The sequence below is a fragment of the Hoplias malabaricus genome, chromosome X1, assembly GCF_029633855.1.
Source record: "Hoplias malabaricus isolate fHopMal1 chromosome X1, fHopMal1.hap1, whole genome shotgun sequence".
Lineage (NCBI taxonomy): Eukaryota > Metazoa > Chordata > Actinopteri > Characiformes > Erythrinidae > Hoplias > Hoplias malabaricus.
Genome location: NC_089818.1, coordinates 22,511,026 through 22,583,114, shown reverse-complemented (window position 1 = coordinate 22,583,114; position 72,089 = coordinate 22,511,026).

Below are 72,089 nucleotides of genomic sequence, written 5' to 3'. Positions count from 1 at the left end.
ATTTCCTCTAGTCAGTGTGGTACTGTTTATTTCCTCTGGTCAGTGTGGGACTGTTTATTTCCTTTGGTCAGTGTGGTACTGTTTATTTCCTCTGGTCAGTGTGGTACTGTTTAATATCCTCTGGTCAGTGTGGCACTGTTTATTTCCTCTGGTCAGTGTGGTACTGTTTATTTCCTCTGGTCAGTGTGGGACTGTTTATTTCCTCTGGTCAGTGTGGTACTGTTTATTTCCTCTGGTCAGTGTGGTATTGTTTATTTCCTCTGGTCAGTGTGGTACTGTTTATTTCCTCTGGTCAGTGTGGCACTGTTTATTTCCTCTGGTCAGTGTGGTACTGTTTATTTCCTCTGGTCAGTGTGGTACTGTTTATTTCCTCTGGTCAGTGTGGTACTGTTTAATATCCTCTGGTCAGTGTGGTACTGTTTATTTCCTCTGGTCAGTGTGGCACTGTTTATTTCCTCTGGTCATTGTGGCACTGTTTAATTTCCTCTGGTCAGTGTGGTACTGTTTATTTCCTCTGGTCAGTGTGTCATTGTTTAATTTCCTCTGGTCAGTAGGGCATTGTTTATTTCCTCTGGTCAGTGTGGCACTGTTTAATTTCCTCTGGTCAGTGTGGTACTGTTTATTTCCTCTGGTCAGTGTGGCATTGTTTAATTTCTTCTGGTCAGTGTGGTACTGTTTATTTCCTCTAGTCAGTGTGGTACTGTTTATTTCCTCTGGTCAGTGTGGGACTGTTTATTTCCTTTGGTCAGTGTGGTACTGTTTATTTCCTCTGGTCAGTGTGGTACTGTTTAATATCCTCTGGTCAGTGCGGCACTGTTTATTTCCTCTGGTCAGTGTGGTACTGTTTATTTCCTCTGGTCAGTGTGGGACTGTTTATTTCCTCTGGTCAGTGTGGTACTGTTTAATATCCTCTGGTCAGTGTGGCACTGTTTATTTCCTCTGGTCAGTGTGGTACTGTTTAATATCCTCTGGTCAGTGTGGTACTGTTTATTTCCTCTGGTCAGTGTGGTATTGTTTATTTCCTCTGGTCAGTGTGGTACTGTTTATTTCCTCTGGTCAGTGTGGCACTGTTTAATTTCCTCTGGTCAGTGTGGCACTGTTTATTTCCTCTGGTCAGTGTGGCATTGTTTAATTTCTTCTGGTCAGTGTGGTACTGTTTATTTCCTCTAGTCAGTGTGGTACTGTTTATTTCCTCTGGTCAGTGTGGTACTGTTTATTTCCTCTGGTCAGTGTGGTACTGTTTAATATCCTCTGGTCAGTGTGGTACTGTTTATTTCCTCTGGTCAGTGTGGCACTGTTTATTTCCTCTGGTCATTGTGGCACTGTTTAATTTCCTCTGGTCAGTGTGGTACTGTTTATTTCCTCTGGTCAGTGTGTCATTGTTTAATTTCCTCTGGTCAGTAGGGCATTGTTTATTTCCTCTGGTCAGTGTGGCACTGTTTAATTTCCTCTGGTCAGTGTGGTACTGTTTATTTCCTCTGGTCAGTGTGGCATTGTTTAATTTCTTCTGGTCAGTGTGGTACTGTTTATTTCCTCTAGTCAGTGTGGTACTGTTTATTTCCTCTGGTCAGTGTGGGACTGTTTATTTCCTTTGGTCAGTGTGGTACTGTTTATTTCCTCTGGTCAGTGTGGTACTGTTTAATATCCTCTGGTCAGTGCGGCACTGTTTATTTCCTCTGGTCAGTGTGGTACTGTTTATTTCCTCTGGTCAGTGTGGGACTGTTTATTTCCTCTGGTCAGTGTGGTACTGTTTAATATCCTCTGGTCAGTGTGGCACTGTTTATTTCCTCTGGTCAGTGTGGTACTGTTTAATATCCTCTGGTCAGTGTGGTACTGTTTATTTCCTCTGGTCAGTGTGGTATTGTTTATTTCCTCTGGTCAGTGTGGTACTGTTTATTTCCTCTGGTCAGTGTGGGACTGTTTATTTCCTCTGGTCAGTGTGGTACTGTTTAATATCCTCTGGTCAGTGTGGCACTGTTTATTTCCTCTGGTCAGTGTGGTACTGTTTAATATCCTCTGGTCAGTGTGGTACTGTTTATTTCCTCTGGTCAGTGTGGTATTGTTTATTTCCTCTGGTCAGTGTGGTACTGTTTATTTCCTCTGGTCAATGTGGCACTGTTTAATTTCCTCTGGTCAGTGTGGCACTGTTTATTTCCTCTGGTCAGTGTGGCATTGTTTAATTTCTTCTGGTCAGTGTGGTACTGTTTATTTCCTCTAGTCAGTGTGGTACTGTTTATTTCCTCTGGTCAGTGTGGTACTGTTTATTTCCTCTGGTCAGTGTGGTACTGTTTAATATCCTCTGGTCAGTGTGGTACTGTTTATTTCCTCTGGTCAGTGTGGCACTGTTTATTTCCTCTGGTCGTTGTGGCACTGTTTAATTTCCTCTGGTCAGTGTGGTACTGTTTATTTCCTCTGGTCAGTGTGTCATTGTTTAATTTCCTCTGGTCAGTAGGGCATTGTTTATTTCCTCTGGTCAGTGTGGCAATCTTTAATTTCCTCTGGTCAGTGTGGTACTGTTTATTTCCTCTGGTCAGTGTGGCATTGTTTAATTTCTTCTGGTCAGTGTGGTACTGTTTATTTCCTCTAGTCAGTGTGGTACTGTTTATTTCCTCTGGTCAGTGTGGGACTGTTTATTTCCTTTGGTCAGTGTGGTACTGTTTATTTCCTCTGGTCAGTGTGGTACTGTTTAATATCCTCTGGTCAGTGCGGCACTGTTTATTTCCTCTGGTCAGTGTGGTACTGTTTATTTCCTCTGGTCAGTGTGGGACTGTTTATTTCCTCTGGTCAGTGTGGCACTGTTTATTTCCTCTGGTCAGTGTGGTACTGTTTAATATCCTCTGGTCAGTGTGGCACTGTTTATTTCCTCTGGTCAGTGTGGTACTGTTTAATATCCTCTGGTCAGTGTGGTACTGTTTATTTCCTCTGGTCAGTGTGGTATTGTTTATTTCCTCTGGTCAGTGTGGTACTGTTTATTTCCTCTGGTCAGTGTGGTACTGTTTAATATCCTCTGGTCAGTGTGGCACTGTTTATTTCCTCTGGTCAGTGTGGCACTGTTTATTTCCTCTGGTCATTGTGGCACTGTTTAATTTCCTCTGGTCAGTGTGGTACTGTTTATTTCCTCTGGTCAGTGTGTCATTGTTTAATTTCCTCTGGTCAGTAGGGCATTGTTTATTTCCTCTGGTCAGTGTGGCACTGTTTAATTTCCTCTGGTCAGTGTGGCACTGTTTATTTCCTCTGGTCAGTGTGGCATTGTTTAATTTCCTCTGGTCAGTGTGGCACTGTTTATTTCCTCTGGTCAGTGTGGCACTGTTTATTTCTTCTGGTCAGTGTGGTACTGTTTATTTCCTCTGGTCAGTGTGGTACTGTTTATTTCTTCTGGTCAGTGTGGTACTGTTTATTTCCTCTGGTCAGTGTGGTACTGTTTATTTCCTCTGGTCAGTGTGGTACTGTTTATTTCTTCTGGTCAGTGTGGTACTGTTTATTTCCTCTGGTCAGTGTGGTACTGTTTAATATCCTCTGGTCAGTGTGGCACTGTTTATTTCCTCTGGTCAGTGTGGCACTGTTTATTTCCTCTGGTCATTGTGGCACTGTTTAATTTCCTCTGGTCAGTGTGGTACTGTTTATTTCCTCTGGTCAGTGTGTCATTGTTTAATTTCCTCTGGTCAGTAGGGCATTGTTTATTTCCTCTGGTCAGTGTGGTACTGTTTATTTCCTCTGGTCAGTGTGGCACTGTTTATTTCCTCTGGTCAGTGTGGCATTGTTTAATTTCCTCTGGTCAGTGTGGTACTGTTTATTTCCTCTGGTCAGTGTGGTACTGTTTATTTCTTCTGGTCAGTGTGGTACTGTTTATTTCCTCTGGTCAGTGTGGTACTGTTTATTTCTTCTGGTCAGTGTGGCGCTGGTTATTTCCTCTGGTCAGTGTGGTACTGTTTATTTCCTCTGGTCAGTGTGGCGCTGGTTATTTCCTCTGGTCAGTGTGGTACTGTTTATTTCTTCTGGTCAGTGTGGTACTGTTTATTTCCTCTGGTCAGTGTGGCACTGTTTATTTCCTCTGGTCAGTGTGGCACTGTTTATTTCTTCTGGTCAGTGTGGTACTGTTTATTTCCTCTGGTCAGTGTGGTACTGTTTATTTCTTCTGGTCAGTGTGGTACTGTTTATTTCCTCTGGTCAGTGTGGTACTGTTTATTTCTTCTGGTCAGTGTGGCGCTGGTTATTTCCTCTGGTCAGTGTGGTACTGTTTATTTCCTCTGGTCAGTGTGGCGCTGGTTATTTCCTCTGGTCAGTGTGGTGCTGTTTATTTCTTCTGGTCAGTGTGGTACTGTTTATTTCCTCTGGTCAGTGTGGTACTGTTTATTTCTTCTGGTCAGTGTGGTACTGTTTATTTCCTCTGTTCAGTGTGGCACTGGTTATTTCCTCTGGTCAGTGTGGTACTGTTTATTTCCTCTGGTCAGTGTGGTACTGTTTATTTCCTCTGGTCAGTGTGGTACTGTTTATTTCTTCTGGTCAGTGTGGTACTGTTTATTTCCTCTGGTCAGTGTGGTACTGTTTAATATCCTCTGGTCAGTGTGGCACTGTTTATTTCCTCTGGTCAGTGTGGCACTGTTTATTTCCTCTGGTCATTGTGGCACTGTTTAATTTCCTCTGGTCAGTGTGGCACTGTTTATTTCCTCTGGTCATTGTGGCACTGTTTAATTTCCTCTGGTCAGTGTGGTACTGTTTATTTCCTCTGGTCAGTGTGTCATTGTTTAATATCCTCTGGTCAGTGTGGCACTGTTTATTTCCTCTGGTCAGTGTGGCACTGTTTATTTCCTCTGGTTATTGTGGCACTGTTTAATTTCCTCTGGTCAGTGTGGTACTGTTTATTTCCTCTGGTCAGTGTGGCACTGTTTATTTCCTCTGGTCAGTGTGGCATTGTTTAATTTCCTCTGGTCAGTGTGGCACTGTTTATTTCCTCTGGTCAGTGTGGCACTGTTTATTTCTTCTGGTCAGTGTGGTACTGTTTATTTCTTCTGGTCAGTGTGGTACTGTTTATTTCCTCTGGTCAGTGTGGTACTGTTTATTTCCTCTGGTCAGTGTGGTACTGTTTATTTCTTCTGGTCAGTGTGGTACTGTTTATTTCCTCTGGTCAGTGTGGTACTGTTTATTTCTTCTGGTCAGTGTGGCGCTGGTTATTTCCTCTGGTCAGTGTGGTACTGTTTATTTCCTCTGGTCAGTGTGGCGCTGGTTATTTCCTCTGGTCAGTGTGGTACTGTTTATTTCTTCTGGTCAGTGTGGTACTGTTTATTTCCTCTGGTCAGTGTGGCACTGTTTATTTCCTCTGGTCAGTGTGGCACTGTTTATTTCTTCTGGTCAGTGTGGTACTGTTTATTTCTTCTGGTCAGTGTGGTACTGTTTATTTCCTCTGGTCAGTGTGGTACTGTTTATTTCCTCTGGTCAGTGTGGTACTGTTTATTTCTTCTGGTCAGTGTGGTACTGTTTATTTCCTCTGGTCAGTGTGGTACTGTTTATTTCTTCTGGTCAGTGTGGCGCTGGTTATTTCCTCTGGTCAGTGTGGTACTGTTTATTTCCTCTGGTCAGTGTGGCGCTGGTTATTTCCTCTGGTCAGTGTGGTGCTGTTTATTTCCTCTGGTCAGTGTGGTACTGTTTATTTCTTCTGGTCAGTGTGGTACTGTTTATTTCCTCTGTTCAGTGTGGCACTGGTTATTTCCTCTGGTCAGTGTGGTACTGTTTATTTCCTCTGGTCAGTGTGGCGCTGGTTATTTCCTCTGGTCAGTGTGGTACTGTTTATTTCTTCTGGTCAGTGTGGTACTGTTTATTTCTTCTGGTCAGTGTGGCGCTGGTTATTTCCTCTGGTCAGTGTGGTACTGTTTATTTCTTCTGGTCAGTGTGGTACTGTTTATTTCTTCTGGTCAGTGTGGCGCTGGTTATTTCCTCTGGTCAGTGTGGTACTGTTTATTTCTTCTGGTCAGTGTGGGACTGTTTATTTCCTCTGGTCAGTGTGGTACTGTTTATTTCTTCTGGTCAGTGTGTTACTGTTTAATTTCCTCTGGTCAGTGTGGCATTGTTTAATTTCCTCTGGTCAGTGTGGCACTGTTTAATTTCCTCTGGTCAGTGTGGCACTGTTTATTTCCTCTGGTAAGTGTGGCACTGTTTAATTTCCTCTGGTCAGTGTGGCACTGTTTATTTCCTCTGGTAAGTGTGGCACTGTTTAATTTCCTCTGGTCAGTGTGGCACTGTTTATTTCCTCTGGTCAGTGTGGCACTGTTTATTTCCTCTGGTAAGTGTGGCACTGTTTAATATCCTCTGGTCAGTGTGGCACTATTTAATTTCCTCTGGTCAGTGTGGCACTGTTTATTTCTTCTGGTCAGTGTGTTACTGTTTAATTTCCTCTGGTCAGTGTGGCATTGTTTAATTTCCTCTGGTCAGTGTGGCACTGTTTAATTTCCTCTGGTCAGTGTGGCACTGTTTTTTTCCTCTGGTAAGTGTGGCACTGTTTAATTTCCTCTGGTCAGTGTGGCACTGTTTATTTCCTCTGGTCAGTGTGGCACTGTTTATTTCCTCTGGTAAGTGTGGCACTGTTTAATATCCTCTGGTCAGTGTGGTACTGTTCATTTCCTCTGGTCAGTGTGGTACTGTTTATTTCCTCTGGTCAGTGTGGGACTGTTTATTTCCTGTGGTCAGTGTGGTACTGTTTATTTCCTCTGGTCAGTGTGGTACTGTTTATTTCCTATAGTCAGTGTGTTACTGTTTAATTTCCTCTGGTCAGTGTGGCATTGTTTAATTTCCTCTGGTCAGTGTGGCACTGTTTAATTTCTTCTGGTAAGTGTGGCACTGTTTAATTTCCTCTGGTCAGTGTGGTACTGTTTATTTCCTCTGGTCAGTGTGGCACTGTTTTTTTCCTCTGGTCAGTGTGGCATTGTTTAATTTCCTCTGGTCAGTGTGGTACTGTTTGTTTCCTCTGGTCAGTGTGGTACTGTTTATTTCCTCTGGTCAGTGTGGTACTGTTTATTTCTTCTGGTCAGTGTGGTACTGTTTATTTCCTCTGGTCAGTGTGGTACTGTTTATTTCTTCTGGTCAGTGTGGCGCTGGTTATTTCCTCTGGTCAGTGTGGTACTGTTTATTTCCTCTGGTCAGTGTGGCGCTGGTTATTTCCTCTGGTCAGTGTGGTACTGTTTATTTCTTCTGGTCAGTGTGGTACTGTTTATTTCCTCTGGTCAGTGTGGCACTGTTTATTTCCTCTGGTCAGTGTGGCACTGTTTATTTCTTCTGGTCAGTGTGGTACTGTTTATTTCCTCTGGTCAGTGTGGTACTGTTTATTTCTTCTGGTCAGTGTGGTACTGTTTATTTCCTCTGGTCAGTGTGGTACTGTTTATTTCTTCTGGTCAGTGTGGCGCTGGTTATTTCCTCTGGTCAGTGTGGTACTGTTTATTTCCTCTGGTCAGTGTGGCGCTGGTTATTTCCTCTGGTCAGTGTGGTGCTGTTTATTTCTTCTGGTCAGTGTGGTACTGTTTATTTCCTCTGGTCAGTGTGGTACTGTTTATTTCTTCTGGTCAGTGTGGTACTGTTTATTTCCTCTGTTCAGTGTGGCACTGGTTATTTCCTCTGGTCAGTGTGGTACTGTTTATTTCCTCTGGTCAGTGTGGTACTGTTTATTTCCTCTGGTCAGTGTGGTACTGTTTATTTCTTCTGGTCAGTGTGGTACTGTTTATTTCCTCTGGTCAGTGTGGTACTGTTTAATATCCTCTGGTCAGTGTGGCACTGTTTATTTCCTCTGGTCAGTGTGGCACTGTTTATTTCCTCTGGTCATTGTGGCACTGTTTAATTTCCTCTGGTCAGTGTGGCACTGTTTATTTCCTCTGGTCATTGTGGCACTGTTTAATTTCCTCTGGTCAGTGTGGTACTGTTTATTTCCTCTGGTCAGTGTGTCATTGTTTAATATCCTCTGGTCAGTGTGGCACTGTTTATTTCCTCTGGTCAGTGTGGCACTGTTTATTTCCTCTGGTTATTGTGGCACTGTTTAATTTCCTCTGGTCAGTGTGGTACTGTTTATTTCCTCTGGTCAGTGTGGCACTGTTTATTTCCTCTGGTCAGTGTGGCATTGTTTAATTTCCTCTGGTCAGTGTGGCACTGTTTATTTCCTCTGGTCAGTGTGGTACTGTTTATTTCCTCTGGTCAGTGTGGTACTGTTTATTTCCTCTGGTCAGTGTGGTACTGTTTATTTCTTCTGGTCAGTGTGGTACTGTTTATTTCCTCTGGTCAGTGTGGTACTGTTTATTTCTTCTGGTCAGTGTGGCGCTGGTTATTTCCTCTGGTCAGTGTGGTACTGTTTATTTCCTCTGGTCAGTGTGGCGCTGGTTATTTCCTCTGGTCAGTGTGGTGCTGTTTATTTCTTCTGGTCAGTGTGGTACTGTTTATTTCCTCTGGTCAGTGTGGTACTGTTTATTTCTTCTGGTCAGTGTGGTACTGTTTATTTCCTCTGTTCAGTGTGGCACTGGTTATTTCCTCTGGTCAGTGTGGTACTGTTTATTTCCTCTGGTCAGTGTGGCGCTGGTTATTTCCTCTGGTCAGTGTGGTACTGTTTATTTCTTCTGGTCAGTGTGGTACTGTTTATTTCTTCTGGTCAGTGTGGCGCTGGTTATTTCCTCTGGTCAGTGTGGTACTGTTTATTTCTTCTGGTCAGTGTGGTACTGTTTATTTCTTCTGGTCAGTGTGGCGCTGGTTATTTCCTCTGGTCAGTGTGGTACTGTTTATTTCTTCTGGTCAGTGTGGGACTGTTTATTTCCTCTGGTCAGTGTGGTACTGTTTATTTCTTCTGGTCAGTGTGTTACTGTTTAATTTCCTCTGGTCAGTGTGGCATTGTTTAATTTCCTCTGGTCAGTGTGGCACTGTTTAATTTCCTCTGGTCAGTGTGGCACTGTTTATTTCCTCTGGTAAGTGTGGCACTGTTTAATTTCCTCTGGTCAGTGTGGCACTGTTTATTTCCTCTGGTAAGTGTGGCACTGTTTAATTTCCTCTGGTCAGTGTGGCACTGTTTATTTCCTCTGGTCAGTGTGGCACTGTTTATTTCCTCTGGTAAGTGTGGCACTGTTTAATATCCTCTGGTCAGTGTGGCACTATTTAATTTCCTCTGGTCAGTGTGGCACTGTTTATTTCTTCTGGTCAGTGTGTTACTGTTTAATTTCCTCTGGTCAGTGTGGCATTGTTTAATTTCCTCTGGTCAGTGTGGCACTGTTTAATTTCCTCTGGTCAGTGTGGCACTGTTTTTTTCCTCTGGTAAGTGTGGCACTGTTTAATTTCCTCTGGTCAGTGTGGCACTGTTTATTTCCTCTGGTCAGTGTGGCACTGTTTATTTCCTCTGGTAAGTGTGGCACTGTTTAATATCCTCTGGTCAGTGTGGTACTGTTCATTTCCTCTGGTCAGTGTGGTACTGTTTATTTCCTCTGGTCAGTGTGGGACTGTTTATTTCCTGTGGTCAGTGTGGTACTGTTTATTTCCTCTGGTCAGTGTGGTACTGTTTATTTCCTATAGTCAGTGTGTTACTGTTTAATTTCCTCTGGTCAGTGTGGCATTGTTTAATTTCCTCTGGTCAGTGTGGCACTGTTTAATTTCTTCTGGTAAGTGTGGCACTGTTTAATTTCCTCTGGTCAGTGTGGTACTGTTTATTTCCTCTGGTCAGTGTGGCACTGTTTTTTTCCTCTGGTCAGTGTGGCATTGTTTAATTTCCTCTGGTCAGTGTGGTACTGTTTGTTTCCTCTGGTCAGTGTGGTACTGTTTATTTTCTCTGGTCAGTGTGCTACTGTTTATTTCCTCTGATCAGTGTGGCATTGTTTAATTTCCTCTGGTCAGTGTGGTACTGTTTGTTTCCTCTGGTCAGTGTGGTACTGTTTATTTCCTCTGGTCAGTGTGGTACTGTTTATTTCCTCTGGTAAGTGTGGTACTGTTTATTTCCTCTGGTAAGTGTGGTACTGTTTATTTCCTCTGGTCAGTGTGGTACTGTTTATTTCCTCTGGTAAGTGTGGCACTGTTTAATTTCCTCTGGTCAGTGTGGTACTGTTTATTTCCTCTGGTCATTGTGGTACTGTTTATTTCCTATAGTCAGTGTGTTACTGTTTAATTTCCTCTGGTCAGTGTGGCATTGTTTAATTTCCTCTGGTCAGTGTGGCACTGTTTAATTTCCTCTGGTCAGTGTGGCACTGTTTATTTCCTCTGGTAAGTGTGGCACTGTTTAATTTCCTCTGGTCAGTGTGGCACTGTTTATTTCCTCTGGTCAGTGTGGCACTGTTTATTTCCTCTGGTAAGTGTGGCACTGTTTAATTTCCTCTGGTCAGTGTGGCACTGTTTATTTCCTCTGGTCAGTGTGGTACTGTTCATTTCCTCTGGTCAGTGTGGTACTGTTTAATTTCCTCTGGTCAGTGTGGTACTGTTTATTTCCTCTGGTCAGTGTGGTACTGTTTATTTCCTCTGGTCAGTGTGGTACTGTTTATTTCCTATAGTCAGTGTGTTACTGTTTAATTTCCTCTGGTCAGTGTGGCATTGTTTAATTTCCTCTGGTCAGTGTGGCACTGTTTAATTTCTTCTGGTCAGTGTGGCACTGTTTATTTCCTCTGGTAAGTGTGGCACTATTTAATTTCCTCTGGTCAGTGTGGTACTGTTTATTTCCTCTGGTCAGTGTGGTACTGTTTATTTCCTCTGGTAAGTGTGGCACTATTTAATTTCCTCTGGTCAGTGTGGTACTGTTTATTTCCTCTGGTCAGTGTGGTACTGTTTATTTCCTCTGGTCAGTGTGGCACTGTTTATTTCTTCTGGTCAGTGTGGCGCTGGTTATTTCCTCTGGTCAGTGTGGCACTGTTTATTTCTTCTGGTCAGTGTGGCACTGTTTTTTTCCTCTGGTCAGTGTGGCATTGTTTAATTTCCTCTGGTCAGTGTGGTACTGTTTATTTCTTCTGGTCAGTGTTGCGCTGGTTATTTCCTCTGGTCAGTGTGGTACTGTTTATTTCCTCTGGTCAGTGTGGTACTGTTTGTTTCCTCTGGTCAGTGTTGTACTGTTTATTTCCTCTGGTCAGTGTGGTACTGTTTATTTCCTCTGGTCAGTGTGGTACTGTTTATTTCTTCTGGTCAGTGTGGCGCTGGTTATTTCCTCTGGTCAGTGTGGCACTGTTTATTTCTTCTGGTCAGTGTGGCGCTGGTTATTTCCTCTGGTCAGTGTGGCACTGTTTATTTCTTCTGGTCAGTGTGGCACTGTTTTTTTCCTCTGGTCAGTGTGGCATTGTTTAATTTCCTCTGGTCAGTGTGGTACTGTTTATTTCCTCTGGTCAGTGTGGTACTGTTTGTTTCCTCTGGTCAGTGTGGTACTGTTTATTTCCTCTGGTAAGTGTGGCACTGTTTAATTTCCTCTGGTCAGTGTGATACTGTTTATTTTCTCTGGTCAGTGTGCTACTGTTTATTTCCTCTGGTAAGTGTGGCACTGTTTAATTTCCTCTGGTCAGTGTGGTACTGTTTATTTCCTCTGGTCAGTGTGGCATTGTTTAATTTCCTCTGGTCAGTGTGGTACTGTTTATTTCTTCTGGTCAGTGTGGCGCTGGTTATTTCCTCTGGTCAGTGTGGTACTGTTTATTTCCTCTGGTCAGTGTGGTACTGTTTGTTTCCTCTGGTCAGTGTGGTACTGTTTATTTCCTCTGGTAAGTGTGGCACTGTTTAATTTCCTCTGGTCAGTGTGGTACTGTTTATTTCCTCTGGTCAGTGTGGCATTGTTTAATTTCCTCTGGTCAGTGTGGTACTGTTTATTTCTTCTGGTCAGTGTGGCGCTGGTTATTTCCTCTGGTCAGTGTGGTACTGTTTATTTCCTCTGGTCAGTGTGGTACTGTTTGTTTCCTCTGGTCAGTGTGGTACTGTTTATTTCTTCTGGTAAGTGTGGCACTGTTTATTTTCTCTGGTCAGTGTGCTACTGTTTATTTCCTCTGGTCAGTGTGGCATTGTTTAATTTCCTCTGGTCAGTGTGGTACTGTTTATTTCCTCTGGTAAGTGTGGCACTGTTTAATTTCCTCTGGTCAGTGTGGTACTGTTTATTTCCTCTGGTCATTGTGGTACTGTTTATTTCCTATAGTCAGTGTGTTACTGTTTAATTTCCTCTGGTCAGTGTGGTACTGTTTATTTCCTGTGGTCAGTGTGGTACTGTTTATTTCCTCTGGTCAGTGTGGTACTGTTTATTTCCTCTGGCGAGTGTGGTACTGTTTATTTCCTCTGGTCAGTGTGGCACTGTTTAATTTCCTCTGGTCAGTGTGGTACTGTTTATTTCTTCTGGTCAGTGTGGTACTGTTTATTTCTTCTGGTCAGTGTGGTACTGTTTATTTCCTCTGGTCAGTGTGGTACTGTTTATTTCCTGTGGTCAGTGTGGTACTGTATATTTCCTCTGGTCAGTGTGGTACTGTTTCTTCCCTCAGGTCCCAGACATCACAGAATCATCTCCAGAATCACAGAAACACAACTGTCATTTTTAAAACCTCACCAATTATAATCACTTCATAAAACACAGTTGGACTCTTTTCATGGAAGTTTTTATGGGATGTGGACACAGTTGCTCAGACAGGATGTGGCAATTTCTTCTTTTGAATTAGAGCTTCTAATCTTCTACTAGATTAAAACATTTCTGCTAGGAATTGATGGAATGAAGCCACACAAACATTATTAGGGTCAGTTAGTAAGGTCGACAGATTTCTGCATCAGAAAACTGGACTGCAACTCTTCTCAAAGATATTGTATGGAGTTCATCTCTCCAAGGAAAGCAGTCCCAGTGGTCAAGAGCCCAGTGCCTTAGGGATTTACACCTATCAAGCCTACACTTGGCAAGTCAGACAGCAGAACTCCGATCACAGCCAAACAACTTGACAGCTCTGGACAGCAAGCTGTACTGACCTCAGCAGGTGAAAGAGTGGAGGGGTGAATGATAAAAAAAAAAAAAAAAAGTGAAGATGATGTGATATCCCACTCCAACCCTGAACCCCCACATCCCCCCTTCGCCATCAACCTGCCAAACTTCAGAGAGCCGATGATCTCATGGCTGTTTCTCTCAGCAAGGCCCAAGCAGGAGGGGGTGGAGCCAGATCAAAGTGAGCCTCCTTTGCTTATCCCTCTTTCTCTCAGGCCAGGAAAAGGAGGAGGAGGTGGAGGATGAGGAGAAGGAGGAGGAAGAAGGGAAGAGGAAGGGAAAGGAGGACAGTGAGATCAGGCTTGAAAGGAGAAGAGACCTGGGCTGGATTTAAAGAGATCTAAAAGAACGGCACCCCTCTGCGTTAACCTCAAACACACACACACACACTCTCCCATTCACACACACACACACACCACCCTACTCTCTGACCCAAAAACACTCACTCGCTCAAAACTTCCTGTCTCTAATCAGCTTTTCCCTCTCACATACAAAGAAGGTTTTACACAATGCCAAGAGCATATATTATTAACCTTTTAATATATTTAAAAAAGAATGAAATGTAAATATATAACACACTTCTCAAAGCTTTGTAGAATGAATTCAGCTGTGGACACAGACTCATACAATATAACCTCCATAGAAAAGTACTGGTAATAGGGTTACAAATTTTGAAGCAGCTGCACATGAGCGGAAGGTCACCATATCCAGTGCTGAGTGTCATCTAAGGTGTTTGTAATTCAGAACTAATAATGCAACATTTATACCTCACCCCCAATGATGTTGTGGCTAAACACATCTAAAAGCCATTAAGTAACCTCAGGAACCTTCCAATATCTATTACAAAGCCTTCAGGACAATAGAGACTGTCATTCTAGAGATCTGGATCTATATTCCCAGTCCAGGTTACAGGTTACAGGTTAAAGGTTAAAGGTTACAGCTGTACAGTTACAACTCCGACATTATTGTGACGATCCACTGAACTGTAATATGGAGAACAGGGCCTCTGTGGCTGTTACCCTGGGCTCAGCTTTGCAGAAACTGCACTATGTAACTTTTAGCGGAGGGCCAGAAACCAGCAAAGCCCCTCCAATATGTACCAAACAAATAACAAATATAACCTACAGCTGCTTTAACGTTGAATTGATTAGAAGTGGTGTTTATACAGATCTATGGGTCTGTAGTGTGCATCCATAAAAAATGGGTGAATCTTTGACCTAATAGATACACTTACTCTTGCTCTCTCTCTCTCTCTCTCTCTCTCTCTCTCTCTCTCTCTCTCTCTTCATTCATGCATAAACACCCTACACTGGAATGGAATGTGACAAACAGCTTCAGCCCAAAACTACAGCAGAAAGAGCCAAAAGAGGTCAACCGCTAAACAAACACACAAACAACAAAACGCCACACACACACACACCCACACCCTGTTTGGAAAGCAATGTGTGCCGCCTCGCTGCAGTTATGTGATTAATTGAATACATTAGCCCTATGTAGCTGTGACTAGACTACAAGATGAATGGGAGAGAGTGGAAGAGAATGTGAAACGAGACAAAAGCAAGATATCTCCAACTTCATTACTTCATTCCATGCACACCTTAAAGCAGGTGCATGTGCAGGTGCAAGAGAGAGAGAACCCTTGACAGTACAGGAGTACAGGTGCGTGTGTGTGTGTGTGGATGTGGTGGGTTTATATACAGAGTATGTCCCAATATTTTTGCACAATCTTTATGAAGAATGAATGTGGCTAATGTAAGGTGCACTCACTGCTGACACAGGTGTTCAGTTGCACAGTTGCACCCACAGTTTGAATAATAGCTTTCAGAAATGGCTGACCAATACAATGGGAATACAAGAGTATAGAGGGGTATAAAGCATACACCCAAATCCCTCTGGGATGGGCTGGAGTGGTGTTTGTGCTCAGTAATGCTCTGGTGATTAAATGCAATAAAATCCTCAAAGTAGTGTTCCAACATGCACTTTTTCAGTGCAGCTCCTTATTGCGTAATACATTAATTTCTTAGTAACTACATAATAATAAACCAGGGTGGGGTTCAAGGGGTTAATAAATGCTGGTCTGCCCTGGGATAGGTCAGTGAAGGTGTGGCTATATTTGGCACCGCAATTAGCCTCTATATGTTAACATAATGACAGTGTTTAAGGTCAAACCGTGGCCTATATTTTGACCCACTTTTTATTATGGGACAAATAAGAGCTGATAACTTAAAGAGCAATAAATGACATCTAGTGACAACCAGAACATTTGGGATTTGATCCATGGAGACAGTGAATATTTTGATCTGGAGTATTTTTCACATTAAACAGAACTGTTTCTTCATTGAGGCCATTGCTTCCAGATGCGGACGGTCCCCAACCCTGATCAGGATGAAGCAGTGACAGTAGATGCTAATGATGTTGATGACTCAGAATGACTAGTCAAAGCTCAACAAACTGGTGGGAAAATGTACATTTAATCCTGGATTAATGAGCAAAACTACAGAATACGCCAATCAAATTCACTACAGAAACTACATTTCCCATAATGCCCAGAATCTTTTAGTCAGAGCCAGATTACATATGTTTCTTTGCATGAAGTAATGGACACATACAAGTGCTGAAAAGAAAGTCAGGCGTGCAGCAGACAAAGTAAGTGTAGCTCATAGTCATATATTTTTAATTATAACTGTCAAAAAGTCTGATAATTCCTGCACAAAATAATAGTACGAGTATGTAATGTCTGTAACCACAGCCCACATAACTTCTAAATCTCATGAGCATTTTAATTTTAAAGACTGTTATTAACGAGTCTTTCATTTCTAGGCAATATTACATAAGGAACTGCAGAAGGTCAGTAACACAGTTCTCTCACATTCATAACCCATGTGAGTGTCAGAGGAAACATGAATGCAGTTTCACTATTAGTGATAAACATGCTAAAAGTCATGTGTGCCCAAGTACAAGAACTGACCTGGGGAACAACACTATACAGCACAATACAGTTCAGTATTAATCCCACAGTTCCAGGTTCCTGTCGTCCTAGGGTCCTAGGTCCCAGGTCACTCTCTGAGAGGTGTTGTTTCTGTGCCTGCATAGGTTTCTCCTGTTTGCTGGATAGACCGTGTGAAACCGTCAGAACTGCATACCCTCAGTTTCACTCGCTGACTACATGTTCTACCAATATGGACGCACCTTGTGAAAACAGAATGTAGCTACTCTAAGATGCACCCATATATTTAACTGATAAAATCTCCATAGACCGAGACACCATCCAATACCTCTTGGATGAGATGGACTGATGTTTGTGACCCAGAACTAATCGTCTACCATCAGTAACTGACATCTCTAACGACTTTGTGTCAGAATGCAAAGAAAAAAAATGTTGGCTAAGAAAGTGTCCAGTCACATTTAGCCATACAGTGTATATTTGTGTGTGTTACTGCAAAAGATCAGGTAATTAGCTGAATTTAAGGCAGTAATCTAAGTTTAATCGTTTTCACTTAAGCCAAAATGGCAATATAATCAGACAGAATTGGTCGGCATTAAGCTCATGTCTCTGGGGATGGTTGACAAAGTCATTAGTGCTATGCCCTGAATTCCAGCACTGATAAGACTGAGATAGGAACAGAGGCTGGGTATGCGTCTTTACTTCTCATTTACACCTTTACAGAAAGTCCCCTCCCTCCGTTCTGGGCCTGGAGCTCCATTAACTGCTGCTATCGCTAGAATCTCCCAGGCGCTCAGGTCTGGCAGTGATTGAGGTGATCAGATATGGATTAGAGCTGTTTCCTGTGGTCCGGTGTGGGCTTTATGGCTGTGTGGGGGCTGTTATCCAGAGAGAGAGAGAGAGAGAGAGAGAGAGAGAGAGAGAGATTTAGATAAGGAAAGCCACTGAGAGTTTATGGTAGTGTGGGGATTGTTGCTGAATATTGGTGCTGTTGTTCTACATGAGCTCAGAGACTGATATGATCAATACGGACGAGAAACAGCCATTTAATTGAGTTCTGTTAAACACGGAGGCCGCTTGAGACCTGGAGCCAAACACCTTGAATCTCCAAAATGTTTTCAGTGCAAGAGAATGGAAGGATATTTAATTTGTTAAGGGATGTTTGACTGAATTGGAAGCAGTTTTGTGGGTTTTTTTTATGCGTCACACAATGTAAAGGGGAGGTAGTGTGCTCAGATTAGATAATAACCAAGGTAACTTTGTTTGTGAAACAGAAAAGTGTGTTGCCAGCTGGAACCAAAGAAACATAGGTACTTCAGCGTGAATCGTGAAGTCGTCTGTGAGCGTGTCAAGCTAAAGAAGCTCCAGAAAGAGCACAGAGCCTCAAATAAAAGTGGTGGAGATGGATGGGGTAATTTGCAGTACATTATATAAATAAACAAAAGGAAATAATAACAGAAAAAAATGTTGTGTGTTAAGAACAACACAAGTTACGTTGTATACTTTTCTGCACTGTTCACTAGCTCCATAGGACTGCTTTGAACTCATTAATTTGATTCCATGTGGGATTCCATTGCCCCCATGTGGGCTGGTTTGCTGGTCTTTTCTAATAGGGCACATGGCATAGTCACAAAGCACAAGTGTAGATTCCGAAATAGTGATAGACACACTATCTGACATTATTCCCTTTAGCTCACAGTCTCTGCAAAAGTCTCAGCAAAACAGAACCATACACATACTACCTGAACACCTCCTAACAAACACAAGATACCACTTTTCTATATTACTTTCCCTAACTGTGTCTAACTTTATGCATCATCAAACTTTACATCATTTACTTCCCTTATACATATGTATACGCTTATATAGGAGTTGCAGACTGTTTATGTGTGTTGGTGTGTGACACAGAGGTGCAGATTAGAAGTCATGTGGGGTATGTGTGTGTGTGTGTTTGTGTGATATCTTGCAGTGAGAATACTAGCAGGAAAGGAAGCTTCCATGCCGTGCAGTGGTTTGTGTGTTTGTGTATGTGTGTGTCTCTGTGTGTTTAGATGTGGATGCACACATGCAGGGCAAGGCTTTGAAGTGTAAATGACTTTCATAGGAATTGTGTGTGTGTATGCGTTTGTGTATGGGGTGGCGGAGGATGGGGAGGGGAGCTGGAGCTCACAGTCGATTTCATTACCGCTCACTGGTGACTCACAGCTTGTGTGAGCTTTCAGGTGAAAACCCAGTGTGTGCAGTTCCATTACTGACCAGAGGGAGGTGCCCTGACCCTTTACTTGAAATTGTATGTATTGAAGTGGACATGGAGCACGGAACCTGCTGGACAGCACAGGTGCAAATGGACTCCTCACACAGGCTTCAGTCTGGTACCTTACATGGCATATAGATTAATTTACTATGTATACCATATAATAAGTGCTCATAGGTATTTTCATGAAGTCATACACTCTTGTTTTATATAGTGTCATGCATGTAATTATAACAACATGATCTCATAAATGCATTAATACATCATTCTGAATACAGTGTTCGTGTAAAGAGTTGTTCAATTTTACAGCACTGGACAGACATGAGGTCAGTCAGAACAGAGTCTAGAGGGTGTGTGTGTACAGACTGGCATGGACAGATTTGCGCTGTCTGTGTCCAGTGCCTGAAGAATCCACCACAGTGTCCTGTCTGTTCCTCAATTAACTTCAAACTGCTCTCCATTACACGCTACACTGGCACACAAATACTACACACACATACACACACACACCAAATATATGCACATGCCAAAAAAACACTTTATGAGGCTGAAGTTAGCTTTTTGAATTTTACGCTCCGCCATGAATGGGCAATTTCATGAGGCTTTTTCAGAGAAATTAACTTCTTTTGTCTTGGGAAAAGAAAAACTTGTTTTCCATTGCACCTTTAACAGGGATGTTTCTGAGGCTGAACATTTTGGCTTTTAAAGTCCACCTCTGGTCAGAGAGTAACTGCATAAACTCTCTATGTCATCTTTTATCAAACAGAAAGAAGATGTTAGAGGTCTTCTCTGTGACAAAAGTCCCCTCATGCTTTCATAGTGGTTTAAATTTGAGTATACACCTCCACCTTCATTCAGTACAAGCGAATTCAAGAAATGCAATTAGTCCTAATCTCTATCTCCACCCACTCCTTCACCACTCACCTGCAGTTTGAACACACCTGCAAAGCCCCACCCCAATAGTCGATGGGATTGGCTCCTTAGGGTTATGATGTATGAATTCCTGGCTGTCTGAATTAGCCTGTTGGAAACTATTTAAAACACTGCAGTTACAAGTGGAAATGCTCAGCCTCTGCTTATTTAACTCTTGATGTTTTGTAGTGTATAAATAACACCACAACAACATGCTAATACAACATGCTAAACACTTGATTTTCAATGAAAGACCAATTTAAATGCCAGCTACTGTTTCAGTTTTTGTTCCATCTCAAATAGTGCTGCATCTACATCTTTACAGTCTAATTTTAAATGGCAACTTCCAATCTTAACTTTGTATTAGCTGCCCTCTATTTAAATGTTAGCCCTAAAGTTATAAAATAATGCAGGAGAAATTAAGGCTAGAACACGTTCCAAAGAAGGGTAAGTACAAATGGAAGTTAAAGAATGCTGCTGGATATTCATGTGCGACCTCCTGCACTGAATGTGGATGTGATTTCTGTCAGAGACATAATCAATTTACATACTGCTAACCCATGACTTTTAGCTCTTCTGTCTCCCAGTTGTCACTGTGTAATTCAATCTCGGTTGAAATTTATAGAAAATATGTTAAAAAAAAACGTACAATTGTGAATATTGTTTGAGACTTTTAGTTGCAAATTGAGTGATGATGTACACAAACTCCAATCTGCAGAGACATCTTCGTGATTCAATCACTGAACTGCGATGTGAACACTAAAGCATCCCTACAACGTAATGTATCCCTGACAACAACAAAGGACGACAGAATCTCCTGCATCATCCCAGCACAATGGATTGTAGCTGTGTAGCCTATTTTTTCCTCGTCTCCTCAGGCTGTTTACAAGTTGCGTTAAGCAGTCCATTTGATCTAAACTTTTGTAACCGCCCAGACATATATATGAACATAGTCTCATAGGACATGTTTGTCTAACAACAAAGACAGTGAGAAACTGATGTAGTAAATATGCATGAAACCCTTTCACCAGTCTCAATATCCAATGAAAAGTGGTTACTGAAGATACATTTGAGATATATGGAAAAGCTAGCTGGACATGGCTACATCTCATTGTCTGCTTATGATAAGATCACTCTGTTAATTAGATCCTCAACCAAATGAACAAGCACATTTGTCTTGTTGGAAGGTCCAGAGTTGTGCAAGGCTATGTTTTTCTGCAGGCTGTGTGATGTTCACCTCCAGAATCCTAAAGCAGATCTTTTTAATAATGATGCTGTTTACCTGGACAAGGTTATTTGGCCCATTGGCTACAAAACACACGTAAAGCATTACGTTCCCACCACCATACTTAACCCTGAGGATGGTGTCCTAGGGGTTGAATTCTTCGTGTTTATTTTGTCAAATAAAAGCCAGGTTCTTATGTCTGAACAACTCAGTTTTCTTCTCACCATAAACTGATAAACCAAAAGCTCCTTATTTGTCCAGGTGACCTTTTATTTGTGTGTCTTGGAGAAGTTGAAGTCTCCCTGGCTGGTATCTATTGGGAACATCTTTGTGCAGTGTCTGCCTTGAGATGTTGGAACCAGAATCCCATCTCAGAATCATTTTGGATTCTTTCGCTGCTATTCCTGCCAGCTCAGGGGTCACTTTTGACTTCCTACCTCACCCTTTGAGATTTTTCACAGTGTGGAACTATGCACTGTGGCCATGTTTATCTCTCTAGAAAACATCTGGATATGGCTTTATAGCCTTTCCTTTTCATGTATGCAGTCTCAATATGCAACCAAAGATTCTCGCTGAGCCTCTTTCATCAAGCAATGACTTGCGATGGACTAGAAACAGACAAAACATTTACTGCATCAACTGTTCTCAGTTTTTGGTTGATTAGAATGTCCTAGAACATTGTAGACAGGCCCTATGCGTGTACCAAAATGGACAGTCTCCATGATGACAGAGCAATTGTTTTGTAGTTGTTGTCTGTGTCAGTTTGTTATCCTTGCTTAACCCAGCCAGACCAGACCAGCGTCCAGCTCCGTGAGGAAGAAAGGTGAGTCAGAGAGTGAGAGGGGGGAGAGGGATAGGTGGTCTGAAAAGGCCACAGCTTCAGCGTAAACCAGTGAGCGTGTAAACTGAGAAAGGTCAGAACCCTTTGAGCTTCCGTTCTCCTCTGGCTACAGAGCCATGCTGGTATTTAACACCTTGGATGCCCGCTAGAGTGAGAATAAAGATGACTTGGCAGTGTGCTTGGATTGGGACTTGATGAAAACCCTGAGAAAAAGAAAACATGGGAATGTTTTCAATCAGAGGATTTTACTAGTAAGAAATAGTCCCAGTATCCAGTGGAGGAGGCACATACATGTATATATAGATACAATAAAGATATAATTGGAAATAGTTTAGAATTAATCAGGTCAGAAGTGAACAGGAATAATCATCATGGAGCCTTGTCTTGAGGTGGTATCATTTATTACTAAAAGACAATTCCCAGGATTTTTTAAATATCATTGGTAAATATAGATGTTTATGTGCAATTCTGGGTATCCAACATGAGAAATCTGCCATAAAATTCCCCTACTTAGAGTGTGACTGTTGGTCCAACATCAGTTCTGAGTGAGAGCATGCCAGCTTCCCTCTGTTTGATGCCTCTTCTCCCTGTGTTTAACTCATGTTTGGTTTGCCTTTTTTTGCACGTTGTTTTAATCTGTGAGGGTATCTGGGTGAGGTGGGTTTGCTTACTCTACTGCTCTCTGCTATAAGATCTGAGCCTAGTTTCCTCATCAATGCTTGGTGGTTAGCGGCTTGCTGTCTTTGATGCTGATAGCTGGACATGCTGATCAGGTGAACCCATCTTCGTCAGCTTCTGGACCAATCTGAACTTCTGTCAGCTGGAACTGTTGACAGAGGGAACCTGTTGTAATTGCTGCTGCTGGCTGTTGGCAACTGAGGGAATAGGTCCTGATTGTCGTTGCTTGGCAAGTAGCGGTTTTGTAACATCAACGTTAATTGCTGCTGATATCAACCAGCAAAGTGCATTCTCATTGCAGATGATTGTGGCTAGTGGCTTGTTGACTCTGCTACTGGTGTTGATTGGGCTGTTTTCCAGTGGTTGGTTTGCTAGTGTTTACAATGACTGCTAATATTGGGAGCCTGTTTCTAACCCTGTGTCTATATACTGGCTACATACTCTTACTACTGTTTGTGCTGTTTTTTGGTTTTTCTTTTGATTGATAGATTGATTTACAGATTATTTTTGTTGCCACATGACATGACACTGGTGATCATATCTAGTTCAACAGGATGCAATAATATTAATAATACAGTTAAACTTAACCCTAAACCTGACTAACCTCCAAAAGGTTAGTGATCAGCAGCATATTGTGCTTGTTTAATGGTATCACTAAAAACATAACTGTAATTCTGAACCTAAACCCTAAACATATGATGAATTCTAAACCTAAACCAATCAATAACACTTACGTTAACAGTAAACCAAAAACAACATGATTGAAAACTTCTTTCAACACTAACTCCTAACCCAAACTCAAAAGCTTAACCCTAAAACCTAACTGTGAAATTAAACCGAAATCTAAAATTTGCAGATCTTGTTGTGTCAGCAAAAGCTAATAGGACATTTATAAGGAGTTTGTTCTCTCTTCTGCATTAACAGCATCTCCTCTTCCAGACGGTTTGGAACATAGTCTGAGGATTTGTTGGCATTCTGTATTCAGGTACTGATGTTGGATGACTTGTTCTGGATCACCGAATGAATTTCAACTCACCCCAAAGGTAGCGCACGGAGCTCCATCACAGTTCCACTGCTCCACAGCCAAATGCTAGGTGGTTTGATACTCCTCCAGCTGGCACTTGGCATTGGGTGTGATGAGCTAAGGCTCATGTACTTGCAAATGTAATGTAATGTAATCATTTCAGTTTTTCTGCTGTTTCTCCCTGTTTATCCCATTTTCCCCCTTGTTATCCAGCATATACCGTTTTATGCAAGAGATGGAGCATTTTTGCTCAAATGACAAGTATCTTTTACAAATAAAAAAAAAGCCATAGATAATATATGGAGATCCTTTTCACTGAGAACATTATCAAAACATGCTGTTTGACCAAGGTTATCTACAGTTTTGCATGAGATTGGAACTAAGCGCTGGCAGAAATGAATGTCACATTCTCTCTTGCAGCACAACTCCCTTTTTATTCTCGGGGCCCGTAGAAGCTTCAGCATCTCGCACATGCAGGCATTTAGATGTTAAGAGCAGAGGAATCAATAGTTCGGCTGCATCTTTGTCTCTCTTCCCGACATGAAGACAGCCCTCTTCAAACCAGACAGAGCTGCTCTGAGTTAGCGCTCGACAGAGAGGACGGTGTGTGCTCGCTGATGAAAAACTACACACACACACACACACCAGACCAGAGCTTAGCTTTAGGCATTTATCAGCGGTGTGCAAGCTACAGAGAGCTTTCACAGGCACTAATGCAAAGAAGCAAAGAAACTATGTCTTTCTTCTTCTTCCTCATCACTCCCTCCCTCTCTGTCTTTTCACTCCCTGCAGTCTCTCATTAGGTTGTGAGGAGACCCCTGCTCCCAGGTGATGCCCCACAAACTTTCGCCGAAGACACACAGGGAACATTTTCTTGCGCTCAGGTAGAGAAGAAACACCTGTGAATGTCAAGCGTCAAATATCAGATGCCTAACTGCAAATGGCACGCCAACGCAGGCCAAGCGCAAAGGAAGCTTTTCCCCTTCTTATCTCCGCCCTCTCTCTTTCTCTCTGACTGCATTTCCTCTCTCTCTTTCTGTGCTCTCTGTCTCATCTTCTCTCTCTCTCTCTCTCTCTCTCTCTCTCTCTCTCTCTCTCTCTCTCTCTGTCTCAGACTGGTTCTCTATTCTCTAGCCATGATAAAACCCAGGGAAACAGGGCTAAGATAAGGATTTCAATTAAGATATTGCAAGTGAGATTTTCCTGTCTCAGGCTTGGTGCGTTTGATGTATTTTTAAATCCGGCCTTGGCCCCCGAATGCTAAAATGAAAGCAATTCACCTCAGATGAATAAGTAACAGGCGGCAAATGAAACGGGGCGAAATAGTTTTTATCAGCACTTATTTACCGCCGGTGCATTATTGCAGCTACATCTAAGGAAGAGCGAGAATGAGATTTCCTCGAGACAGAGGTGTGTTTATATTTGTGCGTACGCATATGCAGATACACACATACACCAGGAAGGAAATGCTCAGTGTCTGTAGCAGGCAGGGGATTAAAGGGTGATTCAGTCTGGTCTACAAGTGAATTCGTAAAAGACCATTTCCAGGATTCATACAATGTGTAAAAAATATAGCTGGTGTGGATTTAGCTTCTAGTGGATTTAGTGAAACAGCACCCACCAGTGGACCGAAGCTCACTTTGTGAATGTAGAATAACTACAAATCTGTCAGTGAATGTCTACTGTGCCTCAAGGACAGGGAGTAGAAGCATGGAAACATCAGAAAACACAAGACATCAGAGGAAAATTTTATTTTATTTTGTTTCTTTACTGCTGTGTCCATAGTGAGTTAATCATATATCCCTTGTGGCTACACAAATTGAACACAAAGCATAGGGGTTTGATTAAGTCTTACCATATCTTGGGCATGTTAGAACTAATTAGATCTAAGTTAGTTATGGTTACAAATGAAGCACTCTCCATTTAGTGTGGTTTTGCCCAATAACACCCAGCTCCACCTTGCTCCTCTGGCTCCATACACAGATTTTTTTTCCCTGGGGCAAATATGTAATGATTTTCAAAGGCTTATATTTTTATTTTTATTTTTGATTGATTGTTAAACCATCTACCCTGGAGTCACTCTTTTTGTTTACTTTTAGAGAAGACAAATTATATTGCATAAGACGGACCATTCAATTAATAGTGCAAATGATTAATGGCCTTTTTTATTTTTGGTCTTTGGCATACATGGCAGTCTATGCATCTTGATCCGCAAAATATTTAAAATATATATGACATCCAGATATTTATAAATGATCTATATCATATTTCATTATGAATTTTTATGTTCACAATTTAGGCTTCTGCACTGAACCTATGGCATAAGCAAAGCATAGACACATACCATATGCCATAGACTGACGCAACAACTGTGATTCGTCTTCAGTTTAAAGACATATAGAGCACTTACTGAATACAGAAACCATTATTTTATGACCTACACTATGCGCTACATAGGGTGGAGTAATATATTTAAGATTCAACCTTAGGGTTGGAAGTGTAACTGCAGATATATGCAGACACACCAACACACAAATATAAATGCTCACAATGGAGTAGGGCACTTGCACTGGCTACAGCGTAGACTCTGGCTTGATTAAACACAGAAGCATAAATCAGTCTTTAGAGTTAAAGTCAGTGTTACGTGCTGTGTAGTGTAATTCATACTGAGACAACACTTTTATGCTGTGAACCAAGCAACTGTACCTTTCAGGCCACATCCTCTCAGGAAGATCTATTGGTTTTGATCTCATATCAGTGTTAATTTTTTGCATGGCACAGTGATAGTACTGTGATATATAGAGTGTGGTGTCCTCAGGCTATATATTTCTGAATGTGGCTCCATTAAAATGGTTACTAATCAAATAAGTTTACCAAATTGTATGGAGTTTTAAGGCATGGGGAAAGCTCAGAGCAGGGCTACACTGGGAGCCACTTAAGACATCAACACTTGAATCAACCAAGCTACAAGATGATGACACTTAGAATGTCCATGTGCTACTATAAAAAGGAAGGAAGATGGCTCCTCGGTCTTCATTGCTATTTTCTGATTAAACTCATTTGGTCACTCTGACCTGATCCAGTGGATGCCAACAGAGTGTTTCTCGAAGAAAAATCATGTCTCCATGGGAACCTTTTAAAACATTTTCCGGACTAGGCCTGGAGTAGTGCTAGAGGTCATTAAGAAAAGCTAGGTGCACCATCCAGTGCAAAGCAATAATGGACTTCAGACCATCTTGGACCTGGAGCAAGACTCCACACACTGAGTCACTTAACTCAGGAGAATTTGCTCTGTGCCCAAGTGTAGCAACAACATCTCTATCATGGAAACTCTCAGTCCTCTCAGTTAACACCAGGAGATAATGTCCTTGTGTTCACCTACACTCTACCAGCTACAAATTACTCGCTGAGAGGCAAAGGCACTTTAGGGTCACACTGCAAGTGGGAATTGTTGAGGTGGTGCATTCAGATGGGGTAATTCCCCACAAATATACCACCCCCAGACCACTGTAATTATGGAGACTGGAAGTCTCTGAGGCTCTGGTGACTGGAGTACATGAGAGTAGTACACTAAGATTGTACACTATTCCCCAAGATTTTGAATTAACACACAGTAAAGGTGATTAGAATCCAGGTGGAGAATGTGCGGGAGGTCAGAGTTATCAAAGAACACATCAGAAACTAGTGTAGTCACTGCATTTGTTCTTATATGTGATGGTACTGTTATAAAATATTGCAAGGTGGATATAAAATTGAAATTGTTGTGGTGTAGTATCTGCCCTTCTACTCGTACAGGTCCATATTCAGATTAATATTGCTTCAAAAAATTTGGCAGATCGGAGCTAGTGATGAGGCCACAAGATAATATATTGAGGCCACAAGATAAAATATTGAGGCCATGAAATAATATACTGTGGCCATGAAATAGTATATTGATGCCATAAGATAAAATATTTTGACCAAAAAATTACAAATTTAAGCCACAAGTTAATATACTGAGGTCACAATATAAAATACATCAGCCATGAGGTAATATTTTGAGAAATATATATTGAGACCAAAAAAGTATTTACAGAGGCCACGATATAATATACTGAAGCCACACAATCTTGTATTATAATATACTGACAGCACAAGAAATATATGGTGGCGACAAGATAATATATTGAGACAATGAGATTATATACTGAGGCCACAAGATAATATATTGTGTCCACAAAATAATATACTGAGGCCATGAGATAATATATTGTGTCAAAAAGAAATTGTATTGATTGACAAGATAATATATGGTGGCCACAAGATAATTTTAGAGGTATCGAAATAATTTATCATTTTGTGATTTATTTTGTAGCCACGCCTTATTAGAAACAACCACTATGTCAGCTTAGGGGCTCAGTAATTTTGCTGAGTTCTGCAGTCACATATACATTTATGCGCAACTGCACTCACTCAGCACTGAGGAAGAAGACTGCAGGTGCCACTTTGTTGCTTCTTTTCTCATATATTTCCAACAAGAACCTAACTGACTCACGCCTTCAGATGTCTCCTCCTGTTTGAAGGAAATCGTTGCTTGGAAATTGAGGCATAAGAACGTATCTAAACCTTTAAAGTCTGTGGCACAGTGAGAGAAAGCAGATCAGCCGTACGGTGAAGCAGGGGGTTGCATCATGGACATGATAGAGAAACCAACACAGCATGAAATAAATCTAGCTTTCTGAAGTCCAAATGTCAGCTCCCACCTGCAGGAGACTCTAGGACTAAAATGTGTGTGTGTATGTGTGTGTGTGTGTATACACATTCAACTGAACATTCAAGGTATGAAGCCCAACATTTTCATTCTATTTTTCTCTCTCACTTTCTCTTAAACATTGACAGTGCATTCCACCATCAGCTACACATTCCTTCAGTCAATACGCAATCTCACCATCTCTAAAAAACACATATGTGCTTTGATTCCACACTCCGCCACGTTCACTCCCAAATGTCAGATAGTGGATTATTGACTTTGCTTTCTGTCCGTACAGTGAGCGCGGAATCCAACCTTCACCTGTTGTTAGGAGGACAGTGGTGTTATCCACTACACTATCCAAACAATGCTGGCCGTCATTTGACATCATCCATCCACCCATACACTCATTTATTCATACATTCATTCAGCAATTTGTGCACATTAGAGGAACTACATTCTCTTATAACCACTCGTCGTTTTTGTTAGGGATTCATTCATTCATCTGTTCATCCATTCACACACAGGCAAGGATTGGGCCCAGGACTGCAGGACCCTGAAGCTGTGTCACAGTGACAGTCCATGCAACACACTCTTAAAAATAAAGCTCCTACAAAGGGTTCTTTGAGCGATGCCATAGAAGAACCACATTTGGATCCAAAAAGAACCGTTTTAGCTAAAGAGTCTTAAGACTCAGTCTTCAGAGTGATGCCTGACTTTTAAAGTCATGGGAGAAGGTTGTTGCACTGCAAGCGAGACTGTAACAGAGGAAGACTGATGGCCATCATTAATAAATGTACTTTAAAATAAATTAATTATTTTTGTTTGAATATTCATGATACAAGTTTTACTTTTTCAAAACTTTTCACCAGAGTTCACCATCTCAGTTCATGTTTGAAGTCACAGTTTCTTTGATAACCCATTAGTGAAGAAGGGAGGATGAAGGGAGGACAGAGAGCTGGGACATTTCGATAAAGGGGTCCAGAATCTGTGTCATATTTTCAATAACTACACACCTCAGGAGATCATAGAGAAGAAAAAAGTATAGGAGAAAACATATAGGACATGGATAAGGAAGCAGCAAGTGAGAGTCATGGAGAACAGGCACATTCAGTGGTGTGTGTGTGTGTGCATGTGTGTTGTGGGTCTTCGTGTGTGGGTGTGTGTTCTAGACCTGTGTGTCTTTGAAGACAGTGTGATTCAGAATTCAATCATCTTTAAGCTGCCCCCTCTCCAGCGGCAGGCTCAGAGATGTGCTCCCAGACCCCGTCATTTCAGCTCACGGTCACCTCACCCTGCCCTCCTACTCTTCTCCTTCTTCTCCTCTCTACCCCTCCTCCCTTTTTCCGCTCTCTCTCTCTTTCTCTCTCTATTAATCCCAATGAAATCGCTGACAGTGAAAATAGAGAATTCCATCTTTATTCTCTATTCCTTTTGAGTCTCAGTTCCTCTCAGTGTTTATTCACCATTCTCTTAGGTGCGTCATACTTCATACAGTCTTTTATTATTATTATTATTATTAAAGGAAGTGATTGTACAAAAAAATATTTCTCTTAATGTTGGAGCATTTCTATTTGTCCATTCACCATAAAATGTTCACACGGTGTGAAGGACAGCTGCTGTGTTTGAATGATGCAGTAAATAGAAAGACATTGTTCTTTGGACAGCCACATTATGCAGGGCTATGAATAAGGAGAGATCCGATGCATCATCAGAAGGGTTTTCATTCTCTTTCTTGTGTGTGTGTGTGTATGAGTGTGAAAGGATATGTACCACATTCACTCACATGTTGGGACCAAAATCTGGGACCTGTTCTCCTTATAATGAAAAAAAAAACCATTATTATTCATTCATTCATTATCTGTAACCCTTATCCAATTCAGGGTCGCGGTGGGTCCAGAGCCTACCTGGAATCATTGGGCGCAAGGCAGGAATACACTCTGGAGGGGGCGCCAGTCCTTCACAGGGCAACACAGACACACACAAACACACTATCACATTCACTCACACACTCACACCTACGGACACTTTTGAGTCGCCAATCCACCTACCAACGTGTGTTTTTGGACTGTGGGAGGAAACCGGAGCACCCGGAGGAAACCCACGCAGACACAGGGAGAACACACCAACTCCTCACAGACAGTCACCCGGAGGAAACCCACACAGACACAGGGAGAACACACCACACTCCTCACAGACAGTCACCCGGAGGAAACCCACCCAGACACAGGGAGAACACACCACACTCCTCACAGACAGTCACCCGGAGGAAACCCACGCAGACACAGGGAGAACACACCACACTCCTCACAGACAGTCACCCGGAGGAAACCCACGCAGACACGGGGAGAACACACCAACTCCTCACAGACAGTCACCCAGAGCGGGAATCGAACCCACAACCGCCAAGACCCTGGAGCTGTGTGACTGCGACACTACCTGCTGCACCACTGTGCCACCCCATTATTATTATTATTATTATTATTATTATTATTAAAATATAGGGCACACATAGGGTTAAGCAAGAGTTAGGGTTAGGTTTAGGGTAAAGTAGACATGAAAGGTTGATTAATTCCGCTACTCAGACTAAATCCATTCAGTTCAGTAATGTGTGTGTGTGTGTGTGTGTGTGTGTGTGTGTGTTTGTCTGAGCACCATCAGCAGAGGGAATGAAGTCAGTAAAACATTAACCATAGTGAGGTGTAATGTGATAAGTCTAACAGGGCTGGTCTCTATAGGGGGCCATTCTGGCCAAGCCTTTTGATGTTTACATGCTCCTCTAACTCCAGAGCAATCAAACACACACACACACACACTGCTGAAAATGGTGACGCACATGAAAGCTATTCTCTTCTCTCTCTCTTTTTCTCTTTGTTTCAGTGCAGCCCAGTGTGCAATACATACATCAATATAATGTGTATTAGTACAATAGTCCAAGCAGGATCAGCTGCACATGAGCCCAAAGACCCCATGCTCAATGCCAAGTGTTGATTAGAGGGTTATACATCAGAGGTATTGGGTTGTTGAGCAGTGGAACTGTGATTCCTGCAGCTGATGGAGCTCCATATGACACCTATGGGATGAGATGTCCAAATAAGTTTAGGAACCACAGCAGAGCTTCTCCAGTAAAGACTTTTCAAATCCACGGCCTCATTGGTCGCATAGTGTAGTCTCTGTTTTCACTGCTGTGATCTGCTGCACTTTAGTTGTCTATTCACACATTTTTCAATGTCACAGCAAAAAAAAAAAAAAAAAAAACCTTAAACAATTGTGTGTGTGTTTTTTTTTTAAAGAACTCACACTGATGTGCATACCTGACATATTCTCTCTCTCTCTCTCTCTCTCTCTCACTCACTTCCTCACTCACTCTGTTTATTTAAGCTGGCACAGAATGAATTGAAATAAATGAGTGTGTGATAAAAGACGGGGGAATTAAAGAGAGATGAAAGGTGTCCTGTCATCTCCGGGACAAGGCACTTTTTTCCCCCAGTCTGCCTTTGATGTGGTTCCCAGGAAAATTAAACTCCTGGAAATTGTGGGAGAAAACAAATGAAAGCAGGTCAGGCAGGTGAGCTCAGGGAGAGGTGTATTTACATATCCGTCACCTTGTGAATCAGGGATAACCTCATGACCTACCCCCGGGGGTGGCTCCAGATTGTAAAGCATTGAACTCTAGGGGATGATGAACGGCTCATAAAGACCATTACCTCTCTCTCACTATATGCTGTTGTACTAAAACTTTTTTAGAAAGAAGTGGTTAATTTTTCTACTTTTAAATAAATAGAATTCTGAAGATAGCGTTTTTAATACATTTTTTTTACAGAATTCCACTCAGCACAATCCTATTCAATGCAGACCTCTTTTTTACTGATGTAACAAAACTGACAGTTAGGGTTCTGCTTTGAATTTGGAGGAAACACCAAAGTTCTCACAGACAGCGACTAAGGGTGAAGGTGCTCTTCCTGTGCATGGCTCAGCTCGTCACTCTTTTCAGTGCCTGGTCCCTGGTAGCTTTTTCACTAGCACAGCTCTCTTGTGAACAGTATGGCTCTGCGTCCACGTTCAGGCAGATTCCTAGCTGCATGCTGCCAGAGTTATTTGTTGGAAACTGATTTAAAGAGTGTTTGAACTTCTTCGAAAGGCCACTGCTTAATTTCACATGCTGCTGTTGTGAGTCCGATAAAAACACGTTTGGTTTCTGTTGTAATTTGGTGATTTTTACAAACACAAAGTTTATGCTGGAGGTCTGCATTTCACCATGATTTTACAAGTCTCTTTAGCCAATCAGTGCTCGGCAAGGTTAGCATGTCATGTCCCTACTCGGATCGCTTGGTACCAGAGTATATACCATGCAGTGGAAAAGCACCACTAGAGTCAATATTCAGATGACATACTACTTTAGCTCAGCTTTAAAATCTCCCTCTCTCTCTCTCATTGTAAAGATGGCCTTGGCGACCCTGAGCTATAGCTACTCTGACTTGAACTGGACCTTGGCTGTGGCTGAGCCACACACTGATGAGATTAATAATGTTTTCAGCTGCAAAATAGCCATAATCAATAGATAAACAAGGCATCAGTGGCTGGCGGAATGGCCCGGAGAGTAAGAAAGTCTTGGGAAAGCCAGTGCGGACAGGCAATTAGCCAAGGTTAAAGATCAAGTGCACGCCAGCCAAGTCTGCTATAGTGAGGAGCAGCTGTGCATGATAAACACAGCTGAAGAAGGGGGAAGCTTAATGTGAAGCGGGACCTAGACTCCGGTGCTAGGGTTTGGTTTAAACACGGTTAGAATACTGTTCAGCTCAACTTTCTTCACCAACTTGCACCCTGACAGACATGTTTTACTGTTCTCTCACAATCACAGTTTCTATTTGAATATACATTTAAAACATCTCAAATTAATATTTAATACGTTTAATATTTTTAAAAAACATGCAGATTTTTTCGTGTTTTTCTAAGTCTTTTGATCAAATGACAAGAAAGGGTTTAAAGGAAGGAAATATTTAATTATTCAACAGCTAGGATGTAAACAAAGTTATCCAGAGTCTGTTGCAATGGAATAGAGTTACACACCACAGTGCAAAAATCAGAGACCACTAGTACATTTTCTGTATGTTTCATTGTTCAAACTTTTGCAGGTGTTTTATGCAATAATTAATCATCACCAGTTACACGTCAATGAGTATCCCCTAATTCCACACCGTTTCCCCAACCTCAGGAAGGTGGGGGTGAGGATGTGCTTTCTGCGAAACGTGAGGTCAACCCACTACATTCTCTTCAATGGCTTCTAATGCAGCACCACTGAACAGCCAAATGCACTAGAGGTGAATGCAAACTGTCCAGATCTGTCACATCAGCAACAGATACCGTTTTTGGCTAAAACCATGAGCAGACAAACTGGGGAGAGAACAGGATCCCTCCTACCAGCCCTAAGTAGGACACCCAACTCTGACGGCTAAGACATCACCAGTAATCTAAGTTGGGATCTTTTGATGATATAGGGCCAACACTTTTAATGTTTTTTATAACTCCAAATTTGGGATTTGCTTTTAATCAGAAGATCTCGGTGGTGTGTAGGAGGCCATATTTGCAACTCAGTTCACCTAGAACAACATTACTCAGCACAGGACAAACAACAGCAGTGCATTGCCATTTAATATAATTCATGCTAGATTTAATACCCCATTCCACTGATTATGTATCGATCACTATGACACGAGACTCCCTCTGTGGCTTTCAAGCCCTTTCTCTTGGTACACAGAATCTAAGAGAGGACAAAAGGGAGTGCATCCTTTAATAAAGCGGATCGATTGTGTTAATCCTTTTTATCGAACCATTGTCAGGATTAAACATTTCTATATGAAACAGTTCAATGTTTTAATACAAGAAACACAAGTCAAGATAGAGTTGTATTGTTTCTGCAGCCTGCAGCTGTGCATTCTTCTCCTCTGTCAAAATCACTTTGCTCTTCAGAGGCATGGATTAAGCCCAGTCTTGGGCTAGATTGCAATGCCAATACTGATACAGCATTGAGTATCCTTATTAGTCTGGATTTAGATTAAATCTCAGGCTTGGAGCTCTTCCTTTAAGTTGCTTTAAGATAATAGATAACTTCAGCATTTCTGCATTGATATCAAAATAACTAATTACAATATAATTAGAACTGAGCGTGGCAAAGTGGCCCTGCAGGTCGATCTATACCTTAGTTCACGGTCTGTGATGAGTTTGGTGTGTTCTCACTGTGTCTGTATGGGTGTCCTCTGGGTGCTATAGGTTTTTTCCCCAGTGTTCAAATTCATGTTGGCAGGTAGCTTGGTTGTGAGGAATTCTTCACAGCTGTGAGTGACTGGGTGAGTGTGTGGCGTTCCACATGGTGTTACGACCCACCACGATCTTGATTGAGATTAAATAGGAATGGATCATTTTCAACCATTTTCTTATATATTTCTGAACTCTGTGTTTCATTTGGAGAGGAACATGTGGAGAGGGAGTAACAGCATGGGCTGGAGCATTTTGAAATGTTAAATAAAATAAAATAACCTTGTATATACATACATGCAGATTTGTTTTAATGAACATTATTGAGACACATTACTGAATGAAATAACGTTCTGAGCATGCATGTTTTACATATGTACAATGACTGAACTGTATTGTATTCTCTAAAGGATTAAGAGATCGTGTTATGTCAATTTTTGTTAGCGCTTGTCACAAATAGAGCAGTCATGGAGTCTGGGAATAAGTGTGAAGTGGATTTATTAAGCAATAAGACAGAAGGCAGTAAAACTAAGGGTGGTACGTAAAGGAGGAGGGATCATGTGGAGCCGAGGGTGGAGACAAGGACACACAGATATAACACCAAAATAAAGCTGGAAAGTTAGCTAGATTAGAGACATTGCAGATTAGTTTTGCTGATAACCAATCCAGCATTTCCCACAGATATCGGCATTACACCAACATTAATATCGGATCATTGCCAGTTCTAGTTGGACTTCTGTTCCAAATGGTTGCCTAATTCCCAATTCCCAATTCCAGGCTGGAACACTCTTTATAACACCATCATAAAATAAACAGAGTTTAGACTATGTGTATTTATGGGGAGTGAATGGCAGGTCTTCACTAAAGTGATTTAGATATACTCAGCAAAGTATAACGCGCCCAGTGACGGACTTAAGCACATGTTCTTGAGTAAATGTAACGAGTTTTTACTCACTTGGGATTGGAGGGGCCTTTTCAGTTTAACAGTGAATTTCCTTTGCATTTTCCATCTCAGACTTCCCATAAGTACATTTTAGCCATGCTGAATAAAACCAAGTGGTTTCTACTGAGATGTGTCACCTCCTTCAATTCCTCTTCCTACTCCAGTAAAACACACACACACACACATGCAATTAAAGCAGGCAGCCTCTGCTCGCTGATCCCAGTGATGTGCTTTAGCCATTTGGCCTTTGAACAGCCATCAGTGCAGCACTGCATTATAATCATAATCACAACAAGAACCTGCTGGCGGTTATTAAGCGTCACAGCATGATTCATGCTGTGCAGGTGTGCAGAAGGGGCCAGGGACACGGTGTAATTGGAGCCATGTTCCCTCCGACACGCACTTATTACGGTAGAGTGGCAGCGTCTTCATCTGTGTGGAGGATGTGGCGTGACGTACTTCCTGTTCATGCTCTAGGAGACACTTCATTTGAAGGAGATGGCTAAAGGATCTCTGAAGAGGCTTGGCTCAGGGTTGCCAGATGTTGATTTTTAGTGCAATTACCTCTGAGGCCCTCAGTTAAAGCAATCCAGGAATGTGATGTGTGGACCACATGAAAACAAAATGAAAATGTGCTTTTAGCCTTGTGCAGCAGTACTATGAAATTCAGGGTCCACATTTAATCCTCTCTCTCTCTCTCTCTCTCTCTCTCTCTCTCTCTCTCTCTCTCTCTCTCTCTCTCTCTCTCTCTCACACAAACAAGAGATTAGGGGCAGCCCTCAGTGTCCATGGATTAGTTGGAGGTTATTTTTTCTCTTCAGCCGTGGATGATGTGGGAGGATACAGCACTGCTCTCTGTCCCTTTGCCCAATTTTATCTGCCATTCTTTAGGATCAATCCAGCAATAATTTGGTCCTACCCACGAAAACCACTGTAATGTATGCACTATATTGCTGTACAGCAGTAAAACAATGTAAAATAAATGCCTTCTCCTTTTGGAGTGGAGCTAAAGCAGCTCACAATGAAAAAAAAAAAATATTGTTGCTATTCAGCAGAGCAAACAGGAGGGAGATAACTGACCAAATCACTACAGCGCCACCCTGTGACAGACCACTGCTGCTGTAATTGTTAGTTAAGAAAATAAAAACTGGTCTTCCCCATTATTACACTATAATATATTCTTCAAGTTTCTATATTAGGGACCCCTCCAAAAATGGCATTCAGGAGGTCCAAAGGGTTAATTAGAGGGTCCTGGACTCCCTGGGCCCCCCTGCATTTCACACCTTGAGAGGAGAGCACTAACCTGAACCACATTTTCATTTTCCATCTGCACAGCTTGCATACTTTCATTAGCATGAGACTGGTGGGCAGAGTCTGCTGACAGTTATTTCAGTGGTTTCTTTGTTTTGATAAAGCAGTGTTCCTGTGAATTTAGTTCCCTTGTTTTCAATTGGAGATGGAGATGACAGTCTGCCTTGATTTTACACACAGAAAAGGGCCGTGTCCACCTTTGAGTGTAGCCAAAAAATGACCAATGACTATAGGTCTAAGGCAGGTGTGTCTAATAAATTGGCAACTGTAACTGTAACATCTACAGCCACCTAAATAAAGCACAAAGGCGCATTACACTATTATAAGCTGCAGTATGAGTGCAGGAGAGAGAGAGAGAGAGAGAGAGAGAGAGAGAGAGAGAGAGAGGTAAATGAAAGCCAAGCTAGAGGTAGGAGAAGCAAATGAAGGGCTGGAAGCATCTTCTGAAAGAGAGAGAGTGGGGGAAAAGTCCCCCAGGGGGCGCCAGTGCACTCCAGCATATCAGCATTAGACAGATGCCACCCCACAAGAGTCCAGCACCCAGAGGGTGAAAGAGAGAGAGAGAGAGAGAGAGAGAGAGAGAGAGAGAGAGAGAGAGAGAGAGAGAGGTAAATGAAAGCCAAGCTAGACAAGCTTTCCAACCCAGTGACATGCAGGCAGCCTGTTTGCCTCTAACCCATCCAGAGCATGTTGAAGCCCCTCTCTCAGAGAACCCCTCCTCCCTGGCAGGGGTCCCAGCTGGAGGCCTGTCTCGTTTCTAGCTCTCTCCGAGTGGAGGGCTGGGGGGGTGCGATCAGCTCCCGGAACAGCATCCTTATCAGCGTGAGATTGCCTATTAGTGTGTTAAGGTGCTGACATGCCCGCTGATTAGTGGGCTGGCATCTGATGAGTGGGGCATGCCAACTCTGCCACAGCTCTTCCTGATTTAATTCATTTTCACTGGTCTGGTGGAAAATAAAATAGGAACATCAAAGAGGAACAACAGCTTTAAGGGAGAATGGGCTGGGAGGGGTGGGTGGGATTTAGACATGGGCAATATACAGTGTGACCTCCTGCGCAATCCAAACTTCCCTTCTGAAATCAAGGTATTAGTTGGTGGTCTGTCTGCTTTTTGCTGTGTTTGCATCTTCCCCTCATCTCAGAAAACTTCAAAGTTTAGATAGGAACATGTCTGTGAGGATACACTAACACCCACTGGTGGCACTGTTATTTACCCAAAGAAGAGCTGTGAGACAGAGTGATAAAATTTAATAAACACAAAGCTTTTCTAAGTTTCTGGACTCTGTGGTTAAATTATATATAATAGTACCCTTAATACGTACAATATACTTGCGAAATCTACTTCAACTTCACTTAGGTTTGCTAAGTATTCTATTCTTCAGTAATGGTACATATCATTCCATGCTGTTGTATGAGCGTATGTCCACTATAGGGGTGTCTTAAAGCAGCTGAATCTACAAATTCCCAACCACAGTATAAAAGCAGCTGCTACATCCCATAATACTGTAAATAGTGCACCAGCAGAGCAGAAGAAAATGCATCAACTTGTCGAACACTGTATCATAGTAATTCATATTCAGCTCTTGTACTTGGCTAAAGGAAAATACAAAGTGGTGGTGTTTTGTGTGTGTGTGTGTGTGTGTGTGTGTGTGTGGGGCAGGGGGGGTTGGGTGAATATAACAGTTTGTTACTGAAAATATTGAAAAGATGTCATATTTTGGGGGAAATATAGCCCAGCCACACTCCAGCAATCCCCGGCGTCCTGCTTTTCCTCCGTCAGCATCTTCTGCTCAATGAAGTTTAAAGGTGGCAGACACCTCCATTAAGACTCCATTGTGGCTCCATCTCGAGGAATCCGTCTCCGTGAAGCCGTTTGGATAATGGTCTCCAAACTCATCGGTTATTTATGAGGAAGAGCCCCGGCTAGTTAAGGGCCCCCCCTCTAGTCGTCCTAATGATCCCCCAGTCACACGCGCATCAATTATTCACCGCGGATCGATCAATTATTGACCACGTGTCGCAGAGAATTGAAATCTCTCTCATGAAATTGTAATGTGTGTTAATACGCCATCGCTGTGAACGATCGCACTTATATACACTCACCCTCCAAGCGCCCGTGAAGAGGAACGGTGGGGACATCATGGCGGGGGTAGTATATATCTGCAACATATTTGTCTATTTTCTCTTATTAATTTACCGTATTTGTGAAAAGCTCAAGTGCTAATTAAGTTTAAAATTTTCCATTTTTTCCCTCACCGTCAACTCTAGAGTCTGTTTATAAAAGCCTGACCACAACGGTCAACTTCTATTGATCTCCTGAAGGCAGGTTTATACTTCTGCAGTGACCCATGTAAACATCTTTGCGTCACAACACAGGCATTCTATGCAGATGCATGCATAATGTCAGTCAAACATACTTTAAAGCCACTGTCCACTTTGCTAGCATGGACCACACATTGGATGTAAGGCTGGGGGGTGAACTCCTGGGGGCTTAAGTGCTCAAAGAGGAGGAGTGAGGAGACAGTGTGGTGGTGGTGGGTGTGATTTTGTTCAACATGGGGATGAAGTGAGACTGAAGGAGTATAAATAATGTATTAGAGCAGCAATTGGAGCATGGTCCAGCTCTAAAAATTAAGCCATTTTGACACACACAGATATGACACAAAATAATATTGAACCATTTTACTGTGAATATATTTATGATTTAAAATAAAACAGCCATGAAGTAAAATGTTGACCTCTTTCTTATTGTTTCTTACCTATTTCTTAATAAAATGTCTGTCACACTATCATCAAAACACCACAAGGATCAAACACCGCAACAGCATTCTCCATGTTCAGAATGACCCATTTCATGGCCCCTGTTCCTTTAACTGAGGAAGAGCCACACACAGTTCCCCCACAAGAGCAAGAAAAGAGAGGAGGCACACATCAGCTCTCAATTCTACAGCTTTAGATTGGTTCTCTTCCTTTGTTGTTCTTGTCACCATTTTTTATTTTTGGCAATTCTCATTTCTCCACTCTGCTCATGTCTGTGGTACACAGTTTAACTCCAGCGCTGTGTTTGGAGATGCTCAGATAGTAGCTAGAAGACAGTTTTATTGTAATGAAACATACTCTTTTTATCCCTTTTTCTGATATGGGCAACCCATAAAAATGACTGTGTTTTATTCCACTGTCTGTGGGTTGGTAGATATTCCGGGTATTCAGATAAAAGAAAAAAATATATTAAAACAAAAATTGCTATTCATATTATATCCCATTTACACCTGCATCTTATACACTGACTTTAAAAAAAAGCCTAAAACAAATTGTTTTCTTGTTCAATTTACAGTTTCTGTTTATTCGGATATTGGAGTAAAAAGTCAGATATAAAATATACCATTATGTTTGCGCAGGCCTTTTTCCCCCAGTGTGTAAACTTCGGCAATGTGCACTGAAGTGCATCCGCAGAGGGTGTGTACTTATTATATATTTGTTCAGCTTAGCACATAAAATTGAATGAATATAAAATATCAAGGCTACTTTTTCCCAGCTGTACACTCTCATAAAGGAAAGTATGCTTAAGATAGCTTTTCTTGTTGGTACAGTTCTTTAGTTTCAGGGCACAGCAAGTGCCAAAGATGTATATCAGTCTTGGACTAGTTTTCTGCCATGGCGAAGCCGTGAACATTCCTAGGCTTTGTTCAACCAGAAACTGACACTCCTCCAAACATTCCCGGGTCTTTCCTTCATCGGCATCAAACGTCTCCTCGAGCCTGGCAACGTCAGCTCCTTCATTTTCCTTTTGTTTATCCCTTTTTCCTCCTGATATTTCCGCCTGTCATTCCTGCGGTGGCAGAGGCTCAGTTATTCCTCGGCTTTAGAGCTAATTAGTAAGCTGGAGGTATGGGACGTGCCGCTCCATGTCATGTGGCGATGGTAAACAAAAGAATGGCTCTCCTCTTGACTCGCAGCAAACAGAAAAAAAAAAGAAAATAAAAAAGTAATAAATAATAAAAAAGAACAATGCGTGGGATGGATTTCAGTTTTTAATTAGTCACACGCTTCCCACTGTCCTCTGAATGACCTGCACAGTCAAAGTGCACAACTTGCATTTGTGCATTTAATTAAAAAGATGCTAATTGAGCTCTCTCTCTCTCTCTCTCTCTCTCTCTCTCTCTCTCTCTCTCTCTCTCTCTCTCTCTCTCTCACACACACACACACACACACACACACACACACACACACATTCAATTCTGCTGGACTGAAAGCTCTAAAATCACTATGTGACAAATATTCTTGGTTAGTTTGTTCCCTCCTGATTTTTTTTTTTTTTTGTCATTTCATGGTAACCGTTGTATAGTATTAATAATAATATGTGTCATTTTCCATCTTAAAACGAAGTATTAATGAACTACATTCATGATCTCTAACATCAAATTCATTCATTCATTCATTGTCTGTAACCTCTTATACAATTCAGGGTCGTGGTGGGTCCGGAGCCCTCCTGGAATCACTGGGCGCAAGGCAGGAACACAGCAGTCCTTTGAAGGGGTGAAACACACTCCCACTATGGAAACTTTTGATTCACCAGTCCACCTACCAGTGTATGCTTTTCATGGGAGGAAACCGGAGCACCCAGAGGAAACCCACATGGACACAGGGAGAACACACCAAACTCCTCACAGACAGTCAACCGGAGTGGGGCTTGAACCTAAAAGCCTAGATCCCTGGAGCTATGTGACAGTGACACTACCTTCTACGCCACACTTCGAATTCACCATTTTCAAATCATCAAAACCAAACCTCACACATACCTTAGATACAATATCATCCCCAAGAACAGGACAAATCCATGCACTTGCAGAACTTTTTTCCCCTGATACGTTAGCCATTTTTAATACTACACAACAGTGACTAAAAGGAAAAAAAGGTGTGCCTTATTTTCAGTCAGAACAGGCTAAGCACAAGGGTCTAGGTGCTAATCGCCACCTAATACGTGTTAACCAATCACATTCACTCCATCTTTTGGATAGTAACCAATTACATTCTTTCCTCTGCCTCCAGAAATGTTTTGAGTAGTGACTTTGCATATGAACAATTATTTAATGTCCATGATCTGTAATAATAAAAGTCCTTTTTCCCCAAATCTCTCAAAACTAGCTGTACTTTCAAAAGCAATCTCCTAGAAAATCGTATCTGATAACTACCCAGACTAAAACAGAGAAGAGTACAGAGACACGCTGGGAGTTTACCCAGGATTGCTTTATAGAGAAGAATATACTAATGCTGTTGTTTATAGCTGGTGAATGTTGTGTTCCAATCCGCTAAATCATAAAGAATGCAACGGTGAACAAGAGACTTTGATGTTGTTATAAATAAAGAGAATGCCTGATACTGATACTGAATGAAGTCTATGTAAAACAGATGACGCAGCAGTCACTTACAATGTATCACCACAGTCTATCACAGGCAGAACATATTTTCTTAGTATTCAAAGTAAAAAATATTTCTGAAATAAAAACCAATCTTTACTTTGAGCTTCTTAACTGGATTCTCAGTGTGAACATTAAATGAAAGCTTGCCATCGATCCAAATAGCCAAATGCTTGTACACTGTCACCCCTTGAATGGGATTTCCATCATACCTTAATACATGACTGCTGTGCTGAGCCACAGCTGCTTAAGCTCATTCATTATATCAGGATTACAGCTAGATGAAGAGAAATGTATGTCACATAATCATTTATTCAATTATTAAAGCACAGATGTCTATAGACATATTAGCATAGTGTATTACAGTGATACATGTACAGTAATTTATTATGTAAATGATGCTAGCATGCTTGGGGACTTGCTCCTGTTGGCTGCATATGTGATAAAGTGTGCTTGTTGGTGTTAGTAGCTTTAGATCATGCTTGTATGTCACTGCTGAAACAAAACAGGATTTCTCAAGTTAGCCAGATAACTTAAGGCCAAACTCAAGCCTGTCCAATAGGAAATGACATTACCCATATCCTCGATTTTTAAGTTATAAGAAACTCTGCTTTGCGGAGTACAATCCTGTGTCATGGGATAATGATGCCAGCATGTAAACATTGCCAAATGTATCACATTATTTAAGGTGGAATGGTACATTTAAAATTGACACTAACTTTAGCTTCTTTGAACTATGGATGGATAACAATTAGGCAATGATTTAACAGCATTAAATCCCCCAAAATATATATGAGTGATTTATCACGCTGATATGTTAAAAATGCTTTAATCTTGATACCACTGGCATCAACCAATATACAACATAAATGTCAATCAACGGCTTACAATTGTACTAAATAAAGACAGTACTGAGGCTCAAGTCCAGGTGTGGGTTTATATCATATTTGCTGCCCAGTTACTTTTCTTCAGAGGGCATAGCAAGAACATCTGACCACAGCTGAGATTAGCATAAGGCAACTGGATTACTCTCTGAAACTTATTAGCTATGAAATGGAGTTTTAATGAGTGATGCAGCTGATCTTCTGAGCTCTCGGATGAAAGTGAAATATATTCAGCGCGGACCGTGAGTAATTGGACACTGATACAATTTTCATTGATTTGGCTCTGGATTATGGCACAGTGGTGCCGTGTTCACATAAGGCTGAGGTTAAAACGGAAAGACATAAATATGAAGACATATGACAAGAAGCGAAACTTTGGTGGTCTTCTGATATCACAGTTATAACGTTTTTTTTTTAAACTTAGGTAGAGGAATGCTACTCCTGACCGAAGTTACTTATATATAGCAGTGATCCATGAAGAATAGTAGGTTGCACTTTAATTTTGTTAATATTTGTTAGCTCTTCTACAGAAACAGAGAAGAAAGCTTAGCCTTTAATATTCTCATACATTTTTACACATTTCCCTGCCATCCATTAACTGCTTACATTTGCTTAGATCACTTTTTTTTGGTGGGTACTAACCACTGCATAATGGCAACACACCAATAAAACTCTGAGCAAAACTTAAAGAGCAATGTTTTTTTTTTTGTCCATCACATTAACATCAGGAATGTGTCAGTGCTTTTAATTTCTGGCTGAGTTGGTGTATAATGAAGATGACCTTCTGTATGGGCTAATGCTTTAATTAGAGAAATGACTACCGGAAGACTACTCAGAGAAAGAACAAGAGAAAGATAGATAGAGCCATTATGAAATCGTCAGCACAGAGGAAAGAAAAATCCACTTTTGTCCTTGCCCGCTCAGAACTCCTGAGAAAATCCTTTTCTTCTCCAATCTCAGGCATAAATGCACAGAGAGAGTGTGGCGGTTAAATGCAGAGAGAAAGCTATTACACGCTCATGAATACATGCAAACATTGGCATTCAGCACCATTCAAAAGGGCCTCCAGAGTCCAACCTCCATTCACATTGATCCCCTGACCATCAGCACTGTCCCCTACCTGCAGAATCCCAATGTGTCAATACATCCAGCTCCGTCGTGCCTGGAATTAGGCCATGGATAATTAGATAACACATTCTATCAACTCTGTATTCATAAGGCATTATATTACATATGTTGTGTACTCATGTACTATCACAATTCAGTCATGTAATAATGACAAGGAAGGTTAGGCTAAACATTATAAGCCATTATATGGGCCATAAGCCACTTATAAATGCATTCATTATGCAATTTCTAATTCTTATGAAGTATTACTGATAATTACAGTACATAATATTGAGGATATGCCCATGATTTGAATTACAGGGGGGAGATTGGGGGTGGTTTGACCCCCGTAATTAAGACTACAACACTCTCAAAGAGGTCAATATACCTCTAAATAATTGTAACCCATTATAATATCCATAACTACTACAGTGAGTTAGAAAGTAATTGGTTTACGATCATCTACAAACTTCAGACTTTATGATAAAACAGCAAAGAAGACAAAGAAGGCCCAAGACGATTGAACAGTTAGAGGCCTGTATTAGACATGAATGGGAGAGCATTCCTATTTCTAAACTTGAGAAACTGGTCTCCTCTGTCCCCAGACGTCTGTTGAGTGTTGTAAGAAGAAGGGGGGGATGCCACACGGTGGTAAAAATGGCCTTGTCCCAACTTTTTTGGGATTTGTTGACGGCATGAAATTTTGAAACAACATATTTTCCCCTTAAAATGATACATTCTCTCAGTTTAAACTTTTGATCTGTGATCTGTGTTCTATTCTGAATAAAATATTAGATGTTGGCACCTCCACATCATTGCATTCAGTTTTTATTCACAATTTGTTTAGTGTCCCAACTTTTTTGGAATCCAGTTTGTACTATAAGCACTACATTTTCAGTTTACTGAAGCAAATGATTTGTAACGCATCATGTTACTGAAAATTCAAACATTCTCCCTTCTCTTTTGTCATTTTATAGTAACTGTTGTGTAGTGTTTAAATAACAATTGTCATTTTATTCAACAACAGAAACATAACCCAAAAATTAAGTAGTTTGAAAGTGATTATTTATTTGTTTTATTCATTTGTTAAGGGTTATATCAAGCGAAAAGCCCTGCTAAAGCATGTGCATTGATTTGTTATTTCTTGTGGATAACACTGTGTCCAAAATCATGCTTCGTTTTTGGTTTTTATGGTTTAGAGATGATGATTTCGATGTTAGATATTATGAATATAGCGATGCCTTAGGAATTGTAAGCTGTGTTTCCATGAAGATTCATGTCAAGCGCAAAAAGAACTTGCTCAACAAGTTCCTGTCGTCTGCACACAATGAGAAAGATTCAAAAGGAAGGACAATGAGTGCCACATGAATTGAGTCGGAAGAAAAAGGACGATTGTGTTGTGAAGTGTTCGAATCTGTAACAAACAACAGAGAAAGTCTTTTCTATGTGTGTTGTATTATGAACTTCTGGAACTGGCTGAAACTGTTATTGATTGCTGGGACATTCTGGAGCACCTGGTGTATAGTTCAGACAGAGACTCTTACAGCTAGCATTTGTTTAGAGTGGTGCAAAATGCTTTGTCTGATGTACACTTCAAAACATTTGAAGAAGATGTGTGAAAATGCGTTGGTGATTTCATCGCGTCAAAAATGTCATTTTCTTAATGTCCCCACACTGTGGATTAGAAGCTAATTCACAATCATGTCCTCATCAATACGAGCCAGTCTCGTAAAGTGGAAGTCAACTCAAATGTAATGGTGCTTTGAACTGACTCCGTACAGGAGGTTAACCCTTAGAAGTCACTGTTATCCCTGCTGTCATTTCTTCCCACGTTCTTACTTGCACATTGCAAAGCTGGAAACCTCTGATCAAACTTTGGTTGCATTTTCTATGTCTTCTATGTTTTGTGGGATTTAAAGGCAGGTACCTCAGCCCACACAGCACTGTAATAATTAAGCTTCATTTATTGTCAGTTATCAGTTTTGCTTTCGGCACTAGCTTTATATCAGAGCTGCAGCTTTCCAGACAAAATGGTGGCAGGGGATTTTTATGACACAATCAAATGCTATGAATAGAAGGACATTCTATATAATGTTGAACTATTCAATGCTTCAAGCCATTTGGAGGAGTTTTCTATAGATTTCTCTGCTGTGTATCTCTCGGATTATTCGTTTTGACAAAGATGACTGCCAGGCCTCATTGCTAATGCACTGAAAATGATTCTCACTTTTAATGCGGAAGCCTGAGTTGCCTGAGGGGCAGAGGCACTTTATTAGTGATGACTGCAACTCATACACACACACACACACACACACACAAACACACACAGTGTCCACTCTGCTTACTGTTGCCTCACATGGCTCCTCAGCTGTGTGGTAATTTTCATTTCAGCGTCCAAATTACACACCCTTCTGACAGCACCATTTTTAAGCAGCCAGGAGAAAATAAATACATTTCTGCAAGGCTTCGTTTAAGCTGAAATTCTCTGGCAACATATACTTTTGCGCTTGTTTATAACACAATGAAATTACAGTCCTTGAGAACGACTGGGAGGAACCTGTCTCTCTCTCTCTGTGTGTGTGTGTGTGTACACGTGATTTAATGTTGTGTAAACATTCCCATGTAATAATGTCTGATTATTCAAATGAGCTGTGTACTGTAGATGTACTTTAGAAGATGTCCTTCTCCATAAAATATAATTTATATTTATTATATCATGTTATTCATTCATTCATTCATTGTCTGTAAGCTTGTATCCAGTTCAGGGTCCAGGAATCACTTGGTGCAAGGTAGGAACACAGCCTGGAGGGGGCGCCAGTCCTTCACAGGGCGACACATATTTACACATTCACCAATAGACAATTTTGAGTCACCAGTGCACCTACCAACATGTAAAGGAATGATAAAACTCAATCAAGCAAAGCATGTACCAACCCCTGAATAACAGTGTGAGGATTTGAATATGCACTGCTGTGGACAGTCTGTGATTAAGACTGTAAGGATGTCTGAAGGAGTGTGTGATGTCACCTGGGCCACTTCGCTTATTTTGGGATGACGTGATTGGTTCCTGTCATCAAGAATCATGACCAATCAGCTTCCTCTCACTCTCTGGGTCAGGCAGTGGGTACATGGCTTTGATGTGAGAACTACAGGGGTGGGTAGACATGGGCATGTGTGTGTGTGTGAAACCCATGTGGGGCGATGTGCCTTTAGCTCATGCTTTTCCAGGTGAAATGCTGAAATGAATGCAGCAGTTCATTTGGAAAGGTTTCAATCACTGCCAAGAACGGGAGAGATTCGACTTGCTTTGATCCTGTCCTTATGTGTGTGTGTGTGTGTGGGAGTGTGTGTGTGTATATGAGTGTGTTTGTGAGAGAGAGAGAGAGAGAGAGAGAGAGGTCTCATCCTCTTACATGCCCCTACAGTTCTTATCTGTATTTCCACAAAAGATTGAGGTGAACTAGCAAGACCCCTGACATTCTCACAGTGCTGTCTGTAGTCGAGTCAATCCCACAGAAAGTCACTGTATTTGATGGAACTGAGTCAACTATAACGGAGGTGGGGGGGGGGGGGGATATCCAAAAACTGATCTTAAAGGAAAAGTAAACATTTTCACCACCAAATATTAGCAAACGCTATTTTGCTAGTACGGACCACACCCGCAGAGACTGAAACGGTGAGGTGAACTCAGAGGTCTTTGTGGAGGAGTTCAGGGCGGTTTATGAATGCGTATGAATCCGGACCAACCCCCCTGTTGGATAAATAAATAAGAGAAAAGGGTGGAGACAGGGTGGAGGTGGGAGCAACTTTAAAATAGATCCGTCTCCTGAACTAAATGAAGCAAGTTTGGCTGAGAGGAGGAGTTCGGGCGTGGTTCTACTCCCAAAATTATGTTATTACATAACTTCAATTATTAAAGTGACAAAAAAAAATGGGCGGCATAGTAGTGCAGCAGGTTAGTGCGCAGTCACACGGCTCCAGGGACCTGGAGGTTGTGGGTTCAAGTCCTGTGAGGAGTTTGGTGTGTTCTCCCTGTGTCTGCGTGGTTTTCCTCCGGGTGACTGTCTGTGAGGAGTGTGGTGTGTTCTCTCTGTGTCTGTGTGGTTTTCCTCTGGGTGACTGTCTGTGAAGAGATGGAGTGTTCTTCCTGTGTCTGCATGGGTTTCCTCCGGGTGACTGTCTGTGAAGAGTGTGGTGTGTTCTCCCTGTGTCTGTGTGGGTTTCCTCCGGGTGACTGTCTGTGAGGAGTGTGGTGTGTTCTCCCTGTGTCTGCGTGGGTTTCCTCCGGGTGACTGTCTGTGAAGAGTGTGGTGTGTTCTCCCTGTGTCTGTGTGGGTTTCCTCCGGGTGACTGTCTGTGAGGAGTGTGGTGTGTTCTCCCTGTGTCTGTGTGGGTTTCCTCCGGGTGACTGTCTGTGAGGAGTGTGGTGTGTTCTCCCTGTGTCTGTGTGGGTTTCCTCCGGGTGACTGTCTGTGAGGAGTGTGGTGTGTTCTCACTGTGTCTGTGTGGGTTTCCTCCGGGTGACTGTCTATATAACTTTTACATATTTTTCAAAAGTAAACTACAATCAAATTGCTTGTAGACTCAGAATGAATTATTTCATGCTCCACAGAGTGGAGTTCATATTCATTTAGAAGCTCTGCATCATTTAAGGTGGAATGGTATGATTGGTAAACAACTGATAGCAGTTTGAATCTGGTTGAATTTGAACTAGTTACTACATGCCCAAGGGTTTGAAATAAACACTTATGATTAGTGAAGCTACTACGGTAGACACATGTGTTTAACTGCACACACACACACACACACACACAGGAAATATAATTAATGAAATGAAATAAATATGAATTAACTGATATTACTGCTATAAACTATACAATTTTGCTTCTTGGCAATAAAATGGGATACTCTGTAGCAGCCACACATGAGCCTCAGGTTGGCTAGAGGGTTATAAAGCTCTCCAGACACTGGACTGGAGCAGTGAGACTGTGTTCTCTGGTATGAGGGAACACCACCCAGATGAAACAGGAAGAGAAATTCTGATGGACCTGAAAACTCTGAGTGTAATGTGGTTTGAATGGTAATGTATTTTTTTATATTCACATTAACACACACACACAAACGGTGGAGGGTGTGTGTCGCTTTCTGCTCTGCTCTCTCTCTCTCTCTCTCTCTCTCTCTCTCAGTATTCCTTGTCCTCATCCAGCTGGCTTGCTCTAGGACTCTCCAGCTCTGGACGCAGATCCTTGCCATTGCCCCCAGCATAGCCACACGTGGAGAACAAGTGTGTTAGGCATGAATAAATGATTTCAGGATCCTGACCAACTTATAAAACACAAACCCAGACAAATGGATACACACTCACTCAGTCACAAACACACACACACACACACACACACACAGAAGACAAGGGTTTAAAACACTGTCAAAAACATTGTGCCAGTCAAAATGTAGTTGAATTTCTTTTAGCACAGACAAACACAAACTCGGAATGAAATTCATCATTAAAACCAAAAAATAAATTGGAATAAATTAAAACAAGGTTGGGGGAAAGTTGTCCCATCAGGGGCCAAATTAAAATATACACATCTGTTTGACAGCCATGATTGAGGAGTATGATTTGGGGAAATTGGGGAATATTTCTGCCATAAGCCAATCAGAACATGTTACATTTCAGGATTCATCTTCTGTAACTGTAGCCTAGAGGGAGGAAACACACCCTGGACAGGGTTCCAGTCAAATGCATGTAATTATCCAAGTTCTCTCACACACAGCCAAGCCACCTAACGACTAGGGTTGTCCAGTATAATGGCAATATCGTATAATGCGATATTAAGACACAAAGCTGCCATTCTTTTGTATTTATGGGCACCACAGGGTTGGGGTGCTGCAGGAGCTCACTGAAGGCTGATACCACACCCTGAAAATGGGTGGGGGAGAAGCCCAGTAGCCCACTGGAGTTTGGGTAAAATCCTCTAAATATGTGTGATTTGAGCCTCAGTTTACTGGAACATGGTGTGTGCTGTGCTGTAATATGTAGCCTGTTAGCGAGACTTATTTTGCTTATTTTTCTGAGGTTTTATTGTCAACATGTGTCGGTGTGCAATGTCCGGCTACGCTAAGCTCAACCGCCCAACACAGCTCACTGCAAACACCTTTCACTCAACCCCCAACACCCCCTACCCATGCTAATACCATGTACTGTCTTAATATTTTGAAATGGTATGACAGTATGAAAATGTAGAAACCGCTCATTACTAATACCAACATGTGCACCTGGAAGAAACCCACACAGACACAGGGCAAAAAAAAACCAACCTCTTCACAGACAGCGACTCAAGAAGATGATCAAGAAGACTTGGCTATCTGGACATAACTCTCCTTTACAAAGTGACAGAAGCCCTGAAGGGTATTATTTATAAATCCGTTTTAATATAAATTATAAACAATAAAGATCAGCTGAACAATTTCTCTATCCTGTGGCTGTATGTTGGCCAACTTCCTCGTGTCTCTGCAGTGGCAGGTTATTGAGCTGGACTGCTCCCTTCTGGTCAAAGCTGGTACAGCATGCTATTTTATTAGCTCTTAGCGCCTCAGAAAAAAAAAAAATCCCCTCTGTCACACTGTCCAGCCTCTTTATAAGTCAATGGGAGGAAATGGAGCTCAGCCAATCAGATCTGAGTTTCTATTTTGATAGACATTGGCGTTGGTTTTAAGTAAGTTAATGTTTAATGGACAAAAAATGATAGTCCTTTTTTGTTTAGTCATACTAGAGGAATACATCAAAGTAAGAAACAAATGGAGAACTCCTCTCTTTCTCTTAACTCCCTTGTTTTTACCAGTCATTGTATACCTTTCATTCATTACAAAGTGTGTGGGCTTAGTGTGTGTAACAGCAAGGTTGTTACTCTGCAGTAGTGTATGACTCCCTATGAAAAATGAGGCTGCTGTTCTCTTACAATTGGACCTCTATCTCCCTCCTTTACTGGAGTGTAATTTCTCCAGGGGAAATAGATATCCACTTTATATACAGTTAGAGAGGGAAATATTGTACAATTAGTGCAACCCACCATAATATAACACACAGGCTTATCCTGTTTTTATAGTTTTCTCAACTATTTTCTCCTACACTTCACACCTTAGGGCTTGTACTCTTGTGTAGTTGTGTGTGTGTGAATGTGTGTAATTGAGTGTAATCATGTGTTGTCTAGTGTAGTCCTGTGTAATTTAGTAGTCCTACGGTACAGTCTTGTCTAATATCACAAATATGTGTTGTCATTTATAGTCTTGTATAGTCTTGTGTAGTATAGTTTTGTGGCAGTCTAGTATAATCTCATGTACTCATTTATTGTATTGTAGTGTCTTGTAGTCGTGTATAGACTTCTGCAGTCTTGTGGTCATGTACAGTCTTGTATAGTATTGTGTAGTCTTGTAGTCATGTATGGACTTGTGTAGTCTTGTAGACTTGTGTAGACTTGGGGTGAATTCCATTTCTTCATTATATTTCACTAACCCTTGTTTTCAAGTGTTATCTTGCCTCCTAGAAATGATTTACAATTTTTAAAATCTCTCCCCACTAAATGGGACAACACTTCCAAATGCTGATACATTGTCAGAACACCAAAAAGTAAAATTTCAGTGGCTATCTGCTGGCAGTCAATAGCAATATCTGAGCTTCTAGACTTTGTGTAGTTAAATTTAGGGCATAATGCTTTCAAAAGCTTCCCACAGCCTTTTATTATCACCTACTCCTAACTCTCTGTGATATGAGGCTGAATTCAGCTGACTATTCAGCTGCTTTTGTTCGAAACTTTTAGCCCCACCTTAAATTTTGCAGTAGCCTCAGGCATAGAATGTAATTGCTTTGCCATTAGAAAAGTTTAGTGATGTTTTATGCTTGTTATGAAGTAAAGGACTATAATGCACTCAAATAACATTAAACGGAGATAATACCATGTTAAACATTGTTTATTAAATAATAAAATACCAACATTTATGGCTTTCTGTGGTCAAATGTGCCGCCATCTTGCCACTGATTCCCAAGGCATTCATAGTCTCTTTCAAGTGGTATATAACCCTCCCCCTTGGCCCTACCTCTCCTTCCCAACAAGAATTGAGACACCCACCTCCTAGGCAGAACAGAAGGGTAGGGCTAAGAGGTGAAAAGAGATTATCCTTGGAGTCTTGCGTAGTCTATTATAGTCATGAATATCATTGTGGTCTCGTAGATTTATTAATGATTCACAGGCAACTAATATGTGATCAATGACATACATGTGACATTAAATCTTTTTTTCAAATATATCAAATACAATTTAAAATAGTGTATTGTACAGTACTTCTTTATTAGTTTTCAAGAACATTCAGGTCCAAATTGGATGGATGGATGGATGGATGGATGGGAGGGATTAATACAAGTGCCTTTATTTTAAGATGAAGATACAGCCAAAAGCATGTATACATATACCAAAGTACCATAAAACAACCCACTACACTACAACATCCAGGATGAACAGTAGCAGCAGATTTTCATAACACTTGTATGAGAAGACACATTATGATTTATAGATTTTTTACAATCCTGAAGTGAGTGCCAAAATCGCAGGTGGAAATAACTGTTCTGTAGCCTCAGAAGAATTATATACAGTAGGAGAAGGTTATTTTAGCTCTGATATGGCATTTTGGACCCTAGTGTTAGGGTTAGGGTTAAGGGTGAATTTCTATTGTGGTCAAGTGGGAGTTATCATGCAGAGCACGTGTCAGATATAAAAATGTAAACCTATAAAGGGCAAACCATACTTCATACATATTGTATGGCTCTGGGCACCGATATTGTGGTCAAATATATGTCAATTTATTTTGAGAACCAACTGCATTCATTATCTGTGAATGCTGAGCAGCTATAATTATAGAGTTTGGAGTGCAAAACAGGGCTAATTAAAGGTCTCGCCAAGCAAGTATCGTATTCTTATAGATAGCAAAAGAAATACATGAATTTTCATTATATTATCAGGTTGCTGTTGACATGCTCTATGGATATATTGTCCACAAACTATCACCATTTCTGTTGTTTGTGATATATTCCCTAAGATATGTTGAGATGTATTCAATATCACTGATAGAAGTGCCTTTCCGTCCTGTAGAGACCCTGTTATTCGTTGACCACGTTGCATTAATCTCTGTATAGAGGACGGAGTACAATGCAACTATTGTTAGAGGAGCTCAAACCTCTCAGCTCCAGTGAAGTCAAACAGGAGGCGCTTAAGAGACTAGCGTCGACAAGCAAAGGAGACCAAATTGAAAATGTGCTGTAGAAGTGTCCCTCAATGGTACGTCTTCTTTTATGTGGCCCTCACTGAAGCCCTCCTTCGCCGCTCACTTGGATTATGACTTGACATTCCCAGAGACAAAGCGAGCTTAATTACAAGGGGTGTCCAATGTTGTGAATCTATTTGAATTCTGCTCTGGCAAATGGCTCTGAGGCGTTGTGGGGAAACAAAGGAGGGTTTACGCCGAGAGGAGTGCTTTCAGGGAAGCACAGGAAAGAAGGGAAGTTATTTAAAGGACAATGCTTATTCTCTCTCTTGTTCTCTCTCTCTCTCTCTTTTGCTCTCCACATGCTCTCTCTCGTTCACGTGATATACACATTGCATATTGTCAGTGTTTGAACAAAACTTTGTAACACTGTTTTTTGTCACTGTTCATATCTTGTGATAATTAAAAGAACCTTTGTGTTAAAGTGTCGTGATGAACAAAGCAATAGGAATGCATCAAAATGAATCTGAATGAAATTATTTTACATGAACTTACATTTCCTTTCATCCCCTTGGAACTCACTGGGTTCTATCTGCATTTCTACAAACCCCATTTCCAGAAAATGTGTAAATAAAAAAGTATATGGAAAAAAAAGAAAAGAATACAAGGCAAAGATGTGCAATCTGTTTGAAACCTATGTGTATTTGAAAACAATACGAAGACAATATTGCACATGTTACATTTTTTTTTTAAATATTGATCCCTATTTTTTATGAATGAGGCAGAGATAGACAGTACACACAGAAAGCACAAAGAATAAAACAGCTCTTGTTTAAAGAAAATACCAAAGTAAGTGTAATACTCTGACTATATAAACAACAACATTGTATTAAATACAATAAACAGCTGGAACATATAAACTACATAAAGGCAAATCCAGGAGGTCATGAAGAAGTGAGACAGAACACTGATATATGAATAACTCAATGTTAGCCATCAGAACCTTTACCTGGCCTAAACACTCCATTTTCAACATTACATATGGTGATATTTTGTTTGAGAATTTGACATAAATACAATTTTATAGTGTATCTTGACTGTTTACATGACAAAACAAAATAAGCTGAAGATCTGTGAATTGTGAAACAATAATCCTAAACCCTAACCCTAAAACCCTTTAAACATGAAATCATTAACCCTAACTCTAACCCTAAACACTAAACACTAATCCTAAAACCCTAAATCCTAAACCCCAAACCTAAAGCTAATTTTAAGCACCAGAATATTACAAATGGCAGTGTTAGAGAGCTTGTTTAACCAATCATAATGTAGAAATATGAATACTTGAGCTAATCATTTTCATAGCACATGTACATGTACACATTGTTGGATATCATGTTAAATAAATACATTCATTCATTCATTCATTTATTATCTTTAAGCGCTTATCCAGTTCAGGGTCGCAGTTGGCCCAGAGCCTACCCAGAATCATTGGGCGCCAGTCATTCACAGGGCAACACACACACTTACACATTCACTCACACACTCACACCTACGGACACTTTTGAGTCTCCAGTCCACCTACCAATGTGTGTTTTTTGACTGTGGGAGGAAACCGGAGCACTTGGAGAAAACCCACGCAGACACAGGGAGAACACACCACACTCATCACAGACAGTCACCTGGAGGAAACCCACGTGGACACAGGGAGAACACACCACACTCATCACAGACAGTCACCCGGAGGAAACCCACGTGGACACAGGGAGAACACACCACACTCCTCACAGACAGTCACCCGGAGGAAACCCACGCAGACACAGGGAGAACACACCACACTCCTCACAGACAGTCACCCGGAGGAAACCCACGCAGACACAGGGAACAACACACCACACTCATCACAGACAGTCACCTGGAGGAAACCCACGTGGACACAGGGAGAACACACCACACTCATCACAGACAGTCACCCGGAGGAAACCCACGTGGATACAGGGAGAACACACCACACTCCTCACAGACAGTCACCCGGAGGAAACCCACGCAGACACAGGGAGAACACACCACACTCCTCACAGACAGTCACCCGGAGGAAACCCACGCAGACACAGGGAGAACACACCACACTCCTCACAGACAGTCACCCGGAGGAAACCCACGCAGACACAGGGAGAACACACCACACTCCTCACAGACAGTCACCAAGAGCGGGAATCGAACCCACAACCTCCAGGTCCCTGGAGCTGTGTGACTGCGACACTACATAAATAATACTAAATAAAAAATAAAATAATAAAAATAACAATAATAATATTCCAGTCAGCAGATACTCACTCCTCCAGTACAGAAATGTGTGTGTACGGAAGCCTGTAAGCTTGTGCTATGGAATTCGGGGCACTGCTGTACACTGGGAGCATGAGTCCCCTTTACCTCTGCAGATGGAGCAGTGCTGTGGTTTTCACTCCTTCTGGCCTGCTTTGTTTTCTCATGGCTCTACCCAGTGAAGAAACCTACAGAGGCCTGTTTTCCTCTTCAACAAGTGTTTGGGTGGCACTGGAGAAATGTTACTGTTGCGGGGGTTTTGTCAAAGAGGGTGGGGTGGCTGTTGTTCTCTGTGACAGACAGTTTCTTGTTAAAATAAAACGTCTGACACTTATACAGTGCTCAGATTAAAGCGGGTTAGAGCGGCGGCCTTGGCGTGAGAGGGGCTTTGATTGAACTGACGCCAGTGGAGGCGAGGGGGCTGAGTGGCAGGCTTTCTGAGGGGCTTATTAAAGGTTTTCATTTACCCCTTACAGAGACTAATCACACGCTGCTCTACATTCTGACTCACCCAGAGAGAGAGAGAGAGAGCAACAGAGAGACGCTGTGTTGCATGAACAACTCTAGAATGACCTTGTTTGACCTTTCTGCATAAACACCTCTACATTTATCGAGAGAGAGAGAGAGAGGATGAAAGAGAATGATCAAGAGACAGAGACAGTCGGATAGAAGTGGAAGTGATGGAGATGCAGAAAGAAAGGAAAATGAAAGCGATAGACAAACAGAGAGAAATGAGAAAGAGGGAGAGGAAAAAATGAGAGATTGAGTAAGAAGACAGAGCAAGAGAGACACAAACATATACAAGACAGAGAGAGAGAGAGAGTTATGGATTTTTATGCCTGGCTCTGGTGCGTGTGTCTCTGTGTGTGTGTGTGTGTGTGTGTGTGTGTGTGTTCGTGCCCTGGGTCTCTCTGGCCGTGTTCAGATGCAAAACTGGATTTGCACACTTCTCAGTGTCTAGAACACGTTCCGCTGTGAGGCGTTGTGTGTGTGTGTGTGTAATTCCAGCCCACAGTGCTGTCTCAGGCTTTCACACTAATCCAATCAACCCTCCCGGCCCTCGGGGGTCCTGCCGCGGACGGAAGGGGTGGTCCCCATTTGTTCCCACTGCTCTGAGTGATACGGTCTTTGTTTGTGCAATAATAAGCATTTGGCGCTGAATTATTCATGTCACTCGCAGCGACAACAAATCATATCAGCTCTGGTGTTAAGAAGCCGAACAGATATTCAGAGGTAGTGAAGGTTCGGAAGCCCCCTCCAGTGAAGACAGTGAAGCCCCCCAAGTGTAGTCAGAATTATAACTGTCAGTCTGTCCTTTGTTGGGTTTAGTTGTGCGTGACAAGAGACAGACAGCCTTTGAACACGTTCTGAGCCTCTGTGTACTGCCTACATTTAGAGTTTCTGGTTGAATTCTACACTTTTGTTTACAGTTCTCAAGGTTCTAGGTGCACAACATGTCCAAATATATGTTTAAATCTCTACTAATGAGTAAATTCAGCTACTCTGGATTTGGAAAGATGATGTTATATAGAGTAAAGCATACACAATGAATGTGAAACAATAATGAGAATGGAGAACAAAGAGAACTAATGAAAACATCTTGCACTGAACACAGCTGTGGCTCATTCTCATTTAAAGGTAGAAGCGCCGAAAGTGGTCATTTTGACCAGGGATGTTTAGACGGTGGGTGAAGGCTGCTGTAATGTTTGATCCTTGTGGTATTTTAACAAACTCACATATGGTGAGAGAGGGTTCCATTAGACAACAAGACCATCACCTGGAGTCAGAACTGTTATCGCCCAGTGACTAAGACCAAGGCTAAGGCTATGTTTAAGGTTAGGTTTAAGATGATGACTAGTATTGTGGTTGTGTTTGGTGTTAGGTTTAGATTCAGGCTTGTTGTTTTCCCTTGGTTATCATTAGCACCTTACTAAACTATATATAGGGAACGAGTGAGTTTGTGTGTGATTGTGTATATGAGTTAATGAGTGTGTGTGTGAGTGAGTGAGTTACAAGCCAGTTTCCCCAGTTTATTCACACTGAAAACAGGTAAACAAGTTGGGAATTAGCTCAGATGAAGAAAACAGAAGAAATACAGATCATGGAGCACGGAAGCCATCACGGTAAAGTTTTACCAACCAGAACTGAAGTCCTCTCCATGCTTTAAATCCCATGTAGAAACCCACTTCTCCGCCTCATGTCTATTTCAAAGACTTGCATTTATTTATGCATTGTGCCTGGAGCATTAGGCCAGAAATCTCCTCATCTGAACCTCAGAGGGCTTCACGAGCCAGAGACGAGCTTTCCTTTCTACTGTAATCTTTATCTCCGAGATATCCCAGAATTCCACACTCAGGGCCATCTTCTCCATTACAGCTGTGTGAAAACCACAGCTGCCACGGCAACAGGCTCAACTTTCACGCTCTCAATGATTTAGTGTAACTCTCTCTCTCTCTTTCTGCTTCTATAGGGCACAAAAAGATAAAAAAAAATCCCCACCCACCACTGCCACACGGATGAATAACTGAAAGAGAAAACAGCAAAACAACCCTCTGACTGAAAATCCCATTTGCGCTTCAAGTTTCTTCATCTCCACGTCCATTCAGCTGGACACTCAAAGCCACAGATGCATCTGGACAGCGAGCTGCATGCTTCTTCTGATTAAATAATAATTGCACATTTACAGTTACAGTATCATGCCTTATTCTTATACTATACACAATAAAAAAAAGGAACTAAAATGTTTCCAGCATTTGGATTTTCATATGATGCCAGCTGTGAGAAACACAGTCGGGTTTAGGCTGAATCCCATTGCTTATTTTACCCCTACCCCTTGTTTTTAAGTGCAGATATGTAGCATAAAATAATGGTTAAAACCATCCACTACGAACACAAACACAAAACAGTGCTTCTTTCCCAGGCTACTAGTGATGCTCCTAAGGTAGCTGTGCACCAGTCTGCAGTGATATCTGAGGAGCACTGCTGGACCTAAGGTAAATTTAAGGCATCAGACACCTTCAGAACCGTTCAACAATAATTAATAATTTAATACGGCTAGTATGAAAGGGAATTTACCTTATTTTGGTTCAAACTTTCCATTTGTTCAAATATTGCAGCAGTTGCTTCACCTTTAAAGGTGGGACTGGATATACACTAATTAAGATATCAGCGACCTACTACAGATATTTTAAGTGTGTTATGAAGTAAAAGGTCATAATAAATTAAAACTATATTAATACAAAGGATGACATAGTTTCTAAAATAGAAAATGATACTGACATTTGTGAGTTTCTTTGAAATGTGCCCCAGAATAATCTCTTTTTTAAGGGCCATATAACTCTTCACTAACTCTTCACCTTACTCCTCTAACTCAACTAGAATTAAGACCCCTCCACACCTAGGCGGAAGGGTGGGGTAGGGCTAAGTAATAAGACAGGGGTGAAATGGGATTCACCCTTAAACTGTACTGTACAGACACAGTGTTGTATGGAGGGAGAAGGGGATTTTGGATCTTTTGAGACCTGTGCTGCATAATACTGACTGAAGTGATGACTCTGTGGATGAAAAAGTCTATCCCTCGATATCCCCCCGGAATGCTCCCCTGTGGAGCGCGGTGAAACTTTTGACAGGAGCCGACGCAACAAACTCGCTACGAAAAAGGCTTTGATGGCTTCATCACCCTCTGACTGTGACGGGGTATTCATTATGTCGACATGAAATGGAATACCCTCATACCACCTGCTGTTAACCCCCCACACACTGTACCATCCATAAAGCACTGTACGTGTCCCTCTCATTACCCTGAGCTGCTGAGGGGGTCTACCCCCGTGGATGGGGTGAGGGAGGGGGGGGGGGGGGATATGACACGTGTGTTCTGCACTGGGTGGGACGTGATTGGCTTTGCTTTGCTTGGAACTGCGTTTCATCTTCTTCTCCATCACCCCAAGCTCAAGCTCCCTCAAATCTTGTGTGATGCGTCTGTTGCCTGTCATTAAAATGTCTCAGTGTGTGTGTGTGTGTGTGTGTTAATTTTGTCTTCAGTTTTCAGAGCAATAGTTCCTACAATGCAAGTATCACCAGAATTCTGATTTTGTGGAAATATCTGGCTCTCTATAATATAAATAATCCACTTACAAACATATGATGCCCTACTGATGTGTGTGTGTGTGTGTGTGTTGTGTTTATACACTAATATGCATTGTGTTAGTTGTATCAGTTATATTTAGGTGTCTTGTGGGTCCCACTCGTCATCTCCCTGGACTTTGAGGAAAGTAACCTGAAACTCAGAAATGTAAATGTTGGGAACCTATGCTGAGGGGAATCTCCAGCCTCTGAGGGAATGTGTCACACTCTACTGATCTGGATGTGCCGCGCCAATAGAGAACCATCAACTCACCAGAGGCAGGATATGGGACATCACACTCTATTTACCTATGGTTGCATCTCAGTATTGCTCATTCAGGTTATGCAGAGTGTGAGGCATTCCCTCGCTTAAGGGTAAGGCCTCCAGTTTGGAGTTGCGCCTCACTAGGGATTCCCACCTTCCAAGTTTCAGAGTTTCAGGAATTCCTCACAGTCCATGCTGGGAATAAAAGGAAAGTAAAGACAAAGAAACAGTTTTGGAATTGGAGGAAGTGGGAGGCCTTGCCATTCTGCCTCACTCTCCTGAGAAGCTTTAAGATTTGCTAATGGGTTGTTTTCTGTCACGTGATTCTGACAGCACATGAGATCCCGATGGGAGGCAGGAGGGGAAAAACAGATGGAGATGGAGGCGAGAAACAAAGAAACAGTAAACATACCAGTCTTAATTATATCGATTTGAAGATTTCCGAGTGCATTAATATACTTGTGTGTAATTTAAGAGAATGTTTCTGCATTTTTCTTGCTGCTAAAAAACTAAGAAACTCAATCTACTCAGGGTACACTGTTTATTTTTTCCATTCCTCTTTGGTTTTTACAGTTCAACCTCCCTTCAGTTCTGCCTCTCACTTCTGATTCAGTCGTTCATATTTGCATCCACCCATGTCCATTTCTCACACTCTGCTCCTTGTTCTGTCTGTTCCCCAAGCATTATCAGAGAGAGAGAGAGAGAGAGAGAGAGAGATGTGGTGCATGTATTGTTATCAGGCTTGTTTGAAACACCACACTCACGTCTGCCAGATGTGATGTGCTTAGAATTTCAATCTCTCTCTCTCTAATTTATTGTTTGTAAATATTCAGGTCAAATATAGGAATTGTAGTTATATTTTTATGAATATTATATAATATTGTATAATTACTCAGGGAGGATTTTCAGATCCGAGTCAGCCTTTCATCCAGAGATTTATACTAACAAACCAACAATAAGGCATAAGGCATTTTTCCTTGGTCACAGACGTGAGACATTGCTAGAATACACACAAAGAAACTACGCAGAAAACGCAGACACAAGGCAACAGAACTCGCACAAAGTGTGACATCAGCCCAGAAAGATTGGTCGTGTCCAAAATGGCTCTCTATTTAAATTTTACGGTAGTACTGAGTACGTCTGCCAACTTTCTCTGAGTGCCTGAATTGTAAATTGGAATTCGAGCATGATTTATGGCCCCCACCATACAATTTTAGCTCACTACATGAGCTGAATGTGGACCAGAATGTGTGTGTGGAATGCCCTGTGATGGACTGGCGCCCCTGTCCAGGGTGTGTTCCTGCCCTGCACAGAGTACCAAACAGAAATCTCAGATAATGCAGATGATTCTGGCTCTGATTTGAATGAATGCCTGCCATTTTAATGCACTTTCCCTCTGAACAAAGGAGGAGGTAATAACAATAAAGGTATAACTATTCACACTTAGTTGGAACAACGTGAATCTTTTATCTACTGCTTGTCTTCCTCGTTGCAGGCTTGACAATGTTTTATTAGAGATGGGGTGACATTTGCTCTGAACTGAATTGAAGTCAGTTTTATGTGCCTTGCTCTTTTTTACAATGCACATTGTTACAAAGTGGATTTACAGAGATCTGGGGCCAAAACGTCTAATGAGAAAGCCGAGGGCAATGAAGGCATAGAACTGTCTGAAAGATGTAGTCACACACACACACACACACACATACAGCCTTGTCACTATGGTCTCAAAGGACATTCATTACATAGGATCCCATTTATTTTTTTGGAGACATGCCCTAGCAAACCAAGACTAAATTAGACAACAAAATAAGCCCAACCCTAACCTTAACTCTAACCTCAAACCAACTTTAAAATGTCTTTTATTAGAGTTTAATTATTTACATGATTTACACAAAGAAGGCACTATGTCAGTGTGTAAACAAGAATAATGCACAATAAGATATATTCCTGGCACACACACACACACACACAGAGGACTGTCTGTGATCTGACATCCAATAGACAGTCCTGTCCCAGCCTGCCCTAAGGTCATCTAAGGTCAAGTGAAGAAGTGCAGAAGCTGTCCAGACTGTCCTCCATCTCTTGATGAAACACACTATATGTAAGAATTCTGTCAGTGATGGGGCTCTGAAATTGAATAAAATAATACCCCTGGCTCAGATTGGCTGGCTTATGGCACCTTTATGGCACTCTACTCAGCTCTACACATTTGGTACCTGGTTGGTTGGTCACTATAAAGCCCCACCCCCATCCTGAAAGTAGCTAATGACGTCACAAAAAGCCATCTCTAACAGGAACCAAGGGTTTTGTATGTTGTTATTTTTTGGAATGAGCACAACTCCATGCCCCGGTTTGGACAGATCAGCAGAAATGTTTTTTTGTTGTTCATTGTTCCATGTCCGGCTCAAGCTGGAGTTGTTTGTCGCCCGCCAATCCATGGAGCTTTAGAACTTCTTCAAAAGACCATGGTGTATATGTACAAGGTCTGGCTGTGTGTAAAATGAAAACAAAGGGGATCGCTACTGTAGCTTGGAACTTTAACAAAAACGTAGTTTGTTCTGGACATCTGCATCGTAACTGGCCAATCAGTGCTCTGCAAGGTTTACACATAATGTTTATTCATTACTCTGTTCACCCGTAACCAGGAGTGAGCAGGTATTAAAAAAAGTTCCAGGTTCCAGGCACCAGGGGCAACATTTGCCTAACGGAAAAAACACAAATGCTGAGTAGAGCCGAGTCGAGTAGAGGCCATGCAGTGTCAAAGTGCTGTTAGTTGACCCCTGCATTTACAGCAGTTCAACACCAGGGGCTCTATACCCCTGTAGCTGACTCTTAGCTTTGGTCACAGGTAATGTGTGGATCTCATTTCATTTGGTCATTATTCCAGCTGTTCACACACAATCTAACACCTCTACCACCATGACGCTGACCTCACTAATTCCAAGGGACGACTGGGCAGCGTTTCCCATGGTGGAGTAATAAATTCATTATGGCCATAACACACTATATTTGAACTACCTTTACCAGCATAAAATTCTGCCTACTGTGCAGCAACTTTAGGTTGCATTTTGATGTGCTAGAGTGGGCTGTGTGCATTCCAGGAATTCTTCTCCATCTAAGGTTGACTCTTCTTCATTTACCCTTCCAGCGAGTTGTTTTCTTCCGTGGTCTGAACCTCTCTGCTGGAATATATTGATTTTGTTTGTGAAGGTCAACGTCTGTAGGCTGCTGATTCAGATACGTTATCAATGAGGTACAGAAATATGTGCTGACTTACAGTACATCCGCAAAAAACTTTCTTTCAGTAGTAACCACCCCCTAAAACCCACAACACCCCTCTCCCCACCTCCCCCCTGCTTTTGGGGCCTTGAATACTCCCTCATTCCCTTGGAGAATCACAGTAGAACATCTGCATGGATTTTACTAAATGATAAATGTTGTTTGACTGTGGTTCTGTTGCTGCATGTGTGTGTTTTGCTGAGATAGCGAGGGGAGAATTAAGGCATCTCCTTTTTAATACTCTCTCTCTCACACACACTCTAACTCTCTGTGTGTGTGTGCTGCATTCGTTCATTCAAATATTTAAAAGTGTTTGCACTTTGTTAAAACTCCAGGGAGTGGATGGAATGCTATATTTAGTTTCCCAGGCTCTTGGTAATTGCAGGGGACCTGATGGCATAAAAACATGACCTCAATTAACACAGTGCGGGCTAACTAATAGAGTACTGCTCTCAAGCCAAGCACTAAAATAAACAGCTCCTGATGAGGCTTAGCTCTTCAGCTTACAGCCCGGGCCTCCTCCTTATCTTCATCCCCATCTTCCTCCTCTTCACTTTCCTTTGCTTTCAGTTCAGTTCAGCTCCATTTAAGTTAGCTTCAAGTGGAACAAACACGATTGTATTAAGCATTAAAAACTACATACTTAAGTGTTACTGAACATTTCTAGGATGAATAATCAGAGAAACACGCTACAGCAAGGCTCATAAATGAATCCTCATTTTGTTGGTAATAAATCACTGATTACTTATCTCTGGCATTGTAATTATAATTATGGTATGCATTAGATATAACGTAATAACAAAGTAAATAATAAATAATGTAATAACTGAGAAAAGAACTATAATGTTCAGTTGGTTCATTGCTTATTTATACATCGAATGATAATTATTGCTTTGCCAATGAACTGATTATACATTTTAGAAGTAAGATGAGCACATATTTGCACTTTTTATATCAATCCCATTAATATCTGTTTAAACAGTTTAATACAATTGTCTTGTAATATGTGATGCAGACCTGTTTGTAACACGGTGCATTCTCAGGCATCGCTGGTCACTCTACTACACCTCCACATGTCCATTTTAGTTTAGTCCAGTTCATTTACTGAATACCAGTACAGTCACAAAAATAATCATAAACGTTTCACAGTTTACAGCACAAGCAAACATAACGCTGCAGCAAATACAGCTACTTCAAATTCTACTACTACTACAGTGAGTCAAAAGTCACAAGACTCTGTTTTGTTTCAGAAACAAAAGGAAAAATTACATATCTGAATATGCCAGCAAGTAACGGGTGAGGGGGTCTATCTTTTAGACTATGTCCGGAAAATGGTTGCCATCTTGAAAGCCGCCATATTGGATCAAGGGCAATTGTTTCCAATGGGAAGGTAGTCATGTGGCATGTCAAAGAAGATCAGAATTGTCTCAGAAATAGACTGCCACAATCAGATTTGCAATATCTCTTGTGGTTCCGAAATTACATCGAATCTACACAAATTTTGTTGTTGGTTACAGGCTTGACAAGACCTTAAATGCTCAGCGCTACCTGACAATGCTACAAGAAACAGGGTTCCCATCCGTCCTGACCAAAGATTGCACTGAGCATTTAGGGTCTTGTCGAGCCTGTAACATGTACACCCCACTCTGCCCCAAACCCTGACCCAAAATGATAAATGATGTGTAAATAATGACCAATTAAACTGGAAATTAACCAAATTTTGTATGGTGCTGTTGGGGTGTGTGGGGGGGGGGGGGGGTCATGGGTTAATACAAAGGTTTGTCAGTGTTGTGATATTTTAGATGAACATTATTTTGCTCAACCTTCAGAGTGATACATACTAAGCAATAACCCTCAGCACTCAAATCTACTTTGAATGTCTGTGTACTTCTTTCATATTTACTTGCCCACTGTTGTGAGATTGCATTCACATTTCTGTTGTTTTTGTTGCTGTGCAACTTATATTTCATATCCACAGCCTTCAGCCTCATAATACTCTTTACCAGGGGAATTATCTCAGCACGGTAGTGGAATATGAAGCTTTAGATACTGCACAGTGTTATGGAATTCCAGTGCTAAGCCTTTCCCTATGGCTCGACATCTAATGAACACGGTTCTCTGTTTCACCCTCTATGTAAATCTGATCCTGCTGACCCTCATACCTTCAGACTCATGCATTAAAGATCTGTGCTGAATATCAAGAAGAGAAGAGAACTGCTGAGCTGTTGCTGGAAATCATTTCAAACTCTTTTAGAGCATTGTATCCAGAGGAAATGCAGTGCTAACTGTTTTTTTTTTTGTGGAGTCATTAGGAATGAAATAAAATTTCTTGACTTAATTTATGTTCAAGGGGGGTACCCCATGTCTGCTTGCACCATCACAGATCCAGTCACCACATAATGCGAGAGACTTTTGAAACTCAAACTCAAACTCCTGGTGTGGAGCAACTACAAATCTGAAAGAACTGGGGAGCCTTGCCCTTAAGCGAGGGAGTGTCTTGCAACCATACAACTGGGCTTGCTAAGTTGATAAGGTTTCCAAAGCTGAACAAACCTAGCCCGTATACTGCCTCTGGCAACCTCAAGATTGGGCGTTCAAATTTGCCAGGGTGGGAGGTGTCTGTCCACTAAAGCCAAGAGCATTGTTTCTGTGTCAAACAAAATTTTGTTGTAAATTCTGCCGCTGTCAGTTCCCACCACTTACTACATCACCACCCATCACACAAAGCTATGAAACAGAAATAACTTGCATATAATGTAACGTCATTAATAAGCTCAGCACACTTTCAGGAGAACACTAACTGGCCACTTCCATAATGATAGATCGCAGACAATTGCACTGCTAGCATCACACTTAGCGATGGGGAAGAGGGGTGAGCTTTCCATGAACTCCCTTCACTGAGACATCACCACAGATCAAAGTGAGCTGGACAAAGACTGAACTCTGGAGACGTGAAAAAAAATTCTAATTACAACTTAAGGCAGGAGACGTCAGATTAAAGCAAAAGTAGGTTGTATTTCTGCCTTAAAACCACAGCTTCACTATCAGTATGATGCTCCACTGGCCTGTAATAAGGAGAACAATAGCTCAGTTGCTGCTACTGCAGGCGAAGCACTGCAGAAACTGCACTATGTTACTTTTGGAGGAGAATACAGGGGCTGTGTGAGGTCAGTGGAATGTGTGGACTGTGTTTGGGTGTGAATTACAATAACTGAGTTACTTAGGTATCAGGGGTGTCTAAATTGTGGGCATAGCGTAACTGGGGGGCAACATGGGGGGCGCTTCACCTCCTGTAATGCCCCTGTCACTGCAAGTGTGTCTGTGTGTGTGTGTGTGTGTTTGTTTTTCGATGCACAAAGCTATGTTTGTGTGTATTTGCTTAAATGTCACAATGTGTGTATGTGTGAGTATCCTGAAACCCATCCTGTTGTGTGTGTGTGTGTGTGTGTGTGTGTGTATCTGTGTGTGTGTAATTTACAAATTACAAACTAAATGATTAAAAGAGAGAAAGAGAGGTAATTTTGTTTACTCCTTCATGCACCACCCCATGCTCTCTCGCTCTCTCTCTCTCTCTCTCTCTCTCTCTCTCTCTCTCTCTCTCTCTCTCTCTCTCTCTCTCTCTCTCTCTCTCTCTGCCCAGAAGCCCCCCACTCTGCTGACAGAAGGTTTTGAAGCTGCTCTTGTCCCCTCTTCCCCTGGCCACTGACTCAGAGCAAACAGGCAGACGGTGAACCTGTGCCTCCCGGCCGGACCACTGACCCGCTCCAAACTTGGGGGCAACCTTCTGACTGCAGTGTGTGTGTGTGTGTGTGTGTGTGTGTGTGTGTGTGTGTGAGAGAGAGAGAGAGACCAAAACCACACAACTCACCATAGGTTCTGTTACGAAGTTGGAATCCATGTTTTCCAATAACAATAAAGCAATTTATTATTAATTATGAAGTACATACAGTAGCAGTAATGTACCAGGAGTCAATCATATGTCACTTCCCATGTCTTTTTGTAACTACAGAGCAGTTGGAACATTGCTGTGAGCATTTGATGGCATTAATGCGGTCAGGTATTGATGGTTTGATCGGTGCAATTCCATGGGGATTATACTGGCTGTGTATATATGATACAACACACACCTGCCATCAGTCATCACACATCTCTAAATGATGTGGAAGCTGATTATGTTTAGAAAGCACTGGACAGTTTACTGTGTACTGATAAACAACATATGCCTCTCATAGATGAGGTCAGTGGAGGGCTACTGGAGGGTCCTGCTGCCAAAGGCACCAACACTCTGGGGTCTAATTAAAGTGGAGTGGACATGTCAGAATTCCAGAATAAATATGGCTCTTGTTAAAGGGCTTTTAAGGGATATGTTCAGATTGTCAGTGACCAATGAAAAACATATTTATAAGGACATATTTTGTACAAAATATATCAAATATCAAATAAATAATAATGAATTAAATTAGACAATGTATCAAATTAATAATATTAAACAAATATAATGGAATAAACAAAATAAGACAATGAGATGAAAAGATAATAAGGTGCATTAAGTAGTAGTATTTACATTCTTATCTACAATAGTTTTATAGAGGTGGGTGGGGTTTGTTGTTGTGGGTGGGGTTTAGCACTATGTTGCCACACATTGTGGAGACAAACTGCATTGTTTTTCCTTTGCCGAGGAAGATTTGGGATTGTTTATTGTACATTTTTCAGATGTTTGAGGCACTTTTGGACCAACAGGAAAAAAGCTTTTCTTGCTTTTATGGGTTCCAGTTTCTCTGTAACTATTTTACAAAGCACCAGGTAGGGTTTGGAAACTCCTCAAGCTGCATTCAGACAGTTTGGTGGATTGTGCTCTGAATGCCATTATATTTTATAACAGGATGCACATTCCACTGTCTTCATTAATTCTACTGCTCCCCCCTCAACTCGAGAAGAAAAGCCCATAAACACCTCCAATAAAAACCCACTCTGCTCCTTCTTTGCAGCAAAACTTGTCACACAGGGTTATGAGCTGTTATCTTAGGTTTAACTGATTAGTATAGTGGCTAACACCACAGATTTCAGCACAGCAGACCAGGGTTCAAATCCCAGCCTCGGTTAGAACACCATGCTACACCAATAGAAGTGCTTGGGGCAAGACTCCTAAAATCTACAGTTGTCTACCCCCCTTGTAATTCATTAGTGAAAAATGAATGAGTTTGATATAGATATCAATTGTAAAACACTTATAGATCATATATTGTTATATACTTGCCCAGGTGGCCACATCTAGACCTTAAAGGGTAAATACAGCACAGTAAATTACTGTGGAGACACGTCGCCTAGGCTACTGTCATTAGAGGTATTAGTGTAATGGTGAAATGACTGTAATTTTACAGTGTATTATGAGGATGAATATCATCTTGATTTCAAAGTGTTTTCATTATTATCCTAAGTGTTTTTAACTTTCTAACAGCCTCTGGTCCAGGTGGGATCGTGTAATGGATTCAGAGAAAAAGCTGGGAGGCAATGGCAGAGTTAATCAATGGGCTAATCCTGTCATCTTGCTTAACCACATCACTGTAATCTAATAAAGCTCCTGGAACTTGTCTCAGTGTATCAATCTGTCGGACGAGAGCAGAGCAATCATGTTACGGCTGTCTGGCCCTATGTTTTTAATGTGTGGAGGAATTGATTTCCAGTCTGCTTTTGCGGCTGTGGCCCTGTGGTTACTTTTATATGTCCAGAGTAGAAACTGCAATCACTGCAACGTCCATAACAAAAGCCTGGCCTGGTCAATAACTGCCCTGTGGCCGGCGTGCGCGATAGGAAATCAGTGGCAGTGGAAATGATGGGACAACAATTGATCAGAAGGCGGTTCTGATCTTTAGTAATTGCTATAGTTACACAGCCCTGTACAAGAAGACACAAGAAGTAAACACAAACACACGGAACAGGAGGGGTGTTATTGTGAAAACAATGCACACAATGCAAGGCTTTTTTCTAAAGCCCTGATTGGCTGGCTCCCCTCACGCCGGTGTATGCTAAGAGACGAGGCTTAGAGGGATAGAGGATTTAGAGAACAGTGGGCCTCCTTTTTTCGTTTCTTAAAAAGATAAATAAATATATAAAGCAAAATAACAACAAAAAAGCTAAAATTCTTTATCGATTTCAACGAAAACTGTGGATGAATAAAATGGAAGGGAAATGAGAGATATAGAAATTTACAGGGGAGAGGAGCAGAAAGAAAAAAAAGAAGATAAGGGGAGGGGGAAAAGAGGACAGAGAACAGATGAAGCCAAAGAAGAGACAGTCGAAGAGAGAAATAAGAGAAGAGAGCAGAGAAAACAAGAGAGGAGAAGATGAAAGAAGAGTTGACAAAAAGAGAAGAGAAAATAAGAGAGATGATGAATAGACAGAGAAAAGTAGAGAAGAAAAGAGAAATGAGAAAACAGAAAACAAGTGAAGACAAAAGAGTAAGCAAAAGAAGAAAAGAGAATAGAAGAGAAGAGACAAACAGAGGAAAATGGGAGGTGATGGAAAAAAGATGAGAGAAGTATAGAAAGAGAAGAGGTGAAAACTAAAAAGATAATTGAAAAGAGAAGAGAGCAGAAGAGAGGGAAATGGGAGAAGATGATGGAAGAAAAGAGAAACATAGTAAAGAAAATAGAAGAGATGAGAAGACCTGACAAAAGAAGAGACAGATACTAGAAAAGAGAGGGTAAGAAAAGAGAATAGAAGAGAAGATAAGAAAAGAGAAGAAAAGAAAATGAGAGGAGAGGAAAAATAGAAAAGTAATAATAGAAGAGAGAAACCAGAGTTGACAAAAAAGAGAAGAGAAAAGATGACGGATAGAAAGAGAAACGTAGAGAAGAAAAAAGACAGAAATAAGAAAAAAGAAGATGACAAAAGAGAAAAAAGATGAAGATAGAGAAGAAGAGAACAAAAAAGAAGAGAGAAAAACAGATAGGGCTGTATAGAAGAGGACGGAGAAGAAGGAGAGAGTTAAAGAAAGAGAAGTGCAAATAAATGAACAGGAGCGAGGTAGAGGGAGAGAGAGAGAGAAAGGCCCAATGGAGGAGTGTGTGTGTGTCTGTGTGTGCATGTGTGTGTATGAAGTTTAAATGCCACAGGCAGTCATTCATTCAAATGAAATATTTAGCAGGGCTTTTGGAGCACCAGGGCTATCTCCACATGGGGGACGCTCTGGAGCCAGTGGGCTCTGAGTCACCTGCAGTGGACCCTCCCTAACCTCCTGACTCTTTAGCGCAGAAAAAGGACACTCTGTCACAGCTAAAGTACACATTGATTAGAAGCAGATCTGGGCCTGTGGCTGTTTTCTAGGGTCTTAGCTTTAGTAAACTGATCTATTGTTATCAGCCGCAGTGGAATTGCTAAACATTCCGAGCTCAGCGGAAGAGTGTAGTGGCTCAAATTAAGGCTCACAGCAGAATTCCCACTTTCCACTTAACTAAGACCCCAAAAGAAAATTGAAGATCAATTCCAAATATTGGATACAATTTACCCCATCCCACCCTGCCCTTCAATGGTCAGGACCACCACAGACAGAGCAGGTATGATTTGAGTGGTGGATCATTCTTAGCGCTGCAGTGACACTGACATGGTGGTACGAGTGGATCAGACACAGCAGTGCTGTTTTAGTGGCAAAAATGGGACCCACATTATATTTGTGTCAGGATCGCGGGGTGGACTGACTGAGGCGGACGCACTCACTAAAGACACAGCGAACTTTCTTTAAACAAAACAGAACCATACAAAACAGATAGACTTCAAAAGAAAGAAAACACAATAATTGAGAAACAAACCACGACAGAGGAAACGAAACGAGGACCAACAGAGACAGACTAAACTTGGAAACGAAACGACAACGTGGAAAACAATGACGGAGAAACAGCGGAGACAGACAGACTTGATAACATGACAAAGGTAACGACAACAGGGAACGAAACAGTACAAATGACCGACAAACAGGAAGTGACACAAGGGAACTTAAATACATTACACAGACAAGACACACCTGGAACAGATAACGAGGGGGACGGATTACCAACGAGGACGAGGGTGGAGACACGAACAATAACAAACAGAGCCATGTGCCAAGAAAGCACATGGCAGGGAAAACAGACACGACCGGACAAGGGCGTGACAATTTGTCAGCAATGGTTGTGATGACTGCTTATTAATTGGGTAAATTAACAGTTAGCCATCTACACAACTGGTGCATTGCATTGTACAAATTTATCAGGAAAGTAACATGACTCATCTAACATTGAAGAGTTTTATTTCTGCGGTCACCTCATGTAGAAACAACATCAGTAACAACTAGATTCATAAAGCTACTCTTTATCTACATACTGTAGACTATTTTTAGATATATATCCAGGTGTTCAATATAAACATCTTCTTTAATAAAGTGTGTCTACAGTGACTGAACAATCAACTGTGGTCATAAACAAATACTCTGTCATTTAGTCACTCTCAAAAATATTTTAAAGAGCGATCAGGTTCATTGTTAATCACATAAATGTCTATATGTGTTACACTCTCCTGTCTTCAGATTACATTTATTTTAAGTGCAGGAGATAGAGAATAACGTGTTTTGTGCCCTATTCACTATATACTTCATTACATAGTGAGCAATATAGGGAATAGAGTCAGGAGCCATTTGGAACATCCACCCATCCATCCATTAACTGTAACCCCTTATCCAGTTCAGGGTCGCGGTGGGGCCAGAGCCTACCTAGAATGACTGGGCGCAAGGCAGGAATACACCCTGGAGGGGGCGCCAGTCCTTCACAGGGCAACACACACACACACACACACACTCACACCTACGGACACTTTTGAGTCCCCAATCCACTTACCAACGTGTGTTTTTGGAGTGTGGGAGGAAACCGGAGCACCCGGAGGAAACCCATGCAGACACGGGGAGAACACACCACACTTCCCACAGACAGTCACCCGGAGGAAACCCGTGCTGACACAGGGAGAACACACCAAACTCCTCACAGACAGTCAGTCACCCGGTGGGTGGGATTGTACAAAACCTAAAGATGAATGGACTGTGATACTCAAAGTTAATACTGTGGGAGAATGAGAGGGGACAAAATCCTCCCTTTTGGTGGTGTGTTGCCCCATCGCCTGATTGAAGGAACCGCCCATGTTTGGCAGGGGGTTGTAGAGTTAAGGCAGATGGGTGTTCCATATTAATTGCATTTCAAAACTTTCAATTACATTTTAGAATAGATCTTGGCAATGCTCTCCTGAAAACTTTTACTGACAGCGTTTAGGTCCAAGTGCCTTGCTCATGTGCCACCTCTCACATGTATTTCACCACAATTGGAGGTTCGACTGATATTCACAGTGATTGTATTCATGATTATAGCTGTCT